The sequence below is a fragment of the Glycine soja genome, chromosome 4 (genome assembly GCF_004193775.1).
Source record: "Glycine soja cultivar W05 chromosome 4, ASM419377v2, whole genome shotgun sequence".
Taxonomy (NCBI): Eukaryota; Viridiplantae; Streptophyta; class Magnoliopsida; order Fabales; family Fabaceae; genus Glycine; species Glycine soja.
The window spans coordinates 7473328-7545212 of record NC_041005.1 but is presented as its reverse complement, the minus strand read 5'-3'; the positions used below and the strand labels follow the sequence as shown (position 1 = coordinate 7545212).

Here is a 71885-nt window from a genome sequence, read left to right as displayed (position 1 = left end):
AAAACAACATCAATTTACAAAAAGTACATGATACAAGAATGTATTTGAAAAAAAAAATCTTGTTACCTTGTTCAAATTACTTCAATACCTCAAAAAATTCATTTTCATTTGAAGACAATGGTAAATTTGTTCTCTTGAGTCAATTTTGCTTGAAAATGAGTGTTCCCAACATTCATGGTGTGAAAGAACTACGATGTGAATCAATAACTCTTCCTCCAATACTAAAGGTAGATTTAGAGGCTACAATAAAGACGGGTATAGAATCTCTTGCCATGTTTGATAGTATTAGAAATCGAATCGAGTTTAGTTTCCACTAACTCTAAACATCCAAATCTCTTTGACTCAGTTCTAAAGCTTCATATAAGTAAATATTTAGTTTAGTTATGCTAGATCCAGTTGTTAGAAAAATTAGATGAAACCATAAGGATCATCACTACCTCCTTCATTAAGATGAGCTTCTTGTGAGTTAGCTTCAAACTCATTTGTCCCACCATAGTACTCTTCAAAAAAAGTGATTTCATCTTGGATTCCACTTTTTTTTCAACACAGATACAATTTCACGATTAAAATTTTCAGTAAACAACCAATGCAAGAATTGCAATTTGTATCTTGGATGTAACACAAGAACAATTAATAAAAACATGTTTAGACAAACAGATACACCCCAATACTTATATTTTTTCTTCATTGCTTCTGCCATCTTTTTTACACTCGCATCCTTGGAAGTACATATTTGTTTTATCTTCCTTCCAATTCCAAAGGCCTCGAACATGTACAAATTGCTAGTCACATAAGTCGAACCAGACATGTGCAAAGTAGCATCACAAAACAATTTCAAAAATGGCATGATTGCACGCACAAATTCCTAATCTTCAAATATAGAAACACCACCCCCATTTTGTAACTTATCATCATATTTCATATCTTCCATTTCAAACTCTTCAAATGCCTTGCAGTGCTTCAATGCAGTGTCCAACATTAAGTTGGTGGAATTCCATCTAGTTTTCACATCGAAGCAAATAAGACCTTTAAAATCAGTGTCTTACTTTATGACACATTTCTTGAAGTTAGCCAACCGAGAAGAAGAAGAACTTATATATTTGATCGCATCATGAATTTTACAAAAAAAAATCCATTTTATCTTTCAACCCATCTCTCATAATCATATTCAAGATATGTGCGCAACAACGCACGTGAACATAATCTCCATTCATAATCAAACTATTCCATGAGGTTAGCCTCTTCTTGAGAAGTAAGATTGCAACATCATTGGATGTGGCATTGTCCACTATCAAAGTAAGAACATGGTTCGGTCCCCAATTACTCAAGGATTGCTTAGTTGTCTTAGCCATAGTTTTTCCCGTGTGACTTAATACTTGACAAAAATTTAACACCTTCTTTTGTAAGTTCTAGTTGTTGTCAATGAAATGAGCAGTCATACACATATAACTAGATTTTTGAGATGAAGTCCACATGTCAGCGGTAAGGCAAACCCTACAACAATTTTGAGAAATAAAATTCTCCAAGTTTGCTTTTTTAGTATCCCAAAGTTTGAAAATATCACATGCAAGGGCAGCAAGTGAAAAGACATTAAGAGATGGTGCTACAATGCTAAAAAATTCAAGAAAAGCTTCATTCTCGATACATTGAAAAGAGAGCTCCATTGTAATAAACATTTTGATAATTGCAACCCGAATTGCTTATGGCTCAATTATAACCTTTGCCAAGGAAAGAGTAGAAGCATTTGTCATGGATGAAGTTGATTTTTGCTTCTTACTCACATTTCTTGCTCTCTTCTTGCACCTGTCTAAATGATTTCACATATCAGTTGTTCCATTCTCAAATTTGACCAGACCTTCACAATAGTTACGTCTAGCTTTCTTTTCTAAGTTGGGCTTTAGCTCCTTTGTGAAGTGATTCCATACATTAGATTGATTTTTACGCACTCTAAAATGAGGAGGTAAAAATTGGTTTTGCTCAACTAAATATTCTGTTGTATCAGAGGCGAAAGCTTCATTTGGCTTAACCATGAAGATATTTTGCATTTGAAAACTAGAGCTTGCAAATGAATGCAAAAGGAAAATATAGAAGAAAAAAATGCAATAGGCACCAACTAAGAAAGGTCAATTGAGCAACTAATTGCCACCAAGCATATCCAATAACAAAAACAAACAACTTGGCATAAGAGAATAATGTTCCATAAACTAATTACATAATTCACATTCCTTACAATTACAAATGTTAATGTTCAGTATATAAATCAGATGATAAATTCTGCAAGTGCAAACCATAGATAACAAAATTTAACTATAGCTCAACTTGAACACAAAAGTCTAGAAATAGAAAAGTTTAAGGAGTGTATACTTAATAGAGCAACCAGATCAACAAGATCAAGCCCCTGAAGGTTGAATTTAGTTAGAATGGTCTAGAATGTATTGTTTGGGGCTGGGATGTTATTCTTGGAGCCACTTATGCTTGCACCTAGTGAGTCCCTTTTGCCTAAAGGTACTTCACAACTTGATCCACCAATCTATACATAAAAGGGATAGTGAAAGGTTAAGAAATGGTTCAATTTGAAAAAAAAATAGATTTTAGAGTTTAGACTCCTAGTACTTGTAGAATAGGTAAAGATCCAATATAAACATAAAGGCAAAGAAGGCAAAAAGATAAGAAAACAAAGAAAAGAAAATGATAAAAGAAAAACATAAATATTTATAGGAACTAAAACATAAATATTGTAATTTTTGTATAGATACAAATAATTAATTAAACCTATTTTCAATGATTTTTGTTAGTTTCATTTTTTTCATTTAGTGATCATTGTTTCTTCAATAATACTCCCTTTTTGGTTTTATTATTGTTAAATTTATATTAGTATTATTGATATCATTTAGTGAAAATTAGTGAACTCAATAAATTCCATCGACCTTAAAATAATCAGGGATTAGAGTTCCATGAGATTTAAACTAAGTGTAAAGAGGACAAGAACAAAGTGTGTGTGAATGGGCATGTAAAAGGTTATGTTCTCAGACCCATATAGTCACCAACATCATAGACTTAGCATTATATTAAGCAAATGACATGCAACACAAAAGCTAAACTAAAACAGAACAAAGCTAAACAGATTCAAGTATTCATTCATTACCCCTAATTAGGCTTTACCCTCTCCCGAGTGGACTAAACCCTAACAAAAAGTAAGTTCCGAGATACAGGATGTAAAAATAGAAAAAGGAGCATGTTGATTATATAGAAAGTAAAGGGCAACAATCATTTTTGTTTAACGGTAAATAAATAAAAGAACCTGGAGAGAATTCATCTTTTTATTGATAACTCTTGAAATGCTTTATACATCATTGGCTTTTTAGGCCTGCCAGACCCTAGTTAGGGGGATTAGCCACTCATGGTCGTGAGGGCTTTACAATGAGATGAGGGGTGAAAGAAAGAAAGGGAGTGAATGAAACCCCTAGGAGAGGGGGTTCTGCAGTGGTGTTTTCTTTTCCCTTGGACTGACTTTCTATTTATAGCTGCTGAAGTGGGCTTTAGGCCTTCGTAGGCGCGCTTAGCGCGACACCCCGCGCTTAGCGTGTGTACTTTCTGACCCGCTTAGCCTGTGACGCGCACTAAGCGCGCGTATTGGGTTGGGCCTTCTTCAAATTTTTTTCTTTTCTTCAATTTTTCTGTCCTTTTTGCTTGTTACACCTCCAATTTTTTTATCTGCAACCAACAATTCAATTTAATTAATTTTCTAACTTTTAATCACAAATAACTGCTAAATAATTAATTTCAAGCCAATATTTGACTAATTTTCTACTATCAAAATACAATTATTTAGCAGTTATCAATGTAGATTAATCATCAACAAAACTGGTAGATACTTTACACCAATGTCATGGTGAAAAAGAAAAAGCACTGGACATACATGTCAAGTCATGACAATTTTTTGTTTTATGCATTGTTTGAATGGACAATAAACAACATAAACAAAATAGTGTAAAATTTACTATAATGTTTTTTTATATTAATTATTAATTATCTAAATACAAATAACACTATTATTATATGTAATAAAATAAATAAATTTTGTGTAATCACTGTAATTAAGATCTTTTACTTCCCTGTGAGATCCAAGGTATTCCTATAAGTTTTAGTCCTTTGGACCAACTATGAGATTAATCCTTAATTTGGGGCTGGGGTTTAGTCACACGTAAAATTCTTTGTCTCTCCAAGATTGTATTTTGTGAGAATCTGATTCAGGTCCCCCCCCCCCACTTTAAAAAAATTGCAATATAGTCCCCCATTTTTTTATTGAGATTTTTTGTTCCTTGCTTTTTAAAAATTAATGATTTTAGTCCCTATAGCCAGTTGGAAACGATGATCTATACTTATTGATTGATGTGTGTCTATTTATTAGCCATGTGATAGATGGTTTTTTTAATGATTTAATTATTGATAAACTTAATTTTAAAAAATAATTAAAAAGTATATACAATCAATGTTTGTTCTAACAAAGGTTGGTCCACTTGTTAAGAATCAAATTCATATATCTCATGAGAACATGGATTCAAACCACGTCATCAATGTGAGAATATTGTGGATGAACGATTTGTAAATATTTTTATTAAGTATTCAATGAATCTTAAGGTATGTTTTAACCCAATCGAGTCCATGTGATTCAAGACACTTAATTAGCAAAAAAAAAATTAATATTTTAAAATTAATCATAAGAACTAAAATCATAAATTTATTTTAAAATAAAAGATTAAATGTCTCAATTAAAAAATGATATTATAAAATTATGAATGTTTTAGAACTAAGAGATAAAATATCTCAATTAACAAATAAAAAGACTTAAATCATAATTTGAAAAAATATGAAGATAAAAATTATATTTTTAACCTTTTTAATTTAATAAAATGAATAAAAATTATTGTATTGTACGTAGAAAAGGAAATGAGTGAAACAAAGGAACAATAATGGCGTTACGAGCCGTATGGATGTTGCGAGAAAGCAAAGCAATGGCACTCTTGGAATTTCTGGGACACGGATGAAAGTGAAATCAAAATTCAAAATGGGGCAACGGATAGTATAGTAGTGAGGGAAAAGCAGGAATCCAGGCTGGGAAAATGGGCCATAAAGGTAACATTCAAAAATCAAAACTAAAATCCCTTTTGTTTCGATCCTAGTTGTCAAACCAGGGTTAACCCAACCCTAGTAAATTTCCAACCCCACATTTCAAATTTAGCCACCCTCATTTCTGCGCATATATAACCCCCAACAACAATGGTGACAGACTCACAATCGAACGGGAAAAGGCGTCTTCATAAACGCCGCCCAAAACTTCTCATACCCTTTTATTCATTCCATTCCTTTCTAAGGGTTTTCTTTTCTTTGCCGAGAAAATGAGAGAGTGCATTTCGATCCACATTGGCCAGGCCGGTATCCAGGTTGGAAACGCCTGCTGGGAACTCTATTGCCTTGAACACGGCATTCAGGTATGGTTTCAAATGGTTTTATTAGGTTTCAGTTTGGGCTTCGGCTTGGGCTTGGGCTTGGGTTTTAATGTTCTTTTTTTTTTTTGTGTTCAGCCCGATGGACAGATGCCGAGTGACAAGACCGTTGGCGGAGGAGACGACGCCTTCAACACATTTTTCAGCGAGACCGGCGCCGGAAAGCACGTGCCCCGCGCCGTCTTCGTGGATCTTGAACCCACCGTGATCGACGAAGTCCGAACCGGTGCGTACCGGCAGCTCTTCCACCCGGAGCAGCTGATCAGCGGCAAGGAAGACGCCGCCAACAACTTCGCGCGTGGCCACTACACCATCGGGAAGGAGATCGTCGATCTCTGCCTCGACAGGATCCGAAAGCTCGCCGACAACTGCACCGGTCTCCAGGGTTTCCTCGTCTTCAACGCCGTCGGTGGCGGCACCGGTTCTGGCTTGGGCTCGCTTCTCTTGGAGCGTCTCTCCGTTGACTATGGAAAAAAGTCAAAGCTCGGTTTCACCGTTTATCCATCCCCTCAGGTTTCGACCTCGGTCGTGGAACCCTACAACAGCGTCCTTTCAACGCATTCTCTCCTCGAACACACCGATGTTGCTGTGCTTCTCGACAACGAGGCAATCTACGACATTTGCAGGAGATCTCTTGACATCGAACGCCCTACCTACACCAACCTGAACCGTCTCGTTTCCCAGGTATACAGTCAAACCTTTTTCATAACCGAATTTTCAGTCGTTAATTTTAACCGTTACTTAAACATAGAAATGGTTAGGTTTAAATGCGTGATTGAAATCTGATTTTAATAAGATTTTAATGTGAAGATTTTGGGTTACACACTTTATGAATGTGTGTGTATTCGACTTAAAAATTCAAATTCGAATGAATCTGGATTTCATGTAATGTATTTGTCCATGCATTCCCATAGTTTGTAATTCGGGTGGCTTACTACTAATATCGATAAATCTAAATAAAACACATTAAAATCTGATTGTTACGATGAACTGAATCTTAATCTGTTTGGAATTGGAATTTCATTTGGTGTTTGATTTTGTCTAATTTAAAATTTAAAATTTTTGTAGGTGATATCATCCCTCACTGCCTCTTTGAGGTTTGATGGAGCACTGAATGTTGATGTGACTGAGTTTCAAACCAACTTGGTTCCTTACCCAAGGATCCATTTCATGCTTTCCTCGTATGCCCCTGTTATCTCTGCTGAGAAAGCATACCATGAGCAGCTTTCCGTTGCTGAGATCACCAACAGTGCCTTCGAGCCATCCTCCATGATGGCAAAGTGTGACCCTCGCCACGGCAAGTACATGGCGTGTTGTTTGATGTACCGGGGCGATGTCGTGCCCAAGGATGTGAATGCTGCTGTGGCCACCATCAAGACCAAGAGAACCATCCAGTTTGTGGATTGGTGCCCCACTGGGTTCAAGTGCGGTATAAACTATCAGCCTCCTACTGTTGTTCCTGGAGGTGACCTTGCCAAGGTGCAGAGGGCTGTGTGCATGATTTCGAACTCCACTAGTGTGGCTGAAGTGTTCTCCAGGATTGATCATAAGTTTGACCTCATGTATGCGAAGAGGGCCTTCGTGCACTGGTATGTGGGTGAAGGTATGGAAGAGGGTGAGTTCTCAGAGGCTCGTGAGGACCTTGCTGCTCTTGAGAAGGATTATGAGGAGGTTGGTGCTGAGTCTGGTGATGGAGATGATGATGGTGAAGGAGATGATGATTATTAGAGTGTCTGAAATATCGTGTGTTTGATGTCTACTTTTTCGTCTTCTGTTGGACATGTGTGGTTTTTGAATGATGATTGTTATCAAATATATGTGCTATGTATAGCACAGAAGTTTCTATATATCTGTTCCCTTCTATTACCAATATTTTCGGTCTTGTCTTCGGTGTTTTGGTGATGCATCGTTTAATTAATTGTTGCTAATGTTTGAGAAAAAATGGGGGTCTGCTCGTGCCATCTTTGTGAAGAATTAGTGGCAAAACTCATTTTATTTGGGTTCTCAATTCTGAAGACAGACGGTAGAAAGAAATGCCATTTGGAGGGTCTTCTATCGTTATGTTTAATTTATAATGTTGTAAACTAAACTTCGAACATGAATTATCAAAAGGATCACAAAACTATACTACATTGAAACTAAAAATTACTTTTCACCAATTCAACATCTGGACTTTCCAACAAATAGTTAAAAACACTTAGGCTTTTTTAAACAAATGTAGGTTTATATATTTTTACAGAGATCCATGTGTGTATTATTATTTAACCAATTATAGGTTTAATATCAAATTAGATCCATGTTCGATAAAATTTATTATTTTTATTTTGTAGGACATATGTTAATATATTTTTTTAACCTGTTTATTTTATAATTTTCTTGTTGGCTTGTCATTTAATGTAGATGTAATTGTATCAACAACAGTTTAATTCTGATTGGACTACTGAACCTGTGAATGAACTTTATTAATTTAATAACCGGTATGAACTTTATTAATTTAATAACCGGTATGAACTTTATTAATTTAATAATTGCCTGAAACGTGTGTCTAAAGAAATCTTAAAATCTACAAAAATACACTATCCCTTCCTTTTACTTGGCCTTTCATATATGCGCCCAGCCTATAGCTAAATAAAATCAGATATAATAAAATAATAAAATAGTAAAAGTTATACACAATAAATATATACTATTTTATCTTTTCCTTTGTTTTTCCCTATTCAGGGGACAGAAGAAACAGACATAAAAAAACAAAAAGGTGAACACGTGTTTTAACTTCTAATGTAAGTTCTCAACGGATGAAAAAATATGTTGTTGGACGAAGCACTTATTGTCAGGACCGAAAGTAATAATCGATAAACAATAATACAAATTTATATTTTCAAGAATTTTTAAAGTCACACGCGCGCATATATATATATAAGGTTATTGGCATCAAAGCTACTAGAACTGAGTTAGTGGCGAAAGACTTGTAAAATTTTTGTTTAAGTTATAAATTCATTAAAGTTCAAACTTAAAGTCATATATATCAAATTTAAAGTTTATGTGAAGTTATAAGTTCAAATTTCATAATTAGCATTTTACTCTAAAAAAAATCCAATTAGTTTGGCAAAGGAATCTTACATTCAACACATTCCAGGCAGTTGACGCTGGCCATGTTATTATCATTTTGACTAGGTGTATTTTGTCGGGTAGTTAGCATGCACAGACTTAAAATTAAAATTTATTCAATCATTTGATAATATGGGGCAAAGTTCAGAACATTACGTACGTAAAAATGACTAAACATTACTAATTGGTCGTCATTATTAAAAAAAACTGAAATATATCTTTTTCTCTACAAAATGCTCAAAATTCATTTTTAATTCTTATAATTTTTTTTCTATTTTTTCGTCTTTGTAAAATTATATTATATTATATTTTGTTTGAAACTAAATTTGAACAAATCCAAACTTATATTATATATTTTAAATTTTAATTTTAAGATATGATTTCTGGAAATTAAAAATCATTCAAATTACAGATTTTTTTTTTAAAAAAATGAAAAGCACAATTTGTGGCAATTAAAAGCTGCCACAAATTGGGTGGAAAAAAAATAATTACCTCACCAGCCAAACAACCCCTTCTCACCAAACCCAGATCCTCAAATCAAAACAATCCATATCAAGTTTTTGATCAAACCCAACCACCCCCATCACCAAACGCCAAACATCCAACCTTGGCACCATTGCCATTTCCATAAATCTAATCTCATGCAAAAAAAAAAGTACACTAAAGTTTCAAGCAAAGCCGAAAGATGGGCACAAAATAACAAAGGACCCTATTCATTCCAAACACAATAATACCCTTGAACAGAACAACACAAATAAATCTTCCCAGGTTCAACATTTCCGCGAGAAGGCATTCCCTTAAGCTGATCCAACGCCTCAATTGTCTTTCTTACCTCTAATTCCCAAACACAGATTTTGTTTCATCTCTCCAAATCTCACACCCTTCTCGCCACCTGCCTCCACGACGCGTTCTCGTGCATCAGTGCCCGTCGATCTTAAACTACGGCGAACGAATGGAAGCCCTAATATCCTTCCTCCGGCCAGATCTGAATGACGAGGGCGTGGGCAAGGGGTGTGGCCATTCAGGGGAAGGTGGAGGGAAGAAAGGAAGAACAGAGAGAAGGAGTAGAATTTTAACACCTGTTGGCGTCTAATTGGTTAATAAACCAGCTTAGGTGCACATTCATCATAGATGTATGCTCGGATTTATCTAAACTTAGTTTGAAGCCAAAAAATAACACTATAATTTTCCGACAACCAAAAACGAATAGAATTTTTTAGAGGACTAAAAATGAACTTTGAATATTTTGCTGGAATAAAAACACATATTTTAGTCTTAAAAAAAGATTGGATTTTAGGAGGGCAGGTGTCATTGATCCGTCCCTTCTGGCAGCAATATTAGTAAAAAAAAATTTCTAACTCAAACTTGAAAGTAATGCTTAATCTTCTCTGATTCACTTTATTTTATTCACATTTCACAGCCAACTCAATGTAAGAATTCAGAGAGAAACAGCAGGTTAGATGTTTCAAAAGCGTCCAAGCTTTTGAACGAGCCGATTCTCTATTTCAATTCTCTTTTTCATGAGGGTGGCATACTTGGAAACCAATTCATGATCTCCAGCACTCACTGAAAGTTTGCAGCTCAGGGACGTTTTCTCTAATTTGTCCACGTACATATCAGATATCGGTAAAAACCCGCCCTTCTTGTTGCAGAGCCAGCCATGAGCAGCTCTCAATGCAGCTCCAAGTGAAGCTGAATCTGTCACCAAATTGAAGAATTTTTTTTTACTTAATTAGTTTAGTTTATCACTTAAAAACAAGGAGAAGAACAAAATCACAATTTTACAAATAAAAAAAGTATTTGCAATAGAAATATTGATATACATGACGTTTAGAAAAAAGAAAAACTCTGCGTGACATGTAGTGTAAACTTAAAACTGAACAACTTAGATCAAATCTTGTTTAAAGAGAAGCGCACACTTTTTGTTTATATTTCATTATAGGAATATTTGAAAGGAATAGGAAAGAATTCGGAGGTATCTAAACATTACAAAGTGACATGAGTATAAGTGGGTAGAGCTGAGGTTGACAACTTTTGCTTACCAGGTCTTTGAACTGTATAGACATCACAGCCAAAAATTGAAGCTATTGCACTAAGGATGCAATGATTCGCTGATGCTCCACCAGTAGCTATAATTCTCTTTGGGGGAGAAGGCATTCCAAATCTTTCAGCATGAGCCCGCATTGAGAGAAATTGACCCTCAATTAATGCCCGGACCTGTAATTTAGCTTATTGATCAATAAAAATGTTTTTATTTAGGATTTCAACTACCTCAGGGAATTACCACTTGATTCCTAACCTCAGATGGAGGATCAAACTCCTCCATTTCCTGTTCCTTCAGTCCATCTGGTGTGTCTGAGAAATTTTTTATGATATAGCGGTGGAAACCAACTGAAACAAAAAAAATAGTCAGTAACTTCTTGAGGCAAAGTCACCTTATTGTCAGTAAGTACTTTATTAGAGCAAAAATTAAACAGCCACCTGGAAGAGGAGGTAGAATTTCATGCTCCTTGTAGTAGAAACCTAACTTTCCACCTATTAATGAAAAACACTGTGAGAAAGGAGAGTGGATAACATAGGAAGAGTTTGTGATACCCTACCATTTAAAGGCTGTGTTTGCTGCAAAAATTTATTGAAAACATCCCAAGATTTGTTTGCATAACAGTTGCGCACATCTGGCATTTGAAATAGAGTCCAGAGTTAGAAACTACAAAAACCATTTATATCGGTTTATAAGCAAACGATATAAGTTCGAACAAAGAGTCACAACAACAGTACCTTCTCGTGTAAGGGATCCATTTTTGTATACCAGCATTACCATGTAACCTTCTGCATCAACTGGATTGGGGAAGACATGTCCCTCTAATCCTGGATTAGGATCTTTAGTGATCATAAATACCTGAGATAAGCCAGAATGAAATTACAACTAAAAGCAAAGGTGTTAATAAACAATTTCTTAAAAATATAGCTTCAATACTAGAATAGAGAGCATAAAATGGGATTTAATTATAGAATAGTTACTATTCTTTCATTGGTAATACATGCAGGCATGCAGCTGCTGTCATTCCCAAGGTAACACTATGAAATTTGGAAAGACCAACAAACTTAACACTATGTATCTTAACCTACAGTATCACTAGTGCCAAGGCTGATGGCGAGATCTCCTGGAATATTTAGGGTCAAACCTGCAGATCCAAAATGGTTAATTTTTTAGATGAGCAGGGAAAATATAGACAATATGAAAATTTGTTGGATAAAGATGGTACTCAGCAACTAACACCATAGGAATGGAGTTTTGGATTTTCCTGTTTTCCCAGGAGGGAGGGGGTTGATTTCATCATTCAAACTATGACAAAAGTATATATTTAAATTGCACTAGAAAGAATATACAAAATCTGAGGTAAATGATAGAATATGTTAACGAAGAAATTATGGCACCTGCCACACTATTCGGATTGTCTCCTGACCATTGAACAACTAAGCAATCCTTGTTAAAGTTATACCTAACAAAATAAATAAACATTAGCCATCAATCTAATTATCTAAGTACTTTTGGCGCAACTCATGCAAAAAATAAGTAGATAAAAAATAACCATAACAGTTTTATATTGTAACTTAAATAAAGATTTCACTATACATTCAATATGTCATAACTCACAAGACAACATGAGACCATTTTGGCCAGCAAAGGGTTGAGGAGAGATTTTATATCCTTATAACACAATATTTGTTGACACGTATTGCATATAGATAGCATATAGATAGCTTCAGAGGTCTGACCAAAAAAAAAAAAATGAAACAGAAAATACGGATTATACAGAATTATATTTTATAAGAAATTATATCTAAGCCATGACATGTGGGAGATAATTGGAGTAGGAAGGCAATTATGTGGGTGGTGAATATCAAATTGACAAAGTATCAATAATTATTTCAAATTTCAAAATAGGCATATTCTCATTGTACAAACAAACATCAACTCCAGCATATATTATTTGGCTCTCTAGGTCCTATGTTGTATGTTACCCAAGTGTTGACTTGATTTTGTTGGGAATCTAGTTGGTGAAATATAAAATTCATTGGAAATTGATAGCATTGCATATAGTACATTAGCTTATAACAATCAATCTTAATTTTTCTCATATTCCAAAAGAGAAATAAGTGGGGAAAAATGTCCAATAAACCTCTCTACAAAATATGGAGCAATATTTCCCGCAACAGCATAGGCAGGGGCTAACTCTCCAAGTTTTGACTCCAAACCAGGGGCAGTTGCCTGCAACCACCATTAGAATCCACATACATTGGTTAAACAAGAACTTCAAAATAATTAGTCAGTAAACCCCAGCCACACTTAGAGACTCATCAAAAACCAATTCAACAAGAGTTAAGGTTAAAGTTAATTATAGCAATATAAACCTCAAGTGCTACTTTAGACCAGGCCTTTTCCTTTAAATCCATTAAATTCATGCCTCCACCATCAGAATGATCAATGGAAGCATAAGCGCCAACGCAAAGAGACGCCATGAAGGAGCTAACAAGCGATATCCTTTCAGTGCCGTCATAAATTTCTGGCTGAGTATCAAATATCTTCTTGATCTGGGGACCAGTAAACCTCTCATATGCACGTGATCCCGTGACACGAGCCAACTCCAAGGCTCCCCCAAAAGCCTTCTCTATAGCCCTACACTCAGCAGTGGTGCTACTGTCCATCCAAATTGGGGATTCCTTAATGGAAAAAGCATTTTCAAGCTGATCCAACAATGGCTTCTTAGGATCCAATGATGACAATATCTGAGAACTGCCACTCTTCCAATACACACTACCATGCTGTTGGCCACTGCCAGAAACAGCAGCAACCTTGGCAAAATCAAAATTTGATTTTGAAAGCTTTTGAAGAATTAGGTCAAGAGCTTCCACCCACATCAAAGTGGGTGAAACGATTCTGCCATTGCCAGAAGGGTCTCTGTACACCCCATCTTTGGTTTTGTAATGGGGCAAGTCGGAATCGAAATGAACAAGCTCTGAGGCTACGATGTTGAGGTTGGAGTCCAACACAGTGGCCTTTAACGACCTTCAAAACAATAAAAATTGAAACTTTAATTTCAGATTTTACATGAAATTGAAAATGAAAAATTGTGATGCAATTGTGGGAATTGGACTTACTGGGTGGAACTGTCGAATCCGAGAAAGTAAGAATCCTGAGGAAGAGATAATTCGGCCATTAGAGATTTTCACAACACTCAGTGCAGTGCTGAATTTCGAAATGGCCGCGTTGTGATTTATTTATTTATAAACGAGTTTTACAAGCGCTGATTTTGGATTCGATGATAACAGATTTGGATAAACATGAAACAGTATCATCCCATAAGTTGAACGATAAAATCTGTCTCACTGTTTTATCTGGTAAATACTAAATAGTACTTATGTTGGAAAAAATTGTTTAATTTGATATTTACAAATTTTCTAAATAATTTTTACAAATTATGAATGTGAAATATTTCAGGAGGTCAAATCTTTCTGTTTCATGGGATAAACACTTCTTATTATTGACTGAATTTACTAAAAATAAAATAAAATTGTAGGTCATATTTTTATTTTATTCTTAAGAGTTTCATTCATTATTACTTAACAACTTTTAATAAATTTTACTCCCTCAATCCCTGATTTTAGGTCTTTCTCAACTAATTTAATCTGTACAAAAAATAATTAATTTAGTTAATCATATTAAATTTATCAATTATTTATATAATCATTTTAAAATTATTTTTTTCTCATCTCTCTATTCAATTAAGTGTTTCTCTAATGTTTGAAGAGAAAATAATTAAATAATAATATATAGAAAAAAATATTTAACACATTTAAAAATTTAAAAAATTCTTATAGAAACAAACAAATTTCTTAAAAAGAACTTATAACTAGAGAAAAATATATTAAAATAAATATGATATTAGCACTTCTCATATTTTGATATTATTTAAATTAACATTTTTAAGTATTAATTTGGGTCATTAATGATTTTATTAGGAATTAAATGGTATGATTTTATCTTTTCAGGATAATTTATCTAAAAATACGACATGTTTATAGCCTTGAAAGATTATTTGCCAACTTTTTTTCAATCAAAAACTAAATTGGATTAAGTGATTTTGTACAGAATCATAATTGTGTTTTAATCAATTAATTATCTCAAAATACACCATATATAAATCTTATACCATTATTTTTATCTTTCATTTTTAAATAAATAAAATAAAATATAAACTCGTGTATTACATAGGTTTCTTAAAATTATAAAAGATTTCTCATAAGAAAATTATTTATTATTATTTTTTATATAATGAAAAAGTAAATATGTTGACTAAAATAATAACTTTCTTTTATAGCAAAAAAAATTCTAAAAAAATTTACCTTAAGTCTCATCCATTATTTTTGGCCGATCCTAATTTAAAATTAGTTAGATGAAAGAAGTTTTATAAAAATGAAGTATATAAATTCTTTTTTAGTTCTAGTATATAAGTTAATTTTAAGAGCAAATTAAACCAACACTTTCTGAAATTTTTACTAATTAAGAGCAAATTTTTACTAATTAGTTTAAAACAAATTTCTTTGGCACCCCCTATGCAAAGGTGTTAAGTTATTGTTTATTTTTAAAATTAATTTACAACAAATGTTATGCATTTTTATTATTATTAAAACCCAAAACTGCCCTTAGTTAAATTATCCAAACTGAAGTCCAATCCCATCATTTGCCAATGGTTGAGCCTGGGTTCCTCTCTAAAGCTTCATGCGTGATTGCGTGTTCGCTGCTCGTTTCCACCATCATCGACACCACCTGCAGCCACCTCGCTGCCCACTACACCGCCGCCATCGACTGTCGTCGAGGCGCTGTTCAAGAACATTGATGGGTCGATGTGTGGGGTGCGAGAACCCAGATTGGGTTTTGTGGGGTTCTTTTTCATAGCTGGAGTAAAAGCTGAACCCGTGAGGAATGGTTTTGGTTGGAAGGAGTTTTATTTATCTTATTAAGTTGTGGGGGAATAGGATCAATGTGTATTCTAACATTTGCGCAAACAGAAGATGGACGTTAAGGGAACTGAAGAGGTTTTGATTCATTGGATTCTGCATCGGTTCAACCATAGGAATTTACAGTGTACGAACTATTGGGTTGAAAAGAAGTTTTTGTCAACAATAGGAATTGGAAGACATTGAGAGATCTGGAAGACGGGTTTGTTTTTATTTGTATTGCGCCAAAGGTATTGTGCCATATTAGTTGGAACAATCCTTTGCTCAAATTACCTAAGTACAACGTATTAAGTCATTACTGCTGGCGTAATACATGTCTATATAAACCCTCGTTTCCCTTCTATCCAGACACACTTTCTGGTCTATTTCTGCATCTCTCCAATTTTCTTTCTCTCTGTATTACAGCTTTGTTGATATTGTATTTTCGCATCTCTCCAATTTTTTTTCTCTTTGCATTACAGCTTTGTTGATATTTCTTCTGTGAGGTGGAAATCAGTAATATATTTATTAATTTGTATTATTTTTTTATGTTATTATTGTTAATGAAAATTATTGATGACATTATTGATGTTGGGACACATGTTGCTTTTGCATCCACAACACATCATTGTCATGTGGTTCACATACCACATCAAAAGTTGATGAGGAGGATGATGAACATGCCATATCAAATACACTACATATTACAAACATAATTAAATTTATTTAAAACCTTATTAATAACAACAAATATCACAAACAATTTAAAAATTCCATTTACAATCTCACATATAATAATTAAGTTACATAACAGCTTAAAAAAATTACAATATCATATATTACAAAAAATTGTAAAAAACTAATATTCCAAATAAATTTCTAAACCAAAAAGGTTAATAAAATCGTTTGGTTACAAACTACACTTATTTATAATTTTTTTCTATTAATTTTTCCATTATCATAACATGTATCAAATGTCATCTTTATATATAAATCAAAATAGTCATGTTAAACGAGAATAAGGACTTTTTTACAAGAGTGTTTTTACATTTCTTTTTTATAAAAACAAAAGTATTTTTTAGATTTTTTTTAACTTTTTATCTCTTTTGATCTATTTTTTATCTTTATTTCTAAATTGAATTTCAATAGTTTTTTTAAATATCAATAATTATAAATAACCTTATCTTAATATAAATTATTTATCATAAATTTAAAATATAATTTACAAGTTTAAAATATGTATTTATTATGAAATTTAATAATAATATAATTTATATATTAAAAAATATTTATTTATTATAAATTTTAATTATATAAAATAAATAATTATTTTATATATTGGACAAACTAAAACATTAATTATCTATCTCTAAATAACTAGCATTTGATGTCAATTAATTCTCCGTCCATATATAATAATGCATCCGTGTGAAGACTCATTTTCCTTTGTATCTATAACAATATATAATGAGAATAATTTTATTTGGTCTCCACACTTTGCCACAATTATTTTACACCATTAATTATTTTTTTTTTACCCATTAATTATTCTAAACACTATCCACTACTCCCTTTTTATCACTTTTTTTCTTCTCATTTTCTATTTATCTTTCTCTTTTATTGTATTTTATTTTATAAAAAATGCAGAGATACAAACGTAATTTTCCCTAGGCTCTCTAGAAGTGAAATAAAATTAAAAATAAAGTAAAAATGTGTTATGGGGAATCATGCATGTCATAAGGTAAAATTATATTTAACTTTTAATTTTATAACGTTAGTATTATATCTAACAATAAAAAAACAAATTGAAAAAATTGAGGGGGGCTAACGTGCCCCTGAACATGCCATACTCATTAAATATTTTAAATATACACATAATATCACATATTTTAATATATGTAAGTGTCATTAGTAATAATAAAAAATATGAAATAAAATTATTATGAGAGACAAAACAAACTACAAGAGAGAGAGAGCAAGTTGGGATGGAAGGGAGCAAAAAATACTTACCGGGAAGAAGGAAGCTGCTGGAAGAGGGGGGGTGTTTGCTGCAAGTGAGGGAAGTGAGGGGGAAGGAGTAAGGAGTATTGCACCAGAAGGGTTGGCGCAACATCCTCACATGCGTACTTGCACCACCGTTCCCTGTACAGCACCTGCGCCCTACCCTGTACCTATGCTGATGACCAAAAGTGGTTGTGCCACTGCAGCTGTAACAACCCATTGCGCAAAGCTTTTGGCACAACAACTGAATACCACATGTCAGCTCCTCGTTGAATTGCGCCCCTGTCTTTGGCGCAATGCAAATAAATATAGACCCTCTTGGTAAATAGTTTCAAAACAGTCCATTTTTGGTAAATAGTTTGGAAAAGGACCCCAAACTGATGCTTTTGCTTCTCGATGAGTCATGCGGATGCATAATCGTAACAAGGCTTCAGGCTTTTAGGATTTTTTTTATATATACATGGATAAATACATCCATCACCGTTAATAAAATAGTCATGACATAGAGGAATAAATTTGTCACTAAAATGATTGCGTGCATGTTCAAAATAAGGGCATATTTATCATAATATTTTTTTTTTACTTTTTGTCTTCTCACCCGCTGACAAATGCGTCCCTAAAATATGGAAATGCAAAATTTAGTCCCAGAAAGTATTAAAAGTGCACAAATATTTATAATAGATTATGAATAATAATAATTATTATTATTATTTACTACTCCTATTTGTTTAGTACTTATGTAATATATTTTTAAAATTGCCTTTTAATGTATATATTTTTATTATTTTTAATTTCTTTGTCAAACTTTAATCTTTATTGTTAAAAAAACATTATCTTATATCTTATAATTTTATCAAATTTCTACTAAATTTCTCACTTTTAATCTTTAAAATTATTTCATATCTCATAAAACTAAAAAAATTTATTTGATTTTGGAAAATAAGTAATTATATTGATTAATTAAAAAACTAATTAACAATTTGATAGATGTATAAATAGATAGATAATCAAAATATAAGAGTTCAAATCTTAAAGATGTATTTTACTGTTTTTTAATCCCTTTTTTTCCTATCTTTTCTCATATATAATTCATTATTAATGTCCGAATATATTTGACGTACTTTTTATACTTTCGGGGACTAAATTTTGTATTTTCATCTTTCAGAATGCATTGTCAACGAAGTGGAAAAACAAAAAGTAAAAAAAATATTATGACAAATATGTCTTTATGCTAGCACGTTGACAATCATTTTACTGACAAATTTGTCCCTCGTTGTCACGCTATTTTATTAATGGTAACTGACGGGTTAACATCATATATTTATCACACTTTTTATACTTTCATAAACGAAATTTTACATTTTTATTTTTCAAGGACATATTTATCAACGAATTACACATTAATGAATAAAAATGACTATTTACCCTATAGAATAATGTCTTTATAGAATCTGGTGGGGCGTTGCATTTTGTGCGTAAGATTAATGTGGGAGTGCGTTTTGTGCTAATGTAAATCTTTGATTATCATTTTTTTTTCATATGTTATAGTTTCAACCGCAAGAAGGTTTTGTTAGTGTGAATTAATTATAAATGCTTTCACGAAGGGTTCTTAAATTTGGATGGTGTCAAGAGTTCTTGATTTGTTTGAACTTCTTGTTGCTGCATTATTTTTTTCAAACTCAAATCCCTTTAATTAGTACTCACAAAGAAGACAAGGGTATTTTGTATGTTAGATAAAAAAATATTTCATTATAAGACATGCGTTGGACACATTATGTGAGGGGTTAAGAGAACTGACGATGTTAAAGGATCGGGTATCAGTGTAACAAATAGTAAAAAGTTAGGAGATTTTCTGCATGTTAAAAAAAGAGAAATGCATGTTTAATTAACAAAAACCTTAGAAGGATAGTTGTAATTTGTTTAATTTTAACTCACAAAAAAAATTTATTTCATTTTTTCTTTTTTTTATAAGTACTTAAAAGAAGTTAATTCAAAAGAGAGCCTAGAATTTTTTTTATGGGACAGCAAAACAGTAAATAATATTTTTAGATGAAAAATATTAAAGCTTTTATAAAATACACAATTTTATTATAAAAACTCAAAATAAGACCTTACTAATTTAAAAGAATAAAATGAATAAAATTAGTATCAAATTATTTTTTCTTTTATTAGTTTTAGAATTTTTTATTTTTTTCAATTTTTTAAAAATTATTTTGTGAGAGCAACACATTCTTTTATGCGAGAAAATAATAATTATTTAATGTATTCATGTAAGAAAAAATTATTTTACCAGGATAATTACCGCATAGCTATTCATGTGCATCCGTCCTTGGCAACAAGTAAGCTTTTCATCAGAGATGACGCATCTAACCATGACATCACAATTTTTTTTTATAAAATTGACTCACAATTGTAAATATTATTAGACCTACTCTTATATTATTACAAATTAAAACATACCGTACAAATTAAAGGATAACACTCTCATTGCTTTCTTAATTAAATGTCCTTAATATTAGTTCTCTCTCTCAAGGTACATTTCATACGTAATCCAGACTAGCAATTTTTTTTTTCTTTCAATCATATTAAACCAACTTTATTTTTATCTTTGCGTATATATTTAATCTTCTTAACAATTTAATTTCTCTTTGTAAATTTAAAATATAATTGATATATTTAAAAATATTAATTTTTTGTGAAGTTTAATTATATAAAAATAAGCAAATATCTTGCATAATACGCAAACTAAAATGCTAATTATAAATAAATTATAAACTATTGTTTATTAATAGATAGATTATGGATAATGGATATTTTTTTAAAAAAAATTGAAAGTTTTTTAATTCCTCCTAAAATATTCTTAATCAAATATATATATTGATCAACCTAACCAAATAATTACATCACTCTGTCGTTGACCCTTCCTAAAACTATGCACAGAAGTACAACTGTGTTTTAAGAAAAACGTGTTGAAGGCAAGTAAATATACAACTCAGACATCAACATGCACCTGTTAAGTGCTAACCTTTTCTTTGAACACCCTGTCACAGAAATCTGAGCACTATTGGTATCTGAAGGGTGAGAGATTACGCCTGAAGGCTTTAGAACTGAATGCAGAGAAGGAAAACCACAACAACTGCTATCGAAAAAGATCAGGGAATGACCACATTATGAACCTTGCGAAAATGTCAGAATCCAGAAATTCAATATGTGCAGCCCGACCTATTATAGAGTCCAGATTCTTGCCTTGGGTAGATGCATCAAAGTTGACATCACAGCGCATGAAGACTCGATGTTGCATGGAGTTGGCACGGATTTGGTCCAAACAAGCATTCAACATCTCTAGGAACAGTTTACCCTTCTTTGAAGTGTCACGTGAAGCAGCCTGGCATGATTCAATTCTAGCAGAATGGTAAGGCACATAACCATCCTGAAAAATGTCATATCAGTTAACACCAAACCAAGAAAAATTAATTAAAAGCAAATGTAAAGAGAATTTGAGGCAACGAAAAACATGGGAAAAGGTTAAATGGGAAGGAAATTTCCACTTCCTCAAGAATAATGCATTACCATACTCTGCCCCCACGGCACTTATTAAGAGAATCAAGTTCATCTGTCAGCATAATGTAATGCTAACAAAAAAACTTCAGAAGCTTGTTTGGATTTAGATCCACAAAGAACACAAGACTGTAAAATTTAGTTCATTATGTAACAGAAGAGCACTCTTCACATGCAGATTAATATGTTTTAAGATCCACAAATAAGGACCAACTTTACACAGACTCGTATTAAACCCATGATGATGGTAACGTATAAAAACCAATTGCTGATAAGAATGACAGTAGATAACATTCCTAAAAATGATTTTAAGAAACAAGAAGAGAAGGCAATACCTGGGGGGAAGATAGCAGAATAATATTCCTAAAATGTTCCAAGGTCTTCTGCTGAAAAAAGGAGAGGGGAGGGGAGGAAAGAACTCTATTAGAACCTCACCAAAATGAATAATTCCATATGATATATAAATGATTCAAGCAGTTTTCAATTTTAACAAGTGGGACTTGGTTTTTCCCAATAATAACAAGTGCTTATAATATGACAGTATGATTGGTAAAAAGTACATCCCACAATAGGTTATTCAAGCAAGCAAGCAAGACTTTGAGTTCATGTCTGTCTCATTTTATCCCAATCATTGTAAGACACAATCCCTACCTTACACAGTTTATAGAGAAATGTATTTTGGAAATCTGGATCATCTGTGAAAGTAAGTTGATGAATGCACTGTGTGCCTTTTAGCTTCTTCAAAAACCACAATCCAGAATTAAACAACGAGTTTGAACTATAAAGATACCCTAAGTGTGGACCAGATACTGAAACATATGTATGTAGGTGGCATAGAAATGGCTCCATTATGCTATCTGCAAAACACAGGACAAGACTTAGCACTAAATGTCAAACTGATGAACAGCATTGCTTCCACAATTATGACCTACCTGCTATCGCTGTTCTTATAATGAGATTACCAATTGAATGTCCAACAAAACTTAGCCTAATATCTCCCAGACTCCCATATCTTGATGCTTTGTCCATTTTGCTTTTAAGAAAAGCAATAACTTCCTTAGCTAGCCTATGTCCCATCTCTCTGAAGTCTCCAAATGTTTTATCTTCATTAGCCTCGGACATCAGAAATTCTACTTTGGGATCTATCAAAAGCCATTGATTCCGGACAAGTCGTAGATCTAGATGATGCCCCTAAAACATATTAAATGACAAAGAATAAGAATTGAATCAACTTTATAAACAGATACTGAACGAAAATATAGATTTAGTTAATCAATATTGCTCTGCAATCTCAATGCAGCTCTCAAACGAGAGTGATATACATGGTATGTCTATGATATACTGCATCCCATGCTTTCAATTTTACCATTTTTTCACAAAGGAGAGTAAGCAAATCAATCACTTGCAAACAGCATAGCATTGTTCTATCTGGTCTCAGTTTATGTCAGCTCAACTGTGCCACAGAAACTGGCATCCTTTTATTTTCAGTAAATGTTTGAGAGATAAAGTAAGGGTAACATAACACGTATTTATTTGAACTCTTTTTATTATTATTATTGAAAAAGCTTACTTTAATTCAATCATCAGAGAAGACCATGAGTTACCCATCCTCTTAAATAATTCTGTACTTTAGGCTTTTAAAGTTAATGTTGTATACAAGATATCTGACAAACTTGATCATGTTGAACAGATTTATCAATTAATCCTCTTACCTATATTACACTATAACTACATTAATTAGATCAAATACTAGTACTAATAGACAAGCCCAGGCCCTGGCCCACTAACAATAAAATAAAATCTATTAAAAATAAGAAAGCAGATCAAGAAAGATATTCTAAGATAATCCAAACATATATCTTAAAATGTTTCTAACACTCCCCCTCAAGTAGTAAATCCACAAACATATGACAAAGAACACTGGCTTATCTAGCCAAAGAACATAGGCAGCCTGAATCACAAAACCTTCAATTTAGTACAGAACTCAGCAACCTTCATCTGAATCTTATGACAGATCCAAACAGCTAAACATAAAAGAAGAGAAGAAACTACAGACCATTTTAACAGAATGTTGTTGTCAATAAGAAGAGAAGAGAAAGTCAACATAATGAAAAATCCTGAACCATCTACACACAACATATAGAAAAAGGTCAGAGAAGCAACAGGAAGAAGAGAAACTGGGAAACTCTTACTTCCAAACCTCTATGATAGAGGACTGGGAAGATAAAGAGAGAGGAAGGAGATTAAAACTAATGCTATGAGTTAAGTATCGAAATTTCTGTTATTCCCTTCTAGTCACTTATTCAGCTTTTTATACAAAATGACTTCAACTAATCCTTTACTATAACAGGTAAGCCTTTACAAGATGATATGCCTAGACTTATGATTACTACTGCTCAGAGGAAGACTTCCGGGACTTTGAATTGCTTCCTACTCTAAGCATAATCACGCAAGTAAGTAGGCCTTGTCCTGACTCTCTTTGGTCTGCTATTTTCTGCATTGTCTCCTGTCTGTGTGTTGCTCTGCTGCGTGTTGCTATCAACACTCCCGTCCCCGAAAACGACCTTGTCCTCAAGGTTGTGGACGCGACACAGCTCCTCCCAGCATTCCCAAGTGGAATCTTCAGGGGCATGTCCCTCCCATTGGACCAGGACCTGCTGAACAGGGGGAGAAACAGCATGGTCTAGGCGCCAATCGAGAATGGCCAGGGGTGCCACCAGAGGGTGATTGTCGGTGGACGTCGCAGGGAGGGTCACCGGAGTAGACGGCAAGGATCCCTTGTGAAGCTTAAGAAGGGATACATGAAACACGGGATGAATGCGCGAAGACGCCGGCAATGACAACCTATAAGCCACAACCTATAAGCCACGGGTCCGACGCGTTCCACCACTTCGAAAGGCCCGTAAAACCGCTTAGCTAACTTGCTATACGAGGGGGCTACAGAAGTCTGGCGAAATGGACGCAGGCGTACATACACCCAATCCCCGACCTGGAACGCAAGATCCCGGCGATGCTTATCTGCTGCCACCTTCATAGCTTCCTGAACTTTGCGAAGACGGCGTTGAAGGGAAGCGTGAATAGACTCACGAGAACTGAGCAAATCGTCCACGGCAGCGACGGTGGAGCCCTGCAAGTACTGTACGACGGTCGACGAAGGTTTGCCGTAAACCACCTCGAAGTGCGACATTCCCGTGCCCACGTGTTGGGCCGTGTTGTAGGACCATTCTGCAAGCGAGAGGAATCGAAACCACTGCGAAGGGTGCTGATGAACTACGCCCGCAAATACTGTTCGAGGGTCCGATTGACAACCTCGGTCTGGCCGTCCGTCTGCGGGTGGTACGCCGTACTCATACAGAGCTTCGTACCACTGAGCTTGAATAGCTCGCGCCAAAAATGGCTGACAAACACCGGGTCTCGGTCCGACACGATACTACGGGGAAACCCGTGAAGCTTGCAGACGCAATCTAAGAACAAAACGGCGACTTTATAGGCCGTATAGTGGGTCGGGAGAGCACCAAAGTGGGCCTCCTTTGAGAACCGGTCCACCACGACCAAGATAACGGTGAACCCGTGGGAGCACGGGAGACCCGTGATGAAGTCGACGGAAACATCCTCCCACACGGCTGCCGGAATAGGGAGGGGGTGAAGTAACCCCGCAGGCCGCTTGGTTTCATATTTAGTCTGTTGGCAGACTGAGCATTGTGCGACGAAACGGCGCACATCAGCGCGGACGGAAGGCCAATCGAAATTTTGGTGCAGACAGTGGAGCGTCTTTGCCACGCCGGAATGACCTCCCAACGGCGAGGAATGGAATTCCTCCATTAAAGTTGCCGTGAATGGACAAGGAAATGGGAGCCAAATACGACCATTGTTGATAATGAGGTCCTTGTGGAGAGAGAAGTCCGAATGCGCCTCTGGCCGAGCCCGGATATCTGCCACGAGGTTAACATAACGCGTGTCTTGCCGCAAGGACCTGCGCAATTGGTCCAAGAAGGTGAAATGGGGCATGATCAGGGCCAGACAAGTCGCGTCCGCCGGAACGACTCGGGAAAGCGCATCTGCCACGACATTGGCGGCGCCTGGCTTGTATTTGATAAAATAGTCGAAGCCAAGGAGCTTCGAGAGATACGTTTGCTGCTCCGGGGTCTGAATAACTTGGGACATCAGGTCCTTCAGACTCCGATGGTCCGTCAGGATCGTGAACGACGTGCCGAGGAGGTAGTGACGCCACTTCCTAACAGAGGAGGTGATGGCGTGGAGTTCGCGGATATACGCAGAGGCCCTCTGCAAACGTGGACAAAACACTTTGCTAAAATAGGCGATAGGGTGCTCGAGTTGAAGGAGAACAACACCCATGGCTGAGCCGGACGCATCAGTTTCAATGGTGAACGGCAAAGAGAAATTGGGATTGGCTAGCACAGGGGCCTAGACCATGGCTTGTTGAAGAGTATGGAAGGCTTGTTGGGCCTCTGGGGACCAACGGAATTGGTCTTTGCGCAATAGCGATGTGAGTGGAGAAGCAATGGCGGTATAGCTCTTTATAAATTTCCGATAAAAGCCAGTAAGGCCCAAGAACCCGCGGAGAGCCGTTGGGGACGTTGGGGTGGGCCAGGCCAACATGGCTGAGATCTTATCGGGGTCAGGAGCGACACCGTTACGGGAAATAATATGGCCTAAATAGTTGAGCTGATTCTGAGCAAAAAGACACTTGGTTCGCCGGAGAAGGAATTGGCGGTCGGAGAGGGTATCTAAAACGGATTCCAGGTGTGTGACGTGCGTGTCCAAATCGGAGCTAAACACCAAAATATCATCGAAGAAAACTGCCACGTATTTTCTCAAGAAAGGCTTAAAGGTATCGTTCATGGCCGCCTGGAACGTCGACGGCGCGTTGCAGAGGCCGAACGGCATCACTCTGAATTCGTAGTGCCCCTGGTGCGTGCGGAAAGCCGTCTTATGAACATCGTCCTCCGCCATGCGTATTTGGTGAAAGCCTTGACGCAAATCTAGCTTCGAAAACCACGAAGCTTGTCCCAGATCATCCAACAATTCATCAATTGTTGGCATGGGGAATCTATCTTTAACCGTTACGGCGTTTAATGCCCGGTAATCCACGCAACACCTCCAAGAGCCATCCTTCTTTTTGACCAGGAGGATAGGGGATGAGAAGGGTGAGTGACTGGGTTGGATGAGGTTAGCGGCGAGCATGGCGGATATCTGCCTTTCAATTTCGGCCTTCTGAAAATGGGGGTATCGGTACGGTCTAACGTTGACCAAAGTCGTTTGGGGAAGAAGGTGTATATGATGCTGGATGTTGCGGTTGGGTGGAAGTTGCGTGGGTTCTGCAAAAATGTGGGGAAATTTGTCAAGCACCGATGCAATCTGTGAAGGGATTGGTGAGGTCGAGGGTGGTGGTGAAGATAACACAGGCGTGGTGGTGGTGGTGATATGGAACAGAGCAGATATACTCTGAGTCTGGGCCAAGCGTTTTAATTGATGAGCAGAGGCATGAGAGGGGGTGGGGGGTGCATCTGCATGAAGTGTGATGGGTAGGCCCATGTGAAGGAATGTCATGGTAAGGTTAAGGTAGTCTGTGGTTATTGGGCCCAAAAGCTTTAACCATTGGACCCCTAGGACAATATCCGCACCGCAAATGGGTAAGTGATACAAATCCAATCTGAATTCGTGACCTTGGATGGAGAGGGAGACCTGAGAGGACATCGTGTCACAGTCCAAGGTGTGGCCGTTGCCGACCATGACCCTCAAGGCGGCCGTCGGAGCTGTCGGCAAGGCGAGGAACTTAGCCACACGAGTCTGAATAAAATTGTGTGTGCTTCCTCTGTCGACTAAGATAACCACTTGGTGGTGGTGCAAGGAGCCGAGAAGCCGGAAGGTTTGCGGTGCCGGAGTGCCCTCCATGGCATTGAGACTGATTTGTGGCGCTTGGATGGGGTCAGGTGCGACGTGGGACAGGGACTCGGAAGTAGACGAACTCGAGGAAGGTTCGAGATCTTCGTCCGCTATGAGGAGATGTAGACGGGGCTTGCATCTGTGACCTTGCGACCACTTGTCGTCGCAATGGTAGCAGAGGCCTTGGTCTCTACGTACCGCCATCTCCTCCGACGTGAGGCGCTTCAGAGGAACCTTAGGCGGCGCTGGGGTTGGCAGCGTAAGAGATTTGTGGTGGGAATTAGGGTTGGGGTGTGGAGGGGCTCGAGTACCGCGGCGGCGGTCGAGCAACTTATCCTCCTGGAGCCTCGCAAGCTCGGTTGCCTACAGCAGAGAAAGAGGACGGAGGGCCTGAACTTCACGGCGGAGCTCCGGGCTCAATCCTGATATAAAGCAGCTGAGTAGGCACGAGGGAGGGAGGCCTATCGTCCGGTTGGCTAGGCGCTCGAAATCAGTGAGATAATCACTCACGGTACTGGTTTGCTGGAGCTTGAACAACGCTCCTTGGGGATCCTCGTAGAATGAGGGTGCGAATCGCGACTCCAATGCCTGAAGCATCACCGGCCACGAAGGGAAGAATCCGTTCCTGGACATCCACTGGTACCAGGACAAAGCTGGACCGTCCATGTAGAACGCCGCAACGGTGAGGCGCTCGTGATCGGGGATCCCCTGATAATAAAAAAATTGGGATATTTTGAATATCCATCCGAGGGGATCCGTGCCATCGAAGCGTGGAACCTCAAGCTTCATGTGGTGGCGGTGGATTGGCGGCGGTGGCGGAACAGGAGAGGACGACGGTGAATGTGGAGGAACAGTGAGGGACACAAAGCGTTCGAGGAGAGAATCGATTTTCGCAGTGAGCGAAGTATGAATAGATTCAACCTTCGTGTTGAGGTTGGTATGGCCGGCGCTGAGACGGCTGATAGCCTCCTCCAGTTTGTCCGTCGTGACTTGGCGGGTATGGTGCTCCGGCATGACGGAAGTGGCGGCAGGTCGGACCAGTTGATAGAGGACTGGGAAGATAAAGAGAGAGGAAGGAGATTAAAACTAATGCTATGAGTTAAGTATCGAAATTTCTGTTATTCCCTTCTAGTCACTTATTCAGCTTTTTATACAAAATGACTTCAACTAATCCTTTACTATAACAGGTAAGCCTTTACAAGATGATATGCCTAGACTTATGATTACTACTGCTCAGAGGAAGACTTCCGGGACTTTGAATTGCTTCCTACTCTAAGCATAATCACGCAAGTAAGTAGGCCTTGTCCTGACTCTCTTTGGTCTGCTATTTTCTGCATTGTCTCCTGTCTGTGTGTTGCTCTGCTACGTGTTGCTATCACTCTAACACCCCTTTTCTGGCTGGCCAAAAGCACAAAACCACAAAGTAGTGGGGATGATTCTTGTTCTGACTTGCAACATCCAGGGTCACACCTTATAGGCTAAAAACACCAATCTAAGGCAACTTTACCTCACTAATAGCCCTTTTCTACTAGGATACAACAACTATGAACTACCTAGCAGCAGTTCTATCTTGTATCTAATGGGACAACACTTTCCTCTAATATCTCAGGAGGCAGCTCCTTAGTTGCTCTTTTAGACTATTATACCCTTTCCTCCCATCCCAAGCATAATAAGATGCACAAATACATTTACTACCAGTAATAACCACAACTAGAAGGACAAATGGTAATAAGAGAACAGAAAGCAAAGCAATGGACTAAGTAGAAGAGAAGAAATGCAGAAGCCTCGTCCAATAAGAGAAGAAAGAAAAATCAGCCAGAAAAGTCAGAATCTACCAATGGTCAAAAAGCTATTATGAGCCACCAAATCCCAAAGAAAGTGTGTTGAACATACAAAAGAGCATAACCTTTCAAAAGAAATCAGCATCAATATACAAATCAACCACTACCATTACCTACCGTTGGCGCAGCACCCCACAACAAGAAGACAGCAAACAACATAAAATCTCCCCCATGAAACATCATACCATACCAAAAGAGTTATCAAACATTCTCACAGACCACAAGATAAGTTAACCTCAAAACAAGAAACCAGAAGCCAGGAAACACCCCATAATTAAGGGAATCAACAAGATCAAACCAAGAAGGGGAAAGATCAACAAGAGCACACAGAAAAGCACCAAACCACATCTAAACATTACTAATTCACACTAAAATTCACCAAAGATGTCCACGGAGCTCCAGTCACTGGGACCACTATTGTCCTGCATGAAAAAGATCAAAGGACAGAGGGCAGAACATCTTTTTTCATTTTCTAAATTTAAACTAACACATGGGAGTCAAAAGCTAAGTAAAGAATAACACAAGTTGAGAGGAGAATATATAACCAATATCTTTGAACTCAAGACCAAAGAATGGAGAAATAAACTAATAGTACTGGTCTAATATCCAGTTAAAGAATTATAATTTTAGGTTTTAAGAAAAATAAATAAGATGGTTGGTCAAAATAAACTAAAATATATTATTAATATATTGAAATAGTGTATAATACTTAAATCTAATATTCAATTTATGTTACTAATTAGATTATTAGTGTCTAGATACACTAACAACAAAATTAAAATTTATTAAAATTAAAAATATTAGTATGTCCAGAAAATAATCAAATGTAATCAAATACTCCCTCTGTACTTAAATATAAGCAAATTTAACTATCAGGCACATGAATTAAGGAATTCAGTTAATAACATTTAATTCAAAAAATCTTCCTAAAATACCCTTCATAGTAGTGCTTGTAAAATAGGAATAAATAATTTACGGAAAACAAGATTTTATTAAATGAAGGACATAATTGGAATATTATCATTAAATGAGATAAAAGTTAGTTAGTATTTGCTTATATTTAAGTCCAATTTTTATTTATTTTTTGCTTATATTTAGGTCCAAAGGAAGAATATCTTAAATATTTTCTAATAATATGAATGCTACTCATGCAACCATTCTTTAGTATACAAAACTTGACAAATAGTTCTTAAGTCAATGGCAGCAAAGCCAATTGTCAATTTTTTGAGAATGTAGTACTACTTAGTTATTATATCCATATTTGAAATCTGGCCATGAAGGTCAACTATACCTGGTAATGGACTAGAAAACCAAATCAGATAACGGGACAGACCTATTTAACTTCATGTCTCTAATGAATTAGGATTTTCACCTTAACCCAGGGTCTAAACTGATTCAAGGATCTTTTTCTGAATTTATTATTATTAACTGTTTAACCCACCAACTATTTTAAACCAGAATAGGGTTTTGGGTCTGTGAGCTAGATTAAAAGTTACGCAAACCCTACCTGGTTCTATTTTTCCTAGTTTGATGATTTAGGCCAGGATAGTCCATTTTAACAATGCTACAAGAGTTCAATGGTATATGACTTGACACTGACTTTCTAAAATAGGTGGATAAAAGTAAACAATTTCCTCCCCCCCCCCCCCCCCCCCCCCCCCCAACCAACCAAAAAAAAAAACTAACAAGGTCAAATAAAAAAGGGTTTTGCAATAAAATCCACAAGACATGCCTGAAATCCATGTACAAAGACAACAATCCTCAACACACGAGCATTACTTTGTGTTGCAAATTTCTTGCCTATAGTGTCAGAGCTGAGGCCAATTGGTAAGCCATCTGAATCTATACACCCAATATGTCTCAGTAATGAATTTGCACTCGGACAGCGACGGGGTACATTCATCACATGTTCAACAATCACAATTGGAGTATGCAAGAGATCTCCAAATATCTGCATGTCTTGAACTGAGCGGTTGTTAATCTGCAAAACAGTGATCAATATTTTGTTAATAGGCCATATGTAAATGTCACATATTCAAGTTGATAGATTACCCGCATTTGTTCAATGCTCCTTCGATGAAGTTCAGCACGTGTAGCCGCAGTCTGGAGAGGCTGTATGATTAATCAGACAAAATTTATGCTTTTAAGTCTATTGCATCAAAATTTGTTTATTTTCCCCATGATCCTTTTCTCAAAGCAACTTGGATGATACTGAGAATATGAAGGAACACACAACCACTTACATCATCAGGTAACTTCCACAAACTGGAAACTCGTCTGTGTACACCACGATGGGAAGACTCTTCACTCTTACTGTTTATGTAATGATGAGGCATCTCTACCTTAGAATATAGCATCCATATTGACCATTCAGCTTTCCGGTCCTTCACCCATGCATCACGTAAAAATCCTAAAATCCTTGATTTGTTATCCCTAGGAAGATGAAAATATTAGCTTATTAAACAAGGTTAAGATAAAGTTTAATGATGATACACGTTTGAGCATGAGCCATGCAAAGACCACAACTTATAATTCTCAGGCAGTAAATTGGATCAATCTCATGTTATATTCATTTCAGTGTGTGCAATCTTGAACGCAGATTAAATTTTCAAAGTATTCATGTGGTATTATCTTCTGAAACAAACCATAGAAGAGATGCCCAATTGAAGGAAGCAAAGGCTCATAATATCATTTAGCAACCTCCTCAAATTGTTTCATCTACTTAATAATAGTCTCATGCTAGTTGAAAGGCAGTAAGAAAAAAGAAAAAGAAAAACTACACCTATTAATCAAACTATGATTAAAATTGTATTAAAGTTGTTAAAATAATAAAGTTGGAAAAAGGAAAAATAAATTTAAAACATGAATCAGATTCAAATGCAGCATTTAAAAAATCACACATCTTTGTCGAATTGTAATGAATCTCATGAGTTGTGACACAGGATAAGAAGCAAACCTATGGAACTTTAGAAATATTTTCCATAAATAGATCAATTGATCTCCCAATGAATGAAAACATTCCAACAGTTCATTCTGAGACAGGGAATGGAGCTTTTCAACATCCAGAAAATCCAGAGCTTCATTTCCTCCCTGTACAAGAGTACAACAAAGAATTAAAAAAGAAGAATCGCAAAAACAATATAAATGCAAAACAAAAAAGTATTACAGAATGGAATAAAAGCAAAGACCTTAAGACCATTTTGTGGCTTGCCTTGTCCTACAACTTCAACATCTATTGCAAATTGATTCACTTGCAGCACAGAATTTAATAACTTCATATTACTCATTATTGACACAAACTCTGAAATATCTAAAGCTTCATTGATTGCTTTGCTGATTTTTTGTAGTTCTTCAACCAATATATCACGAGAAGTTAATAATGCTTTAACAAGTGAGACATTTCCCGTATCTAGAAAAGCAACTCCACCAAAGCCCTGATCAGCCACACAAAGCATTCAGTTAATGCTTGAAAAAGAATGTCCGAAGATTAAAACACAATAGGATATAGTTTTAAAAAATAATAACAATCTGCACCATCTCTGATTACTAAACTACAAATGCAAACATTGAAGTTACCATACTTATGTAATTAAATCATTTTCACCTCATTTCCAGAGCAGGTGCAATTCGTTTTACTAAGTATCTGAAGGTGTAAAACCTCAAAATCTTTATTTGTCAGTTGATGGTGTAAAGAAGTAAATGCATATCATGGTCTCTGCTATCCAGTACTTCATGCCTTTTATGAAAAACTTAAAAGAAGTTACTTTGATAGATAATTAGATGCTCTTATTTGACTAAAGTCTATGGGAAAATAAATAAAGGAAAATACAGTGGACTAATGAGTCGCTTGAGCAAGAGATGTCCTGGAAGAACTTGGACAGGATAAACTTTGATAATTGCCTAGACATGTGGCAACGGGGGAGAGGTGTGTGGAAGATTCAGTTAGAGAAAGAGGTATAGGGTGGGATTGGCCATTCCTAAGATTGAAGTCTCTTGGAGTCTATCTATTATGAAAATTTCATTTTTATTTGTTCTTTTATTCAAGAATTCCAGATTTTGCTTATGGTGTGAAGGGCTAGTCTCCATTCCCCAATCCTGTTTTTGGGGCATAAATTTAGTTTATATGAAATTTATTCTCCTTTAAACCAAAATATCAATCATAATGGATTATATTAAAAGAAAATTATTTCTACGATGTTGTCATTGCATGGTACACTTTAAGTATGACCTAGAAAAAGATAGAATTAAGTACAAAACAAAAAATGCAGTTCACCTACAATGAAATATGTGCATGTGCTTATACCAAAAACAGGAACAGAAAAGGGACATGTTCATAGGTGAATACATGCGCATAAGAACTGTCTCCCGTTTTTGACTGTGTAAAGTTGAGTGCGGTTAAATCATCATACTAGCCAATATGTATTGTTTGGATACTTGAAAGTGGTCGGGTGCTGGTATCCAATATGTATTGTTTGGATACTTCTCAAATTCTTTGGGATACTTCTTGCCTACATCTTTAAATTAGTTTTTGAACTTTCGTATCAACACAAAAAGAATACCACAGCGGTTAAGTAAGTTTTATAGTAAACATAACTTACAAAGTATTGATGTATTTATTATAATTCAGGATGTGTTTTTATGTTGATATTGTATTTATTTTATATATGTTGTATCTTATCCATATAATGTCCTATAAAATTTAGAAATTTGTTGTGTTTATGTATCAGACCCATGTCATAACACAGTTCATATCTGTATCCATGCTTCCTAGATAGATACAAAGCAAGCAAAGAGAACAAACATGAAAGACTGCAAGGAAATGCTAGCAATAAATAATTTGCACGAAGTCAACTTGATCAGCACTTCAATGGTGATTATCAAAGAGAGACATCCAATGTTTTAGAACATACTTGATTCAATGTGTCACAACTTTTATCAATATTTTTTTTTGAAACGGAACTTTTATCAATAATGACTTCACTGTTGGCAGAATTACTGAAATGAATCAAATGAACAGGTTACTCTATGTAATCAAGGATGCATTAAAAAAAATAGCAATCAAAGCTGCTCTAAAATAAACTTCTGAATGGACAAATAATGCTAAAATGAAAGTCTAGCAGATTTAAACGGGAAATAAGACCATCTGACAAACCTGGGAAACTTCAAAGCAGATGAGTAAGAGACAGCTTTCAGTAGAGTGACATGTACACTTACATCAACAAGCACTGCATGTAAAGCATCAAAATGGACAGGACAATAAGAATGCAATCCTATAAGAGCTTTAGGAGGAATTCGGAATTCATGGATAGCAGCAGAGGAATCATCCAGAGAAGCTTGCATGTTGACACTGTAGATGACATACTCCAGTCAGCAATCAACATGTCAATTTCATCTAATAGATAGCAATGAAAAAGGAAGTAAACATGTGTCTGGATCATATAATAGGCCAATGAATACACTACTTTTATGACTTACCCATCCTCAGTTGCAGGAGCATATATAAGTTCAAATTTTAAAATAACAGCAGTTGTAGCTAAATCCTGCAAATATGATCCACATAAAGCAGGTCAATTTGATAAGGATATTGAACTAAAGGGAGCTTTGAATAATGTAAGTGCTATGCTACTTAGTTTCTCATAAAAGGTTGATTAATCTTTAATGTTGGTTGTTTAAGGTCCCCTCCCCTTTAGCCACAGATGCAAATTAGTCGTGTTTTTCTTTTTCCAATACTTCTTATATGCTTCAGTCCACATGTGAAAAATAAGCCCATGTAAACCTCAATCTGACACGCAAGTCCCAGCCAATTAGTTCCATATTGATTTCCCTAACAATAAGTACCAATAGAAAGCATACAGTTCAGTAGATGTAATGTGTTACAATATCCTAACTTAATGCTTCTACTTATACTCGTATTTAGGTCAATACAGGTCCAAACTCATTAGCAATAAGGCTAATAATCATAATATCTTAACCCTTAAACAACAGCCAATATTTTAAGGCTAATAACTCTAATATCTTAACCTGATTAAACCTGGATAATATTATGATTAATCCTTGAATGAACTTCTTAGAATTTGAGTTTGGGCCTAACTCAACCCTACAAACCAACTTGGTGGGGTTAAGTTAGACCAAAACCCAAAATCTAAGATGGTATCAGAGTCTATTTTAGCGCTTGTTGTTGGACCTATTGGCTCATCTGCTATTGCAGATATCCAGTCATGCAAACTTCATGCTCGAGATATCAAATACTCAGCATGAGTTGGAGATCTCACGTTGACTAGTGATATAACCAAAATAAAATATATAACCTTACAAGCTGATTTTGTAGGATTGAGCTAGACCCAAATCCAAAATCTAAGAGAACTAATTCATAAGAAATATGTCTTGGGTTGGGGCTCAAATGTTGTCTACATCAATATATACATGTGTATGTGGTCACAGAATGTGCTAGCATGTGTATAAACTAATTTATAACACAATTGATAAGCCAACCAACATGGTATGACCTAGGGAACCTAATAACAGATACCTGGAACCCAAGATACAATTTGATTCCCAAATGGTGTCCTATCACTTTATTGCACGAAAGAAAAGAAATGACAGTGACATTACCACAAATTCACTACGGGATAAGTTGAACACAATCATCATATACAGATGAACATCCTGCCTGGCGTATTTTATCCGAAAAGACTGAGTTGAGAAACTATTATCTGTATCATCGATCCTCCATACACCATATACACTGCTAGGATCCAGATCAGGAGCTGCAGAACCAAAGGTTTTCTACCTCAGTATCACTTTTGCATATAAGAAAATTTTTCTCTTATAGTTTTCATTTTAAGAAAATGTTATACCCGCAATATATGTATACTAAAACTGTGTTTTAGGACACCACGGATAATGGTTTGTATAGGCTTATTACATTTATTACAAGTAATTAGATGATATATTGTTTCCTCAAAATAAGATATTAGTTGCCTATAAACCGCTATACAATAAATAGGATATTCTATTCTGATTTCCAACAATATATATACATACATACATATATATATATATATATATATATATATATAGAGAGAGAGAGAGAGAGAGAGAGAGAGAGGCAAACAGACATAGTAGGGTCAAGGATAAAGGAACAAGAAACTCACAATCACAAGCATGGCTATGAAACATACTTAGGAAACTACAAGTGCAATCCCAATTTATGGCATACTAAACAGATTCTAACTTTATGTAGCTTCCTGTTCCCATTTTTTATAACAATTTTGGGCCCTAAGTTTCAACATTCATCGTGTAATAAGTTCGTATCTGGGTTGAGCACAAAAAATCCCTTGTGTTAAATAATAAAATAAAATCTGCTTCTCCATTCTCCAACAAATTAAATGGACACATTTCATGTCATAGTCAACAGATCTAAATGTCCAATGGTTTGCCAATGAAGGCAAACAAGGCTCCATTGTCAAACATCATTGTTGGTTTTATAGTTCAACTTATTACACCTTATAAGGTATATTATCTAAAATGTTAAAAGCACAAAAATGAAACTACCAGGATAAAATGAAAGAAAAAAAATCTGGAAATACTACAATGTCGAGGAAATTAGTGTTTTCCTCCCAAAAATACTATCCATATAATTGAAGAACTCACCCAAGAAAGAGTAACACATCAAATAACTCTTTAACTTAATTAATCTTAAGAGGGGGGGGGGGGGGGGGGGGTGTTCTAGATGTGTTCTCATCCTCCATGGAAAATCCTTCATGGTCTAGCATGGATTTGCTGCTCCTGTACAGTAATTAGAAAAAAGAGAAGCCCTAAAGATGCAACGAAGAAATGATTAATTAAAAATTAACTCCATAATGTTAACTATTTCAAATCAGCACAACACCTTTTTATTTTCATGCTTTAATTGTACTTGATTCTTGTCATGTGTTTTACTGGAAAATCCATCTAGACTGCAGAAGCCGTTAGCTGATAAATGCCTAGTTAGTAATTACAGAGAAGCAGACTTGGAAGAATTTTGCACATGACCATACAAATTTGTATACCAGTTTTTTATTTTTTTTAAGTTTCTTGGGATTATTTAAATATGAATGGTGAGGATGATGCTTCATTACTCCTCCGTTCTACTTCTACTTCATAGAGGACTAGTCCGCTAGCTAGGAGAGTCTCATGACTTGGGTACCACATTGAGCTTCCTATTTTACTCAATTTCATATTTGTAATAAGCTATTATAATTTTGGAATTGGATTAAAGATTGCATAATTCGTGGTGTCTGATTGCAACTAAGTGTAAGTTTAAAGAACCTAGATGCAATTTTTCCATAAATATAGATAAATCAATTATAATGAATTATTATACCACTCGACCGTGGGTTAAATAATTGGGAAACTATAATAAAAATATGTTGCTGAGAAGTATATTCTCCATATGCTAAACAGATCATGAATCCTGGGTAGGGTATAACATATAACCCACCCAGTTTACTCTCACACAACCCTACCAGAGCATAATTTTGATAAGTTACCTTCGTATTGAACAACACTAGCTGGAATTCCGAAAGATAAACTTTCACTGTCCTCCCATCTCACAGTGATCTTAATCCGATACCATCTATATGAAACAACACACATCAGTTTCAGGTTAGAAATTCAATAACAAAGATTAGGAATCAGATAATAAAAAAAGGTAAAAAATGAATGTATATACAATATACCCCTGCTTAAAAAGGTCAAGATTGTGAAACCTATGAATATAGACACCAATCTCCTGTACGGTCTCCAATGTTGCCACCGACTTGACCTTCGCAGTGCGTGGCATTACATCAGGCAAACTCTCTACCGGCCAGCTTCAATGTTTCAGACCAACAAAACATCCCCCCTCCCCTAGTTGCTGCGGCATCATGCATATACCACAATAACCAGCACACACATCTCTCCCTTCCAGGTAATATTTTCAATCATGGTTAGCAGCAGTTAGAAAATTCCGGTGCCCCTTTCAAACCTTGGCACATCTCAAACACCCCCAATTATTTACCCAAAACTCATCCGCTGGTATGCACATTTCATGGAACAAAGCAGGAGCAGGCTAGTGAAACCAAACCTGCATATAAGCATAATGGAACAAGCAAAATGTCAGATTAAAAATTTTATAACTTATAGTGTAATATGATTAGATTAGTGTAATTTTAATTTTATTATTTCTCACGATTAACCTATCTCTTCCCAGACTCAAATTAATGATTAATGAAAAGGACAAAAATGGGATTTGATCATTAATACGCAGTAAACATTGATATAGTAGCAGGCGAAAAGAAATTTCGCGATTATGACGTGAAGCTGGAAAAATGAAAACAAATAGCGCCAACAACTAACAATGCAGCGCAGCTATGCAGGATAGTGAAATTAATCACGTATCCCCTCGACAATGAGATAACAATCAACAAAAAACGGAAAGGGAGAGAAAACAAAGATCTGAAAGGGAAAGGGAATCGTAATTGCCGCACAATATGGGTATTAACAATGATGTTTGGAATGTATGGAGGACTGAACCTATCTCCAATCGTTCATCATGTTGTTGCGTGGATTTGTGACGGTTCTTTATATTACGACCACTGAAAAGAAAAATGAAATTGATGCGTTTTGATTGTGAAATGATATGAATGTGAATCCTTTCTTCGGCACTGTCATCACCAAAAACGCACGTAGCCTTTTTCTATTTTTCGCAAGCCAATGGAAGTTGGTTGAATCCAACTCAGAGGGACATGACGAATCCTATTAAGTGATAAACGGATTCAAATTCAACTTCTTTTCTTAACATTGTAGTATTTTTATTCTTGAAAAATATTTTTCAGGATGTATATTTAAAAATATGTAAATATTTCTCAATTTAATTTTTGAAAAATATTTTGTAACATTTCGAAAATGTATAAACTTAATCCAAATATAAAATTTAACGTTTGAAATATTATAAACAATGAGAGATTTATACCAATAGAAAGTCATGAGCAATCATTTTATATTATATTTTAATTTTCCTCATTTTTACTTTTATAGAATTTTATCTCACACCTTTACTCCAACATAAATCTTTACTCCAACATAAATACGTTTGAAAAATCATTATACAATTAAAATTACTTAATAAGATACAAATTTTGATAAACAAAATACAAACTTTGGTAACTCAAAAAGAGACTCACGTAACCTTCCAACGGGTGTGCATAATGCACAATACAATCATCATCAATATGTAAGTGAAGGGAAATGCACCCCATGCATACCTATTGCATGTCTAAAGATTGCAAAAAAAAACTCCAAGAATGTCACATCAACATATGCGGCATTCTTGTTAGTAAAGACAATGTAACCCACCAAATGGAAGAGAAAAGTTATCACCAAATACTCAAAGCGTTGATCATGTACTTGTACCTTGTACATAATCTGGCAATAAGCTAAATTGGACATGTGATCTTAGGGTTGCAAAAGTCTTTGTGAATGCCTACGACATGGTGACCTCAAACAGCTCTATCAAGTACAGAAAAGAAAAGTAATACCTCTGATTAAGGATGACAACGGTTGCAACTCCCCACACATCAGTAAATAAAAAAGATGACACGTCTAGAGTGATAGGTCATTTCCCGATCAATAGTGAAAGGAGTTGGTGTCCCTTATCCCACTATTAAGTAAAAATAGACAAGATGTCCGTGTCTACTATGCATTGATTGGATTTCATAACTATTTGACTTGAATAAAAGTAACTAATAAATAATTATATCATTATCTCATGATATAGTTTAATCTTAATTAGAACATGGCAATCTTTCTCATAATATATATATATATATATATATATATATATATATATATATATATATATATCACATGTTTTTTTTTCTATAAAACTAGTCTAATTTCAATGATTTAATTTTTTATAATAATTTGATTAAATTTATAGGAACGAATAAGAGAAATAGGATGAATACTAGTTATGAGAAATATTAATAATACTCTCTAATACACTCTTTTAAAAGCACTCTATTTTATTGGTAAAATTTATTGTAAATAATATTTTGTGAGCCACACATTCTATTTAATGTTTTTTCTATTAATTTTATAGTTTTTAATGAATTTTATCAATAAAAAAAAAAGAATGTATTTAAAGGAGTGTAATAGAACTTATTGGTAGCACTCCTCTATTAATCATACAAGGATAGAAACACTTAACTTACTACTATTAATTTGCACCTGTATGGAGCAAATTGCACCATTATTTTCCCACTGCTTTTTCCAAATTAAGTACACGGGCGTCAATCATAAATTGGCATAAAGTGTAGAGTAATAATGTAATAACTCGTCGACACTGAACATCTTCCAAGTGGAAGCTTGATTCGTTGAGAAAATTGGGATAGTTTGAAGCTTTTAGTTTTCCTGTATTTTTGTTATATATGTACTTTTCAATGCACTTAACTAGATTAGTATATATCTATCATTTCTGCTTGTGTTGTTGATCTATTAAAACAAATGGGCTTTCCTGAACCGAAGAAAAAGAATATAAAGGATTAATGGAGACGTTTCTGCACTATATAAAAATCCAGAACAAGATAATTGAGGGATTCGTTATCATAGAGGCAGGCCCATTTTATATTATACACATGTCGGTCTTAGTTGAGAAAGAATTATTATAAAATTCTTAGAAAAATATTCGGCAAAACAGGATTAGAAAAAAGAAAAAGAAAAACAAGTGGGGATGAATCCGAATATTTAAAACCTTGTGATAATTACAGGGGCAAATCTCTTGACCATCCAAAATGTTCCTTCATTAGGGAAAAGGTTACAAATTTGACATATGCTCTCACCCATAATCAATTCATGATCATGAGTACTGCCCTGTCTATGTTTATTTATTATCGAAGCAACAATATTGACATATTCTCAGGCCATGGCTTTCTGATCAGTAGTAGTCCTAGTTGAGAATCAGTGCATGACTTTGGTCAAATCGTTATTTAAATATTCTGCTAGGGCAAGTACACTAGTACTAGTCACAACCCACAAGGTCACAGCAAGCAAAAATGTCTTGGCATTGTTTGGTACGGTTGATTAATACGTGTTTTTTTATGGCAACTTTTAGGACGCATTATGGTATGACAAGTTGATTCCAAAAAATTAAAAGAAAAGAAATTGAGATTAAAGTTTTAAATTAAAATAAAATATAAAAACATATATCACATTATTTTATTTTTTATTTTTTTCTCTACAAATGAATATACTCTTACTAATTTATAAGACGGCCATTACTCTATTTACCCCTTTTTTAAGATTACTCTAATTATCGTTGAATCCTTTGACTAGTGAATTTTTATCTTTCAATCTTACATACATTAGAATTTTCATTTTAGTCCCTTTGCTAATACAGCCACCAGCTCGACATGATTCTTGGGGGATGGAAAGATTGGACCTTAAACAAAACCAAAAAAAAAAAAAACCTCATGACCAGATCAGGGTTACATGGGCTCATTTTAGATAACATATGTCTTCGTTTAAATAAAATTTAGGTATTGATTCTTAGATACTTGTAGTGTTGATTCTTATTAAAATCTGAGTTTTACTTTAATAACTTTAAATCGTAGGTGTGCTAAATTGCTAGGCAAAAATTTAATTTTAATAGGAAAGTCATACTAAAACACCTAAAAAGTAAGAGCAAAATTAAACCATTACATAATGTTAAAGATTCGCTCGCAGAAAGATTCTCTTGGCAGATTTCATATAGAATAAAATTATACGAACATCACAATTTCTGTATCATCAACTTCTACTTTAAATAAGGAGTATTTTGTTTTTTTAATAATACATGAATACATGTACAATGTACACATCTAGTTGACACTCTTATTCTTTTTTTCACCTTATATCACTTATACAGTTATACTACTTATGCATCATTTCCTTCTTTCTTTTTTTAAATCATAGGATCATTCACAGCAGAATTTTTTATCCAAAATTCAGACTCGAGGGTTTCTTTTAGGAAATCAAACCCGTTGACTGACTAGGAGTATTATACACATCCGAAGCTTGAATTCCACTTTCCATTTATGTATGACCACGAAATCTCCATCTCTTTTTTCTGGAATTCAATGATGGTGATTTATTTGTAAATTGTGCACCAAAACCACTCTCATCCGAACCTTTATCAAAATCGTCCTTTGCTTCACTGAACCTCACAACACAATGTGTTCAAGTTCAATAACTCCTATTCAAAATACCACAATGGTGAAAATCCTGGAAGATTTCTTTTCTGTTTTCTCCAATGATCATATATATACCATAACTCAACATCCCATATACACCCATTTGACTCAGAAATCTCCCGTATTGCAAATTTGTTCAATGTCACTTTCTCTCTATCAAGAAATTTGCTAACCACAGCATCCCGTCACCTAAGGAGAGTGGAATATAGAGAAGTGAGAAATTGTATTTATAATAATTTCTGTGTATAATTTTTTATACAATAAAAAGAGAAGTGAGAAAAATAATATTATAAATATGTTATATAAATAATATAATTAAACAGTAAAAATACTGCACCAAATACCAATCCTCGAAATGGATCACTGAAACAAGAGTCTATTGGTTTATATTGCTTTTTTTACACTCTTAATACCCTTTATAGGTCGAATCAATTATCACACACATGGAGAGTGATGGTGGGAAAAGACAAAAAGAAAAGACTGTCTTGCTATAAAGAAATACATCTATAATTATAAAAAATTTATGTGATAACTAATGATTGTTAGTTCCCTTTTTACGACTTAATTGTCTTGCTCAAACCATAACCTTGGTTCAGTGTTTCCAAGTCTCATTGTTGGACAAGCATGGAAAGAAAAAGGGACACTTGTATCATGAAATCATTAACAGCAAATTTGGTTCTTAATTTTAGTTGTGTTCCACAGTAGTATAATGGCACACTGGGCTTTGTTCAATGCTAGTAGTAATTAACACGGTTGCTCTATGAAGTGGGAAAGGACACACTGAGTACAATTGAGCAAATTAAAGATCAGAATGAATTTTTGATAGTTAATGCCGACAAAGCAGAATTTCAGCATATCTCTTAATCAGGTACTGCAGATAATCACGAACACTGACAATAGATAGTGATGGACGACTTCAAGTTTCAATGTCACTTTAAAAGCTCCTCTATAGCATTTACTGCAAAAGTTATCCAGATCATGACCACCGTCCATCGGTGTCAAGTCATGGTAAATCAATAAAGACCATCCATTTGAGCCTTAATTCCTGATGTAAAACAAAGCTCCACTTAGAGTGAAGGTTAAGCTTTGTTTTTCTTATAAGACAATTAGTATAAAACTTTATTTTGGAGAGATAAATTTAATGCTACTAATAAAATCAATTGTCAAATTGGTTAATAGGATTCTAAAATTAGTAGATCAAGGGAGTATCATTTTGTTTATCATGATTAATTAGCAAGTGCCTCTGGTATTGGAACCAATAAAATGCAAGAATCAGGAGTGCTTAGCCGGCAATTCAGCATTATATCATAGAATTGATGGGGTGCATGCGCCTGATATACATGATCTTCAATTCTTCATCATAGCCCCCCCAATTATATATACCAAGAAAAATGGAGAAGTTAGGTCAAAGTTCATATATCTTTGATATGCAAACCAAAGTTTTAAGCAGTTTGCAGTGTGAATAAAAAATTAAGATAACTTAAAGCAAAATAAAAACCCAATAAGACCAAAAAGTTCGGGGAATCAAGTGCGAGAGAACGGCCATGCATGGTGCATTAGTCAGAGGGAATTGTAGCACTTTCAAGAAAACCATCATCAGTGGCTGCCATCAAAAAATTCTCCAAATGGATGGACTAAAACGAAAAACACGAGTGTGGGGACCCACGTGTTCGAAATGTACCAGAGATTTGCCACCTTCAATGGTTCTAAGGCGTGTCCAAAATTCCACCCTTACAAAACCACTTATCATCTTAAACTCCCAACTCACCATTAATTCAAGCTTTTCATTTTTATATTGTATTTCTCTACTTCCATAGGCTTTTGATAAAGTATTATATATGCCACTTTTTTATTAAAAAAAATCAATAAATTCCTCACCCATCGTTTAAGTACATGTGCCACACTTCCACTTAACTACTCTCCTTTGACTTCATTCCCCTTCTCTATTTAACCCATTATTGTTTTTCTCGCAAACTATCATGAATTCTAATTGCCTTTTCTTTTTTCTATAGTTCATTATCTTAGTTCACCAAACTCTTATAAGTAGAGCCAAGCCAAACCAACCACACCAAGTACAAGCAGAGAGTTACAACACATATTTCTTTTTCTTTTCCCTTTTTCCTAGGCACAGCACACGCCCTCTCAAATAGAAACTGAGAGATGAATTCTGATCAGTTTCAGAAGAACAGCATGTTCGTAGAAACCCCTGAAGATGGTGGCAAAAACTTCGACGATGATGGACGAGTCAGAAGAACTGGTACATATACACATATTTGTCACATAGTATTTTTTTTTTTTATCAGCAATATTGTCACATATATTAGCTAGCTAACTATACTAAAAACCCAACACACACATATATAATACCTCATAGTCATACATAGTAATACATAAGATATTTTCCAGCTAGAAACTATAAGGCCAATCCTCAAGATATTTTTTAATAATTATTTTAAAAGTCAGTTTATCGTGATTTCTAATTGTATATCATATAAATTTACATAAACACTTGGGCACAGAACTTAAACTTCAACAGTATATGTGATTTGGTTGTAACTCAATTATAACTTGTAACTTTATGATTGTGTTTGAAGGTACATGGATAACTGCGAGTGCCCATATCATAACGGCAGTGATAGGGTCAGGAGTGTTGTCACTTGCATGGGCAATTGCACAAATGGGTTGGGTGGCTGGCCCTGCCGTTCTCTTTGCCTTCTCTTTCATCACTTACTTCACTTCCACTCTTCTTGCCGACTGTTATCGTTCACCTGATCCTGTTCATGGCAAGCGAAACTACACCTATTCCGATGTTGTCAGATCCGTCTTAGGTAATATTCAATTCAATTTCATGCAATTTAATTATCTAGTTCAATTGGTTGAATAGGATATTAAATTATTATAAAATCTCTTGTTATATATTTTTTATTCCTACCAATTAACTGAGTACGTAGCTGTCAGATATAGCTTTGTTAATAGTTACTACTACTGAAACTTGAGCATTCAAGCTTTCTAGGCGCTCTACCCACGATTTCTTTTATTTACAAGCTAAGAGACATATCAAAACACGAAGAGCAGTACCTAATTCCCATAAATATTTCTATTCATGTCTCTTTTACATGATTTTGTTTGCTACTAATCTATGATTTGAACAAGTAAAACCTGTCGTGATCGACCAAATTAATTTGAATGCAACGTATAGTAGTACGTACCGACTTGGAAATTTAAACGTATCTTATAATTTGTCGTTTTCAATTTTCCGTAGGAGGGAGGAAATTTCAGCTGTGTGGATTAGCTCAGTACATAAATCTTGTCGGTGTAACTATCGGTTACACGATAACGGCTTCAATTAGTATGGTGTAAGTTTCCATATCTAAATAAACTTTGGACGGTGGTATATGGTGTAGTGTAATAATAATAATAAATCCACTTTATAATTTTCAAACCAATTATCAGGGCGGTGAAGAGGTCGAATTGTTTTCACAAACATGGTCATCATGTTAAGTGCTATACGTCAAACAACCCTTTCATGATCCTCTTTGCCTGCATTCAAATCGTGCTTAGCCAGATACCAAATTTCCATAAGCTCTGGTGGCTCTCCATTGTTGCAGCAGTTATGTCTTTTGCTTATTCTTCCATTGGCCTCGGGCTCTCAGTAGCTAAAGTGGCAGGTAAATTAGTAATCAAAAGTTAATTAAACTTCATTCAATTTCTTTGCACTAGCTAGGATGGTAAAAACGAAGTTGCTTACATTAATTTAAAGTAATGATATATAACAATAAGATACATATATATAATTACATACGTATGTTTGTTTGATATTGGTGAAGGTGGTGGAGAGCCTGTACGGACAACCTTAACGGGGGTGCAAGTTGGGGTAGACGTTACAGGATCCGAGAAGGTCTGGAGGACGTTTCAAGCTATTGGTGACATTGCCTTCGCTTATGCTTATTCTAACGTGCTCATCGAGATACAGGTAACTATATATAACTCGTTTTTGTTGTTGTTATCAAACATTAACATAAATAGAAGTAGAACCATCCATGCATGTCTACATATATAAAAGTATTGGAATTTATTAACTCAAATGCTGTCCTTATTTCCAAATAAGAACTTAACCTTTATGAAAAAATATAAAGCACACAAAATTAATATATGTCACGATGATATAAAACTACTTTAATTTGCCTACCTATCCACACCATTAATACAGATAGATATATGGTATAGCACTATAGCTAGCTAGCGATTGCCCCTTTGCTCTTAGAGTTAGAGTTCATGCTTGCATGCATGCATAATTCAAGAGAACCGTGGCAGTATGGCAGAGTACTAGCCAAATTAAATGGCCAACTCCAAGTGGTATTTTGGCCACTTGGCAATTTTCAACGAATCGAAACACTTATTTGCTATTGACTAAAAAGCCTTTTATTTGCTACTTGTCTATGCGGGGCACACAGCTTAGTCCAAATTAAATTGGCTTTGCCCTTCTAATGCATTCGTAAAGAAAGTTCCTATTCTACGGGAAAAGTCAGTGAACTAAATTTAAAAGGCATTCTTAACTTATCGAATGAATTGGAGATACGAAGATACACTGATTTATATTTACATAGTAGTCGTGTAAACAGTTGGATGATACACTGGTTCTATTAAAAAACATGTTGTAGACGATCTAAATCTAATATGAATTATAATAAATAATTTATATTTTTTTCTAATTAACTGTTAATGGAACAAGATATCATATAATATTGGTACGTTTTGTCAAATGCAAGTCATTATCTATCCATTAAAGTGGTAGAACCTATTCTAATCGAAACTAAAGATTCTTATTCTTTTTTTATTTTTTTAGTGGAAAGCAGATAAGATAAAGGATACCTTTTTAGCAAAAGGTCATTATTCTATCCTGGAAAAGATGCCAAGTTAAATTGTATTATCTTCGTACCGACGTTCATTACTTATTTTTTGTCTGTATACGCTTACCACTTGCCAGTAGTTAGTACATAACTAAAATTCCTTAAATACTGTTTATCAAAATTAAAAACAAAATTTAAAAAAATTATCTTTTTAAAACAAATTAGTAATTGAACAGGAGAACACGCTAATTTACGGTTTAATGATTTATTTGTGGTTAAATTCAGATCAAATCGATAATAAATCATTGTAAAAAGTTATTTAAAATTATAAATTAACACAAGGATGATTTTACAGGAAAAGAAACCATAAGTTAAGAAAAATACCTACGACTTATGAGTCTTTGTTTAACTTTAAAATAGTTTTAGAATTAGAAATTAAAAAATAAACAAAAAATAATTTTAAAAAACTATTCAAACATATTTGGGGGTATTAGTTCTTACTAGTTTGGCCAAAAGGACTCCATTTAAAAAGGGCGAAAATGAAATCCTATAAATATACTATCAAAACCTATAAAACTGTTGTGAGATTCATTTAAAAAGGATTTCATACATGTGAACATCACTGAATATTAGCTTGGCCGAAACAAATGACAAAATAAAAAGTTCTGAGTATGGGACATTTCGTGGTGTATGTGCATGTGTGTATAAATACTTGACAACCGTTTAAACAGTATCAATAAGGACACGCGATGACATTTTGCTTCCACCCCCACATAACTGCAGGATACCCTGAAATCGAGCCCTCCAGAGAACAAGGTCATGAAAAGAGCAAGTTTGATTGGCATCTTGACTACAACCTTGTTCTATGTGCTATGTGGCTGCCTAGGTTATGCAGCATTTGGAAACGATGCACCAGGAAATTTCCTCACAGGGTTCGGCTTCTACGAGCCCTTTTGGCTCATAGACTTTGCTAACATCTGCATAGCCGTGCACTTGGTTGGAGCATATCAGGTAAACAACTAGAATCAAACAGTGCGTTTTGTGGCATACGCGTATTTTGTTAATGCATGATGTTTTTTATGCCTTATTTGTCAGGTCTTCTGTCAGCCCATATTTGGGTTCGTAGAGAACTGGGGTAAGGAAAGGTGGCCCAATAGCCAATTTGTAAATGGAGAACACGCTTTGAACTTTCCACTATGTGGAACCTTCCCTGTGAACTTCTTCAGGGTGGTGTGGAGAACAACATATGTCATCATCACTGCTTTGATAGCTATGATGTTTCCATTCTTCAATGACTTCCTAGGCCTGATTGGTTCACTGTCCTTTTGGCCATTAACCGTTTACTTCCCCATAGAAATGTACATTAAGCAGTCAAAGATGCAAAGGTTTTCCTTCACGTGGACATGGCTCAAGATACTGAGCTGGGCTTGCTTGATCGTTTCTATTATCTCAGCTGCTGGTTCCATCCAAGGCCTCGCTCAAGATCTCAAGAAATATCAACCCTTCAAAGCCCAGCAATAATAATAATTTGTTCCAAAGTTCTAAATTGCTTTCTTTTCTAAGTAACTTTTTTTAGTAAGTTTCAGCATGTTCATGGATAATTTATTGTTATCAAGTGCTTATGAAAGAAAGAATATAACACCCAGCTGCATTGTATAACTGTCAAGAATAATTCTAAGATGTATGAAAGTGTGCACTGTCATTTAACACTGTCGTCTACAGTACATGCACAATATATACCCACTCAATTCAGAGGAGCATGCACTAATCTTGTATCTGCATCATACACATTTAAAATAGCACAGTGAACATTCTGGACAGTGACGAGATACAAATTCACTAACTGGTTATGAAATCCTGTAATGGCACAAAGTATGAAGAAGTTGCAATCAACAACTATCTCTAACCGTGACTCATAAGTCGGAGGAAAACAATCTAACCTTCAAGATAAGAATAATCCATGTAGAACCAAACATTCAAGTCAGAATGCACAATCGGTCATCTAACATACTCTCCATTTCTCAACTGTCATACATATATTCTATGTCAATCAGCCCGATAGAAATGTTCGTTTCGCAATTGTCATGCATATACTCTGCATGTTTATTTCCACCAGTATTATAAATAGAAGAATTCAATAAATCAAATTTTAATATGGTGCGTTCAGATAGATATCCATTGGTAATTAGTTGGATTAATTATGAATAAAAAAATAGTTAGATTAATAGGCCAAAGAAAGACATGGGTTTCTGCTAGAAAGAAGGGACTGGGCCTGCAACTGATTAGGCCCAATAAGGATAGGTTTATGTTAGTAGATCAGCCTAAATAGGAATAATCGTGAACAGTTTAGGAGACTTTGGGTGATTGAAAAACAGTGTAAGGAGCGGATCTAGACCTCCAAATATCTGGAGCAAAGAATTGGTTACAAGGGGGATTCTTCCTAGTTCCATTCAATAAAAAATTCTGTCACTGTTATGATACTAGTTTCTATCAGTTTATTGAGCATCTCCATCCCAGCATCCTTTTTTTTTTTTACTTTTTACACATCACTTTTTTTATGTTTTACAATTTAAACAACTCTTTCCAAATTCCAACCAATCAACTTAAAAATTACCAAAATAGGTCCCACAAATAAGTAAGCAACCTTACATTTCATCAACATTAACTATTACCAACTTTTTTTTATTATTTTTGATAAAAAAAAAAAAAGTATATTATATGACCCTGAAAAAAAGTTAAGCACCTGGTGCATTGACATTACATGTTCTTAATAAGATAAAACTTCAATGCAAGATCTTACTAAGGATTGGTTCTTGATAAGAAAAGGGAATTTAAGCACCTCTAGATGGAGATGGCCTTAGGATCATCTAGTACTTGAACTAGTATACGTACAGCAGAGGAAATGCTCTTTCCATTATCTTCTTTCTAGAGCAGAGCAAATGCTATTGTCTTTTCTCTTTCTGTTGGCATTTTTTTGGGGGACAGATAGGGTCGTACAAGTCCAATGATAAAAGCACATATGCATGGAAGAACCAGATGATTAATATTCTTACATGTCAAAGAAGAGGAGTAAAGCATACACCAACTTGCTTGAGTTAAAGATACCAAGAGACGTTGGAAGCCATTTTGACTGCTGCTTATCTTCTACAAGCTTCAAAACAGTGCTGATCCTGGACATGATGAAAATCTATCAAACATAGGGATGTATCTTTAATTTTGGAAAAGCAAACCAAATAAATGCACATGAACTCATGAAAGCAAAGCTGGTGCGTAGTTGTATTTCTATAGGATAACATTTTACACCATTTATACCACATGCCTACTAAAAATTGCAAGAGGGAGAAAATTAAGCAAAAAAACTCAATTACAACTGCCAGACTAAAGAAACAAATGTATCAGGGTGTTACCCAAATAGAGTGATCAAACTGACTCCCTCTCACTCATGACAAATGCCTGAATAAGACTTTGGGCAGCATGAGTTTGCTCTGGAGTTCCAGATATTATAATTTTAGTTTCCACAGCTCCAGGCTTTGGATCAGTAATAGTAATGTTTGCATCAGAGATCTGTGTGGACCACATAGTAGATGTCAAAATCATGAAGAATTATACAATGATTTCATCAATAATCACACCATCCAACAAATTATGTCCCAATTGAATTGAGATCAGAAAAGAGGGATACAATATTTTCATTTTTTTACTTCTACCTTGTGGTGTATTGGGGCCAGGGGTTTGGGTGCACTTTCTTTAACTTCAATGACTAAATGGCAGAAACATGTACAATGTTTCACATTAACACAATCAAAGCATACAGTGAATGAAAATGTAAATTACATCTACGCTAGTAGGCTTAATTGCCCTCTTGGTCCCCCTCTAGTTAGTTTTGGACTGTACAATTTTGATCTCAATTATTTTTATAGTCAATTAAGCAAAGTTGGTCCTCTTAGTTTTATCAATTTTCTCCTACCAAATACCCTCAAATTCTAAGTATTTCAATTGAAGTGAAAATTTTCCAGTATTTTGAATGGTGTGAGATTAGGCTTTGACGAAGAAAAATTTAGAGATTTTTTTATTTTGATTGATGAGTTTTTTAGCAAAAGAACATTTAACATTATTTCATTGATTCAATTTGTGAATTTTTTAGTAGGAAGTGAAAATTTGAGGGTTTTAGGTAAAAGAAAATCAACAAAGACCAAAATTTTATTTTATTTTTTTTGGGGGGGGGGTCAATTGACTAAAGAAACACTTGGACCAAACCACACTAGTCCAAACTAAAGGAACCAAAAATATAATTATTCGTTTCATCTATAATGTTGAATAGGTCCCTTTTGTGTTTTCCTTGGGAATTTGTAAACACATGAGCATATGCAAAGAAATTTTGGTATAGGTGTGGATGTGTGAGTGGCACAAGCAACTACTTAAAGTGTAAAGCACAAACCATCTAACAGCCAGATAAAATCTACAAAATTAACACCATAAATTACCAGATACAGTGGGTTCACCTGAAGTATTTGTTTTAGGCATTCACCATCTTCCCCATATATTACAGGCACCACTGCTCGAGGAACAACAACTTCAACAGTGGTGCTTGTGATAATTGGTTGGCTCCCCCTGCATGGGGAAAAAAACTCAGTAATAGAGATAGAGAGAAAAGAAGAGAATTTGAAAATAATAAAGAAAACAAAACTATTGACAGCAATACTGCAGTAGACACACCCTGAAAATCCTGAAATTCTTCTAGGAGGACCTCTTGGAAAGTCTGGCAAGCCAATGGGTGTGCCACCTTCAAGTACCCCCTAGAAACCAGATTTCCAACACAGGTAGGTATATCAGTGCATAAACAGAGCTTCTTTAAAACATAGCTTCTCAGTTCTCAGAAGTCAGAACTAAATATTGACATGTCATTCCTTCTGAAATTTTACATTTGGGAAAAACAGACCAGGTAATTTGGCCTGAATAATGGGATATTGGTCCATAGTCCAGTCCTCTTCTATTGACTGATATTTATCTGAGCAAGGCTTCTATCAGCCTCTGGTGGAAGCCTGCCCAATGACCCTGAATTTAAAAGAAGAAAATTCCTGCCAGGGATTGATCTATTGTTTATTGCAACTTCTTGTGTGGTATATGTAAATAAATAGATTAAAGATTAATTATAACTTTTAAGACTGTAAATTTGTGTTGGTATCTCAAATTATGCAAGTAACAATTGAAAGAAAATATTTTATAAAATAAGGACCTTTAAACGGTATAGAAATTAAAAAATAATGCATCACCTACACTTAAAAAAACTTACGTTTTATCAAATATATTATATATTATTATTACATACACATTCCTTTTGACACCAACCAAGCCTATTAGACCACTCTTCCCTTCCTCATCCATTTCAATTTTAATTTTAACAATACTAACTTCAACATCTAGCACAAGTGTTTGACAGTGATTTAAATGACATGCAGATATGCTGCAAGGGTAATGTTTTAAGCCTAAGTACCAAAAGAGAAAAAACAGTCCAATACCAGAGGACCCCAAGGCTTCCTTTGAGATATGTGAGGAGGAAGGCCTGGCCTATGTATATTATTCAGAAAAGCAGGGCGATCATCAAGAGGAAAACCCGCATGTGAAGGTGGAGGACCAAGGTCAGAATACATCCCAGGAGGTGAAAGTCCCCTCCTTCCTAAATAAGGTGGGAATGGAGGAAGTTGATCCAGAAATGGAGAATTTGAAGGATAATTGACAGATGGATATGAATCGCGAAAGAAATGATGTTTTAATCTAGTGGTTATTTGCAAAAGAGCCTCATGCACTGCCTCAATTTCTCCATTCACCTGACAGAAATTAAACAAGATAAGCAACAACCATGTGAAACATTAAATAAGACTAGAAGCTAAAAAATGTTTAAACTCAATTAACACCAATCACCAAGCATATGTGTCATGCCAATTAATAAAATTGAAGAATCAGTACCATGTAAAAATAATTATCAACAAGTTACTCCAACTGCTCATTTTGAAAAGCTACAGGAATTCACAATATGAACATATTAGTTGTAGTTTTTCCTAGGAAATCAGAATTTTTCTGTTACAAATTTAGGAATCCAAAGGAGTAGTTGTTTAATTCAATCTTAAATAATTAGAAGATAATGAAATATCAGCATTATTATGTAAATTAACTATATGAGACAAACTACAAAGATTATAAAGTGGAAGAAGTTTACACCAATATCAAACTCAGTAAAATTGCACCTGAATTACTTCTTCATCCTCTGAAGCACACTTTGGAACCTTGTCCTTTCCTAATATACGGATATGGGCCCCTGATTTCTTCCTCATTTCAGTTATGATGGAACCACCCTTGCCAAGGAGACAACCTATTTGATTGGAAGAAACAAGAAACCTTGCTAACATAGTATGGTCATTGGCATCGGGTATAGGCTTGGCTATTCTAGTTTGCACACGAAATACAGCCTCTTGCACAGGGGATACTCTATCCTCTGGGTGCTGCAAACATTAATCTAACATCAGTTAAAAAAGATGTGGCTCCATAACAATAGCTCAGATGAGAAAATGGAAAACTTGAACCATACCGCTGGACCAGATATAACAATAACACAGTCCTCTGAATCTGGAGGGGCTTCTAAAACCTTGATTTCACTCACTGTCTCTTGTTGCACAGTCTTTATGATTGCTCCACCTTTGCCAATTATATTTCCCACCCTCTCCACAGGACACAATAAACGAAAAGTAAGCATTTCTTGTAAAGGCCTCGTGCGACCGTGGATGGCAGCTTCATGAAACTTGGGAATCAAAGGAGGGGCAGAATGAAAAGCAGAAATATCATGAGGACCAGTAGCAAAAGGTTCTCCTTGAGCAGCAAAAGAATGGTTGTGTGGTGGGAATTGCCCAAATGAATGAGATGACGGCCCAGTAGACTTGGCGGACAGGGATTCATGATCCCGAGGTGGATTTTCCAAAAGCTGTTGAGAAACAGATTGAAGAGCTTTCCTGACAACTTCTACACTTCCTGAGATCTACATCAAGGCATACATATGAAAAATAATGTTGAAACAAGATTACAAGCATGAACAGATCTTAAAATGAGTAATAAGTAATAACTAATAAGCACCAAAATAGCAGCAGCTATAGAACCCCTTTTCTGCACTTCAACCTCGAATTATGTGTCACTCAAAATGCATACATGCAAAACATAGTATCAATGAAATTAACTTCAGGGTTTAGACAATTAATTAAATAAAATTTGACAAAGCAAACATTCTAGCCAGACATTTGCTACTTCAAATACAACTCCCAGTTATACTTTAATTTAATTTAATTAAATAAAAAGCACAGCCAGTTAGTTTAAAAACAGTGAATCAAAAGGGGATAATGGCACACCCCTTATCCCTTTTTTGATCAGTATCACAAACATTTACCTGAACTATCTCATCAAATGTTGATGCACACACTGGAACCTTGTCTTTAGGAAGGATCCGAATCTGTGCACCACTCTCAGCTGCCATTCTCTTTATCACACTACCACCCTTTCCTAAAACGCATCCAACTTGAGCAGTAAGAATAAGCAGCCTCAAAAAAAAGGAAGAAGATTTATTACTTTCTTCATCCCCTTCAGTTGTCTCCTCTACTCCCTCAACCATCCTCTCGAAAACTAGGGATATAGCTTTCCAAATAGCCGAATTCCCCTTCTCACTCTTCGAATCTTCAACGGGAACAGCATCTTTTTCTTCTTTATCTTCATTAGCATTGCCATCGCTACCATTCTTCTCCTCCCCATCTTTCCCCTCGCTTCCAACATCATCATTATCATTAACCTCCTTTCCCTGCTCAGCAGTATATTCTTCAGCCTCTTTATCCGAACCCGAGATAGTGATAACCCTTTCATCACACCCAGGAACAGCTTCCTCAATCTTAACCTTCACACCAGTTTCTAGGCGAATTTGCGATATGATGGAACCACCTTTGCCAATAACACTGCCGATTCTAGAAGCATGACAGAGCAAACGGAACACAACGCTACCTGGAGAAACATCCAACGGCGAAAAACCGCCAGAAGATTTCCGGCGTTTGCCTCTCCCATTGGGCCCCGCATTTGGCCTCTTAGAAGACGCCATTGAAACTGACACAAGCACGAAACAATGACAACACTATTCTACATCAGTTTAACACTATTTATCAATAATGTAACCACAAAGTACATATAGTGTTGATAACATATCCTATGAAATTATTCAATCATGCGAGTCTGTGAGGTTGTAAAATTCAAATAAAAAGATGGAAAAGAAGAAGATAAACGAAAGTGACAGTGCTGCGATCTGAGTATATTCCAAACCTTCGGGAATCGGCCGGAGTCGACGATGAAGGGCGGAGAACGACAGAAATGGTGCTGGCAAAGAATTCTGAAATTCTATGTGCGCCTTTGCAGTGTGTGACCTAAGCAGTAAGCTCTCAGAACTTAGAAGTTAGAAGAGCTAACGGGCCACTTCTATTCGTTGAGCCCAGAATGAGTAATTGGGCCCCCACTTTTACTTGCTACAGTTTTTGACGAACATATTTTAAAATTTAATTTCATTGGAATTGTTATGCTAAAAGACAGAAGATATCCCGACGCAGACGCAGTCATATAGGGTACTATTACATTCATATATAAGTAAAAACTATGTATTTAGCAAAGAAGTTATCGTGTACAAAATTTCTTTAGATCAACTATAGTCATATACTGCGAGTGAAATTAATTTATCTTTCAGTGGATCAGGAGACACTCATGATCTATTACATATGACCAAAAAAGATAAAAGATATTAATAAGTTGTTAATCTAAGTAATGATGGAATCGTTCCTATTTATTCTACAATAAACAAGATAAAATTAAATAGAATAAATAGAGAATATAAACAAGTAGCAAGAATCGAATCTGCATCATTTGAAGTCTAAGGGAGGAGAGACTTGTTAAAGATGACTAGTCAAAATTCTTAACAAAAATTAATTATCAACTTTGGATATTCTTCACCGATGTCATGGTAATAAAAAATACAGAGTTACAAATTGTTTTTTGTCTTCCTTTGTATTTTGTCCTTGTAACTGTTTCCAAATCTCCCTTTATAAATTATTCATTTATTCTTTCTCTTTTATTTTATTTTTATGCTTTTAAATATAGAGAGACACAAAGTGTCTCGCTTCCTCTTGTAAAAATCAACTAATTAAGAGCACAAAAAATTTCCACTTTAACTAAAAACATACATCAATAATCAAATAAAAAATTACGTAGAGCAAAAATAATTAAAGAAAAATATACCATGTGGTTAATTATTACCTGCAATGGCAAAGTGGTGGTGGTACGACAGTGACATTGTGGTGGTGTGGTTGTCTGAGACACCACAGTGAAAGAAGAATGTGACCATGTAAAAGGTGCAACATAGGTGGGGGTACCACAATGGTAAAGGATCTAATGATGGTGCATGTGATGTGGTTGAGGGAAAATAAATAATGATGACGATGACGGATGGCATGGTGGAAAGGCAATCAGGGGTGGCAATGACAAGGAAGGGGAGTGAAGGGGCGATAACGATGAAGACAAAAATAACTGAAGGGTTGACGATGATAATGAAGAAAAAGGAACTGGAGAGACAACAAGGAAGGACGAAAGAGGTGGCAAACAATGACGAGATAGCGATGATGGAGAAAGCAAGAAAGGAAAATGAGGGAGATGTTATGGGTTTAGGAAATATATTTATAGTTAGTGTCGACTATGTCCAACACAATTGTGTTATTGCGATAATTGTTTTTGGAATAGCTTCAAATTAGTGTTCACTTAAGCTAATGCTATGATGAAATATCTCTACAGTTCAATTGAGACAACGTGACTCTGTACTTAGTTAGAAACGGTCAAATAACTTAATCACAAATAATGCCTATTAGAACAAGATAAATCAATGCTAAGTTGAACACAACTTCATTAATAGCTATAATTGTTTTAAATAAGCATTGGCTTGAGCTGACACTATGGTAAAATATGAATTTAGTGTCAACCAAATTGTAGCTAGTTAGAAACAATCAAATGACCAAATTGTAATAAATGTTTGTGTCAATGCTATAGTGTGAATTATTTTTTACACCAACCTAAGTTGACACTAAACCAAAGTTAGCATTAATCCTAATCATCAATTCTAACCGATGACACATTTTTCAATTAAAATAATGATGTAAAACAATCTAACCAACGATATTAACATTGATGTCAAAGCTAACACTAGGCTTTAAACGATATGAGCAAGATTTGTTGCAGTGAGAATTGAATCTAAGTTCTTACAAAGTTAAAGGCATTGTTAAACTTTTTTTCATTTATTCATTTAAACTTAGTTACTTCGGGGGAAAAAATCTCTAACTTTTTTTTACATTTTCCCCCATTTTTGCCTCCCCCCCCCCCCCCCCCCTAAGATAAACCTCACATTATCTTTGAACTCCCACTACAACATATAGCACACTTTCACATCACCACACTTCATCACCGTCGCATTCACATCTCAATTCCTTTTCTCAAGTTTCTTTCTTCTCATTGTCTCTTTTCTCTAAAAGTTTTTTTCTCTATTCTCAAGTCTATATTTCTTCCTTGACTATCCTTCTCTACCTTAGCAGGACTCTTAGCCTTCGCAAGTCTCTCTTGCCTTTGTATGCACTCAGAGGTTGGGCTCAATTCTATAGTTAGGGTTTATGGATTTCGTTGCATTTAGGGTTTATCGATTTCATATCTCTTTCTTCCTATTTTCATGTTTCTACCTTCATAAGTCCATGATTCCCTCACTTTACGTTTGTAGGTCCTTTATTTCTCTTTTTTCTACATTTTCAAGAGGTTGTATGTCACTTTTGGGCACTAAGACCAAATGGGAAAAAAAAAACTCTCATAAGACAAAGATGTAAGTGAAATTGGACATTGATGTGACAAATTAATTTTATCCTTTCATTACATGGGTTCAAAATTAACTTTTAACCATTACTTGATAAATAGTGATAAATAAAAGACTAAAAATTATTAAATATTTAAATAATTTTGTTAATATTAAATATTATATATTTTAATTTATACTAATAAAAATATTTAACATTTAATATTAATAAAAATATTTAAATATTTAATAACATTTTTGTTTTTTATTTATTATTATCTTTCAAGTGTTGGACACTAAGACCAAATGGGAAAGAAAACCTCTTAAGGAGAAAACGTAAGTGTAATTGGATATTGATGTGACAAATTAATTTTAGACTTTCATTACATGCATCCAAAATTAACTTTTAACCATTATTTGAAAGATAATGATAAATAAAAAGATTAAAAAATTATTAAATATTTAAATATTTTTTATTAAGATTAAATGTTAGATATTTTTATTAATATTGTACTAATAAAAATATTTAGCATTTAATAGTAATAAAGAATTAAATATTTAATAAAATTTTAGTCTTTTATTTATTACTATCTTTCAAATAATGGTTAAAAATTAATTTTGGACCCATGTAATGAAAGTCTGTAAATAATTTGTCTCATTATCCATTTTCACTTACATTTTTCCTCTTAAAAGCTTTCCCACCCCCTTGACTCTAGCATCAAACAATGACAAAGTGCCATGCAAATGTATAGAAAGAGAAATTGAGGATTTGAGAAGGTAAAGTGAAAGAATTGGGAACTTATGAAGGTAGAAACATAAAATGGGAAGAAAGAGAAAGGCTTAAGAGTAATCATGATAAAATCCATAAACTCTAAATGCAACAAAAGTCATAACCTTGATTGTAGAATTGAACCACCTTTGCAGACCTATAAGTCAAGAGAAACTTATAAAGGCAGAGAGTCCTACAAAAGGTAGAAAACATAATTGAGGGCTTGCAAAGGTAGAAAGATAAATGAGGACAAAAAGGCATCAATATCTATATACTAAAATTGAAGTATGTGGAAAATACTAAAATACTCATGGCTGAGAGCTTGACAGCTGTCCAATTTTTTGATTTTTTGGTCAAAATACCAGAGGTTGACAGCTGTCCATTTTTTTTGCATTTTTTTGTCTGTTGGCACATCCAGGTGTAGCATTGCATGTGTGATTTGCTATATTGTCCGTGCATGTGACTTGCTTTATCATTGTCTCTCACTTGGGGTGTTTCGTTTTCCTTGCTGGCTGGAACTCAAAAGACTTCCAAACGAAGAAGATTTTTGTAGGTGGACAGAAACCTTTTCCTAACCCTTGCATGCGTTGCGATGTTCAACAGTTAAAAGTGTTGGTTTGTTTTTTAGGTTAATCATTGGTTTATTTATGTGATTGGGGTTCTACACCTGGCTGGGAAGAGATGCGCTCCTCTAATGCTCCGTTTGGCGTACGTTCTTTTTTATTCTTTCTATTTAACATTAGATCTCTGTTATTTACGATTGAGTTTATGAATTTTCGTTTTGACGCGTTTTGGTGTGTTTCGTGTGCAGAGGGCACTCTATTGGAACCTTTGGCAAGTGTACAAAGACTGGTGGACCCTTCGAAACCATCATATTCGAAGGTGCCAGCCCAGAGATTTTTCTGAATCCGCTATAGCCATAACTCTTCACCAACAAGAACTCTACTATTATTATTAATCAACCAAAATCTCTCTTCACTCCAAACAGAACACACTAGCGAGAAAAAAAGTGATCAGCCGAAAAACTCTGCGTTCTCTCACAAATTAAACAGCGTCACTATGGCATAGGTTAGTAGCATTCTTCCGATTCTTTCTCATGTCTTAATAACTGTTTCTGAATTTCCATTCTGCAAATTCCTTGGTGCGATTTTTGTTTAGAGTGCGTTTGGATGGAGGAATTTAAAATTCTGAGAAATTTTAAATTCTAAGAATTTCAAATACTTCAATTGAAATTCTTTTATTTTTAAAATTTTGTGTTTGGATAAAAAAAGTTAAAATTATGAGGGTGAAAAAAAATAAATGAAAAAAAAGAAAATATATGATTGGTTTGCTAGTTATACGTGTTCCTCTACGCTCAAACCCCATCGATGTTCCACAATCTCATCTGGTGTTTCTTGAAGAAGACGGTAAGAAGAAAATTTCAATTTCTCACCTTTTAGAAAAAAATTGAAATTTCAGATTTTTAGTTGTTTAAAATTCTGTTTTAAAATTCCAAAATTTTAAATTCTTTACAAAAAAAATTCAAACAATGAATTCTAAATTACAGAAATTCAAATTCTCTGATAAATTTAGTTAAAATTCTCTATCCAAACATATTCTTAGAGTTTTTTTATTTTTTTTTGGTCATGAACTTGACAGGTAATACTTTAGTGACTGCGAAAATCATTTTAGAAGCGGTAGCTGTGATGAGTAATGAGCACTGTGGCTGATAAGTGGCTCCCCGTTTGGTTGGATTCATTTCATTCTGTTGCAAGGTTTGTGAGGAAAAATAAAATAAATTAGACTTGCTATGAGCAAAAGTTTTGGAGCCTCGATGATGTCCCTCATCTGATTTGAGTACGAGTGATGAATAGGAAATATTACTCTGAGAAATAAGTATGCAGTTTTGGATAGATTTTGATTACTGAAATATACTTTCAAGGATGATATGGACTTACAGTCAATAATTTGAAAAATATCATGACAAAATTGGCAAGATACAGGTTGTTAAAATTTATATGCAATATGCAATTTATTGATTTAACCTTTGAGTTTAATTTAATGCATTGAGTAAAAAAAAATTATATTCTCAGTTAATTAAAAAACTATGGTTAGTATGCCATTTAAATTAACTATTGTAAAATTTACAAATTTATTATATATGTATCGAATTATGATCGAAGTAAAAAAAATTCCACTATCAGTACATTCATTGTCTACTCTTAACTTTTATTGTTTCATGCAGTAAAAAAAACACTTGCTGTTATATTTTGTTCATGTGTTCTTCGAATATTATCCCATGATGGGACAATAAAAGTATAATACCAAATTGTTAAAAAATGGAAATCAATAAATATTCTTTATATTATATCTGGGTACTACGATTCGAGTTCCCCGGATGGTGCTGCTTCATTTGCAGCATCAAAGAACATTGTTTCCGAGAGGAATTTGAACTTCGAAGTGAGGTGAAGCTGAAAAATTCCTCTTTGATAAAATACATGCAAGTCGAAAAACATAGTTCTAACTAAATGGTTGGTCAAAGTATTAAACACAATTTTGTGATTTTACGTATTATTTTCTCCTTTACACTGCAGCAAGTAGAGAGTTGCCTATCAAGGGTTGAGCAGTCGCCTGTTGACTCTATGGAAAATGCACTTTGTCCATCGTTGAAAGCATTGATTGCGGACAAACTTTTAAGCCACTCAGATGATGATGTCAAAGTTACAGTTGCCTCTTGCATCAGTGAAATAACAAGAATCACTGCACCTGAAGCTCCTTATGATGATGCTCAAATATATGAATGAATTTGATATATGAATGAATTTGACTATTATCATACTCTTAATGAAAGACATCAGTAAATCAATTGAGTTTTACTGATGACATTTTCTTGCAGGATGTCTTTCAATTAATTGTATCTTCATTTGAAAATCTACATGATAAGTTAAGCCAATCATATGCAAAGAGGACCTCAATTCTTGAAACTGTTGTGAAAGTTAGATCATGTGTGGTAATGCTGGACCTTGAATGTGATGCCCTGATTTTGGAGATGTTTAAGCATTTCTTTTAAAATATAAGGTAAGACTATAGTAAAGTTCAGCATCATCATGGCTTCAAATATTTTGTCGTCTATAATTCTACCTCAAACATGATTTGATTACTTTGATCTTTTACCACATTGTCTATGTGAACTATTTTAAACGTGTTTTTATTTTTTCGTGCTTAGTAACTTTTAAACATTTACTAATATTGTTGTATTTGTGTATTGTATTGAACCCAATACTCATACCTTTACCTGTGCAACATGGTTCTAACCAGCTCCATTATAAAATTTCAGGGAACATCATCCAGAAAATGTTTTTTCATCCATGGAAATCATCCACAAAAAATTGTTCCGTTTGTACAATTAACTGTTATTATATAAGCTATGAAGATATTGAAAAATTGGAACAACTATATGCTCAAAGACTTTTGCTATAAGACGAGTTTCAATGATGTTATTCATGAAGAAGGTTGACATCTTTGATTATATACTTCAAAAACTCATTCATTTGAGCATCTTTCATATTATGTAAATTGCTATATATTTTCAGTTTTTATATGGCAAGGTCAAGGCATTTATCTATCTTTGTTGCTTTTTCAGAACAGTTTCTACCGATATTAGTGGTGCAAGCTACTACATTGCAACTTTCAATACTGTTTAAATTTAAATTGAAATGTTGGTGCACACACCACTGCAGGAGATGCAAGACATGAGAGACTGCCACGATAGCTTGCTTTCCGCGGCAGCAGTGGCCGCCAACAGTGCTTATGGTCGGTCTGCTGCCTCTCCTATTTTCCACTTTTTAAGAATAATAATAATCATCATCATCGAAACTTTCTTATCATACAGAATTCTCAGAGTCCTTGGGAGAATTGGGCTCTTGCCTTCTTGAGAAAACCGCCTTGCATGACGACGAAGAAAGCGGTACTATACCCTTCCCTCAATACTCAATGCATCAACTAACTTTCTCTTTCTCTTCCTTCTTATATCCTATTGGATTGGATGCAAAATTTTATCCCCTAATCCTTTTCTTTTAATTTCTAAAATGTGGTTGGATCAGCACGTGTAGCATTGCATGTGATGTGTAGCTTGGTAACCACACACCACTACAAATCCTTCTCCATTTTCTCGCATTTTGGGTTTCTGGGTTTTTTTTTCCTTTTTGGGGTTCTGAGTGGTTCAGAACCCCCCCCCCCCCCCCCCCCCGCTTTTTTTTGCTTACTCAGATTTTGGCTGAATATCACAGTGTGGGTTGAGCTCAGATTCACGGCATGGAGCAATTCCTAGTAAGTTTCCATCTTTATTGCATTTTGGGTTTGGTCTAATTTCTGTGAACGATGATCGAGTTGGTTGATTTAGTTGTTTTTCTGTGTTCAGTGTTACGTGTTGGTGGATGAGTGGATTTGTGTTTTGATGTGATTGTTTTTAACAATGGGCTGGTGGTTCCACTTGGCATTAAGAGAAATTTTGGTTTAGTTAAAGGTTGTGAAGTTCAAAGTTTAGGTTCCACTTCTGACCCCTGCCACCATTAAATGGGTGAAGCCTAATAATCAGATTTGGTTTCGCGGGATGATACAAGACAGGCTCGGGAACGAATTTTACGTTGGCGCTTATAAGGTTTTCTTTTTCTTTTTCTTTCTCTTTCTCTTTTCTATCGCATTTTTTATTTCAAGATTAGTTACTTTGAGCATTATGATTTAATTTAGGGGAAAATGTAAAATTTTTTAGAATAATATTATTGATTAAAAATTAATTTGAAAGAGAGACCTACGTACCCTGTGCAGTGACATCCAATCCTGAGAGGCTAAGGACTTTGAATGCTAATCGAACAACACTCTTTACAAACCAAACAGCAGTGGCATACTGTTTTTCCACAAAAATTTGTGCTTTCTTGGCTTATGTTGCCATGTTATTTCCCATCCTTTTTTCCTCTTAGTGTGCTCCTCTAAAGTGTTTCAGACATGGAGATTAGGGGTGGAAATGAACCGAGTAGCTTGTTGAGGGCCTTCGGCTCGGTCTATGTAAGGCTCCGCTCGGCTTGGCTTGTTTACTATAAAAGTCAAGCTCAAGCTTTTTAAAAAGTCTTTTTAGATAAAAAAAAGTCAAGCTTAAACCATAAAAAAAACTTGTTAAGCTTGACAAGTCGGCTTGTTTAACTAATAATAATAATAATAATAATAATAATAACTTTATTTTATCAAATCTTATCTTATCCAGATTTTATTCTATCTAGATTTTATTTTATTCAGATTTTATTCTATCTAGATTTTATTTCGTCCAGATTTTATTTCATCCCATCTTATCTTATCTTGTCCAGATTTTATTTTATTTCGTTTATGGGCTTGGACTTAAAATAAATTTGTAAGCTTTGGGGCTGAGGACCTATATAACAGCATTAAGGTTTTAGTTTAGGGAGTTTTTTTCAGAGAGGAGAATAATTCTAGGATTTTAGAATTCCAATTTTTATTATTGTTCATGCACACTGTTCACGTAGAATAAAATTCATTTTCTGCAAATCATCTCTAATCCATACATTTTTTAATATTATGCTCTTTTTATTTTCTTTTCATATACTTTGTGCTTTAACGACTTGAATTCAATATGATTTTGTTTATCAACTATTTTTGTACATTACTTATACGAAATTTTATAAGTTTCTTTTTTTAATTAGTATTTCACTAGGTTTTAAAATAATTAATTAATCAAAGACGTCTTTAAGCAGACTTTTAAATAGGCTCGTGGGCCAAGCCAGGCTTTTATATAAGCCGAGTCGAGCCTTAAAAAAAAGCCTATAATAGGTAATGAGCCAAATTCAAATCTTACGTATTCAACTCAGGCCGAGTTCAAGCCTAATAAAGCTTGACTTGACTTGGTTCATTTCCATCCCTAATAAAGATTAAGGAACAAAGCATGCGTGCATTTATAATATGTGGACTGAGAATTAGACAGAGAGAAAAAAGCAAGAACCTTCTAAGAATCCTCTCTTCTACTCTGCTAAGTGCTCCTTTTCTGCCTCCAAAGTATGTAACTAACAGAATAAAAATGTTCATACTGTTTAAGAGTCTAAGACCATTATTTTTTAATAAGTAATAAGTCAAGCCACAACTTGCAAAATTGATAATCTAAGTTGCTTTGTTCTGCGTTCAGCCAAGTTGAGAATAGATATATACCGCACAAAATAGTTATGCATCTTATTTGTGCATTATTAGATATATTATCCAATAGAATCTCACTTTAGCATAGGTCAAAATGAAACTGATTTAGAAGTTAACCATGTATATGCTAGATTAATTTACATCAATATTTTATTTTCAGTTTCATGTAAAATTTAATGACTTAAATCAATTGTATATTCACTGGAATAATACAACTCAACTAATGAGTAAATGCAATATCGAGTAACGAGATTAAAGACACTTAAATTAATTGTATAAGTAACTAAGAGTTTTTTTAATATGTATATAAGAAATTAATTTTTTTTCAAGTGATCTCTAATAAAATATATCAACTCAAAATGTAAAGAGTAGATCTAAAAGGATTTGAATTAATCAAATGATTAATCCTTACTATTTTTTAAGTCTCCCGTCACAATTATGTGTATGGCAAGGATGATTGAGCTTTGTATTGCAAATAATGCTACATTAATAATGTTACTCCATATTTTCTTTACTAAAAAAATTATGAAACGGTAATTTTAATGCATGCCTGATTTTCAAAAAAAAAAATGTGTTCCGGTGAGGCATCTGAGTTTGTTGTTTTCTCTATTTTTTGTTGTATAAATGGTTGATGATTTTGGTTAAATAGTAGATTGTTGAAGGATTAGATTTTTTTATTTGTATGAAGGTTCCTGAGTCCATGGACTCAAGTTTCAGCTGAAGAATTTGGCAATTTATCTATGGATTGCAAATCGAAGAATAGAGAAAAGCAGAGGAGAGAAGATTGCGTGTCTTCAGATATGCCTGTAATTTCTAGCCTTGTGTTATTGCCTATATTGATATATTGCTTCCATTAAATCATCATGTGATGGGTCTATGAACCCCTGAAACATTTAGGGCCTTCCATTCGTATAGTTTAGCCATTTTGGTCCCTCTCCTTATAGGTTTAGAATGATGTGTTGGTTGTTTTGGATGCTTATTTTGTTTCTTGAGGTTAGTGAGTTCTGATTTTATTTCCTAGCTCATAAAAAGCTTTTGTTATTGTTTGATATATTTTGGCTTCATTTAAAATAGTGTGATTTTTTCCCTGGCTCATGACCAAAGAAAGGGCTAATGTTAGGTGAGATTATGTTATGTATTTTTTTAAATATACACATTGTTGTTTATTACATATTTTTAGTTGTGATGTGAATTACTTTTGTTCACGTGGTGCTGCTGTAATGGAAATTAGAAATTTTTTTTATTTTCTCTTTTTGTATTTAATTAATTAATTAATTAATTAATTTTGTTTTTGTTATTGTTATTATTATTATTATGTGTTGTTGATTTAACTTTAGTAAGTGTGTTTATTTTTTATCTTATTAACTTTTTAATTTATTATATATCTTTTTTGATGTTTTATTTTTTAAATCATCTTCTTCTTTTTTAGTTAATTAATAATATTTCTATTTTTATCTTATTGATTGTTTCCTGCATTTTTATTTATATAATATATTTTTTTATTTTATGTGTATTTTAGTTATTTCTCTTTATATTTATGGGTGAAAACAAATTATATTCTGAATTTCTTATTTATTGTAATTGAAAATACTCTACCAACTTTAATGCTGAGATTCACACGGGAGACAAATCACGTCGGTAGTACAATGAAAATTAGAAATTGTCTTTACTTTCTATTTTTGTATTTAATTAATTAATTTATTTATTATTGTTATTATTATTATTATTATTATTATGTGTTGTTGATTTAACTTTAACAAGTGTTTTTATTTTTTATCTTATTAACTTTTCAACTTATTATATATCTTTTTTTATGTTTTATTTTTTAAATCAAACATATACAATAGCAAGTAATTATATAAAAAATTATCTAATTGACACTTTAAAAATTAATTGTCACATGGGGAAGTGACAATAATTTTCATTTTACATGTAATTATATTTTCTTTATTTTCTCTGAACTCTCTGGTTTATCAATATTATAAATACATATCTATCTAATATTCAATTATACTCCTGTAATTACAATTTTACTAACCAAGTGACCCGTGCGTATGCACGGGTTACATACTAGTAAACATAAAAAGAAAGACATAGGCATGAGAATAAAGAAAGGCATGTGAGAAAAGATAGATAGTGAGAAGAAAAAGACCCAAAAAGAGGATCAAGATGTGAATGCGGCAATGAAGAAGTCCAATGGAGTAAGAGTGCAACAATATGGTGAAGTGGGAGTGCAAAGATAATGTGGGGTCTGACTCAAAGGTGGAAAAGCAAAAGGATGGGGGGAAATAGAAAATAATGTTGGGATTTTTCTCCCAAGTGATTAAATTATAACAAACAAATAAAAACAACATTAACAAGGATTTTGATTAAACCATAGGAATTTATCTATTATTCTTTTAATATAAACTATATACGATGTGGTAAAACTTAAATCGAATTGATTAATCTGACCGGGAATCAATCCATGAATAATCCAATAAAGTTATCATAATGGATATGCTAGCAAACAGGGGAAAATGTAATTAATTAAATAAAAATAACATTAACAAGGTTTTTGACTAAACCCTCATAATTTACTTGTTGTTTTAATATAAATCTCATACAAATGTTATAAAACTTGGATTGATTTGACCGGGTACAAAATCCATGACTGTTTCGATCAAGTTATCAGATCCAATATGATAGCAAGCAAGAACTGATGTAGTTAAACTGGATGAAAACCATACTGGATTGGTAAAACTCGACAACTTGATGGTAACTTAGTGGTTGGGGTGTTGAGAAAACACAATAAATTAATAAGAAAAAAATGAAGAAGAAAAAAAGACAAAAACTAAATCTTTGCAGGAGATAAGATTAATAAGCATGAAGATCTTGGCAACCAGATGCACATTGTGTTATGTCTTCCATATTTGAAAAGATAGGAACATGAAATTAAAAAAAAAAAAAAGAGGGAGGAAGGGGGCGGTGAGATAATGAAGCTCGCAGGTCAAGATGTGTGTGCAATGTTGCATCTACATGTAGGCAAAACGATTTTAGGTTTCACTTAAACAATCAATGAGTTCTTTTTGGCTTATATCAGTTATATACTTTAAAAGATGAAGAAAGAGGGCATGGATGAGAGTAGTGGGATAATGAAGTTCACAACTTAAGATGTGTGTGGCCTTGTGTCTATGAAAACAAAACGATGTATGGTTACAGGTAAACAATTAGTATGGGCCTTTTGGGCTTATATTAGTTATATACTTTAAAAGGTTTTCATGTAGGCTTGTATGATAAATAATAGATATGTAACTATAAATAATCTTAACATTAGAATTAAATTAAAATTATAAGTACAAAGATATAGCCACACAAAACCAAAATGTTAGATACAACATCATCATCCTCAATTTAAGGCTAATAATGAATCATACCAACTTGAACATAATTCGAGACTTGATTCCACAATTGATTTGTTGAACTTGGTTCATGAATCAAACTTGAGTTGGAAGTTGAACCCGTTAAATAAATGAGTAGAACTTCAACTAGATGCATATAACTTGATTCAAATGGTTATTTATCTATTAATTATATCTAGATTTATCTATCTAACAATCTATGCATATATTAAATATTTTACATTACTGAATTCCTATAATTATTTATAGTTAATTTCATTTTTTTGTATTAAATGAATAAATAAAAGCATGTACAATAATTATAAAGTTAACATATACATATATATAGTAATATATTTTATATCATTATTAAATTGATATAATTATTTTTTTCACTAATTTCATATTTATTTTATTTTTGCATAAGATAAAAATATATGTAAAATAATTATAATTTTAAATCGAGTTGAATTGACGAGTTGAGCCTAACATAGTTGTTCATGAGTTTGAATCGAATTGAGTTCGAGCTGAACATAAAAGTCCGTATCAAACTCAAGTCAAGCTCAAAGCTGAATCATTTCTTATCATGTCGAGTCAAGCTGGGTTTGCTCGATTCATTTTCAGTCCTAATCATCACCATCACCACCACCACCACAATCGATCGACCAATAATCCTGAGTCTTGATTATATTGATTACTATTTTGAATTTTATAACATCAAGTGATACTCGATCTATAGTACAGGACTATAAGTATTTGACCAAAATTAAATATTATAACCCCGATTAATTGTATTCATTCCCAACAATTATAGTTAGACATGGCAACGGGGCATGACAGGGATGGGTATTGTCTCCCCAGTCCTCGACTTCAACTCTCCAACATATATCCGTATCCGATACCTGACGGGTTAAAATTTGTTACCCATCCCCGTACCCATCGGATATCGGGTATCCTCCTCCTTGGTTTAGATTTGTAATTTTTTTTGTAAAAAAATTATATTAAAAATCTGATTTTAAAACATTGATTGTTACACATTTATTTTTAACTACTTGTATTTGTAACGCATTTGTCTACAAAAATCATCAAGAAAAATATATTAAATTATGTCAAAATTATAAAAAAAAATTAACAAGTAATTAATAAAATTTTAATAATTTCATCATCGGGGCGGGTACGGGAATGGGTATGGGACGGGTAGTGACATCCCTGTCCCTAACCCCGATTCCGATCCTGATTAAAAAAATCGAGTAATCCCTAAACTCGTATCCAGTCAACTTGAATATTTTTCGTCAAAATCAAGATGGATTTGAACGGATGCCACGGGTACTGGTTTTATTGTCATGCGTAGTTATAGTAAGTTAGTAACCCAAGTTTACCAACCCCAATTAAAATCAGCAATTCTCTTAATGTAGATTTTAGTTGTGATTAGATGTTCATCTAAAATAAAATCTTTTCATATATACCCTATTTTCTCGTAAAGAAAACCTGTAAATAAGTGTGAATTATAATTTGTGCAAATAAAGAAGTACCGTACTCCTTTTTTTTTTACAAACAGAAGTACCATACTCTTGAGGTGAGATTTCAAATCTTATTTAAGATCGAGTAGATATTTATATACAACCTTTGGTCATAAATGACAACAAATGCATCTGTTACAAAAAGTGATTTATAAAGGTACATAACATCTTTGAAACCAAAAAAAATAATTATGCTGGAGTGTTTTTGTTTCTTTCTGCTTTGAATTGTTTTATTGCATTTGGCATCTCACTTGTACAACCCATCGTTCTGTTTGATGCTTCAAGCATTTTAAACAGTCCTGTACTATAGATCGAGATGGTTTAAATTCATTATCAATCATTATATGCCTAATTTGCTGCTGTTAGATTAGAAACCACCAATATATATACAGCTGGTATCAAGAGCAAAAGAGAAGTGCAGGTGTGTACAGCTCTGTGTTGTGCCCCTAACTGATAAAACTCCACAAAATTGTAGCCTGTAGGTTCAATTTTCAGCAAAAAGTTGTTTGTCATGTAATTGGTTACTCCTCTGTTTGGAATTTTATAATTAAACTAGGTAACTGTTCATAAGATAATGGCATGTCTGGGAGGACATCATATACAAAACTCGAATATGAAAAATCAAATAGTAGGATTATTTTAAGATGCTGCAACCACTTAAACTTGGTGGTTCTGAGTGCATTGCATCGAATTAGTGAAAAGCAAGCATAAAAGGAAATTATATATGTAGAGTACTTGCAGTTGCAGTTGACTTCAGTTATGGGTGTTCTTTGGTATGAATATTCTTTACCCTAATCCTTTCTTTTCTACAGTGAGGAGGAGTGTCGAATCAGAATGATAGATAGAATAGAACAAAACCAGGTGACCCAGTAGCAGTTAAGTCCACTAGTATATCTAAATCAATTTTTGTTTTCCATCGACATCATTGCACGTTTCTCATTCATGGCCATTATACGCCAAAAAGTTGGAACTTTGTCCCGCAATATCACTCAGGGTAGCCCACCATTTTCGTCACATGCTAGTGTGCTACTCGCCAGAATATTTGGAACTTTGTTCTTTAAGGTGAAACTTTGCAATTCTTACATATAAAAACTGATAATTCAGCATAGTGCTGTGAATACAATATAAGATCAACTATACAGTACTGGTCTTTAATGAGATATCTAAACCTTGGTTTATACTAAAATTAGTGAAGTATTAGAATTTTAAAAAAGTTAAGATCACTTAAGCAATTTCTCATAGGCCTCAAACAATTTGATAATAATATATTAAATGACCTGTCAGGTCTAGTAAGGAAGCGACATATTTCATGATTACAAAACTTTTCAACATTAGTAATTTGCCTTATTTACTTTTGAAATGGGATTTTTTGAGTAGGGACTATATGTATCTCTACCCGGAGACACAATTTTATTTGATTGTAATATGATTGTGTAACAAAATTTTCTTTTTGAATATTTAATACAATTATATACTTATATTTAAATTAAAAATTATCGATTAGGCTGAAATAATCTTATGTATCTGTGTTGAATGGTTGAAGTGAGATTATTGACGATTTAACACATTCACACTTTGCCTTCTTAGTTTAATTTCTATTTGATTACTTTTCGCCCCTTATCCTTATACAGGAGCCGCCGAATACACCAGCTACACCTAACATGTGAAATGAAAGTTATCTTTATTTAAGTTTTCCTTTTAAGCACAAGCTTTCATACATCGTATATAAAACTTAAAAAATAGTATAAACATATAATAAATAAACACAAATACCTACTTTTGTATTTGCATAAAATAAAATACTTATAATTATGATGAAATGATTTGATTGAATAACAAATTGACATGTCTACTAAATAAACATTTCATTTAATTACTATATCATAAAAGTTAAAGTAGAAAAAATATTTATATATGTATATATATGTATTAAATATAAATATTACACCATAATTGTTGATATTTTTTGTGTAAAAAAATATTTTATTCTCTACAATTAATAATTTATATGATATAAGAGAAATAAACTTATTAATTTCAATTTTATTTAAAATTTTAAACAATTTAAGTGTTGAAAAAATCAAATAAAAATAAAAGGTAATGAGTATATATATATAT

General features: G+C 34.2%; 5 protein-coding genes and 1 long non-coding RNA gene across 17 annotated transcripts; 3 read left to right on the top strand and 3 right to left on the bottom strand.

Moving 5' to 3' along the window:
• Positions 1 to 5278: 5278 nt before the first annotated feature.
• Positions 5279 to 7379, top strand: LOC114409162 (tubulin alpha-1 chain). The gene is made up of 3 exons (XM_028372510.1): positions 5279 to 5492; positions 5586 to 6191; positions 6576 to 7379. The coding sequence occupies exons 1-3, from the start codon at positions 5400 to 5402 to the stop codon at positions 7233 to 7235; spliced, it is 1359 nt and encodes a 452-aa protein (XP_028228311.1). The 5' UTR covers positions 5279 to 5399; the 3' UTR covers positions 7236 to 7379.
• A 2448-nt stretch (positions 7380 to 9827) lies between these two features.
• Positions 9828 to 13982, bottom strand: LOC114409161 (xylulose kinase 2). The gene is made up of 11 exons (XM_028372509.1): positions 13779 to 13982; positions 13032 to 13686; positions 12800 to 12888; positions 12054 to 12118; positions 11745 to 11800; positions 11394 to 11514; positions 11216 to 11290; positions 11097 to 11150; positions 10915 to 11006; positions 10658 to 10832; positions 9828 to 10313 (listed from the first exon to the last, which is right to left on the bottom strand). Exons 1-11 carry the CDS (start codon positions 13835 to 13837, stop codon positions 10081 to 10083), a joined length of 1674 nt encoding a protein of 557 aa, XP_028228310.1. The 5' UTR covers positions 13838 to 13982; the 3' UTR covers positions 9828 to 10080.
• Positions 13983 to 20473: 6491 nt separating this feature from the next.
• On the bottom strand, positions 20474 to 39586 carry LOC114409159 (protein FAM135B-like). Of its 8 annotated transcripts, none has more exons than XM_028372504.1 (16): positions 38480 to 38671; positions 37645 to 38030; positions 37456 to 37541; positions 35537 to 35691; positions 34400 to 34464; positions 34077 to 34271; positions 33835 to 33919; positions 32113 to 32358; positions 31881 to 32014; positions 31168 to 31357; positions 30977 to 31036; positions 30657 to 30905; positions 22109 to 22367; positions 21828 to 22033; positions 21512 to 21559; positions 20474 to 21048 (listed from the first exon to the last, which is right to left on the bottom strand). In XM_028372504.1, exons 2-16 carry the CDS (start codon positions 37746 to 37748, stop codon positions 20758 to 20760), a joined length of 2373 nt encoding a protein of 790 aa, XP_028228305.1. In that variant the 5' UTR covers positions 37749 to 38030; positions 38480 to 38671; the 3' UTR covers positions 20474 to 20757. The 8 variants fall into 8 exon arrangements, with proteins under 8 accessions (XP_028228305.1, XP_028228301.1, XP_028228303.1 ...); XM_028372500.1 differs by having other exon boundaries at positions 21512 to 21562; positions 38480 to 38670; XM_028372502.1 differs by lacking the exon at positions 38480 to 38671 and adding an exon at positions 39484 to 39586 and having other exon boundaries at positions 20758 to 21048; positions 21512 to 21562.
• A 4514-nt stretch (positions 39587 to 44100) lies between these two features.
• On the top strand, positions 44101 to 48733 carry LOC114409158 (amino acid permease 6-like). The gene is made up of 7 exons (XM_028372499.1): positions 44101 to 44431; positions 44769 to 45002; positions 45437 to 45530; positions 45628 to 45842; positions 46002 to 46147; positions 47808 to 48035; positions 48120 to 48733. The coding sequence occupies exons 1-7, from the start codon at positions 44335 to 44337 to the stop codon at positions 48543 to 48545; spliced, it is 1440 nt and encodes a 479-aa protein (XP_028228300.1). The 5' UTR covers positions 44101 to 44334; the 3' UTR covers positions 48546 to 48733.
• On the bottom strand, positions 48676 to 55506 carry LOC114409157 (KH domain-containing protein HEN4-like). 2 transcript variants are annotated; one of them, XR_003666005.1, is made up of 10 exons: positions 55371 to 55506; positions 54457 to 55157; positions 53611 to 54054; positions 53270 to 53524; positions 52544 to 52852; positions 51741 to 51820; positions 51527 to 51635; positions 50432 to 50588; positions 48965 to 50211; positions 48676 to 48881 (listed from the first exon to the last, which is right to left on the bottom strand). XR_003666005.1 is itself a non-coding variant. In XM_028372498.1 (9 exons), the coding sequence occupies exons 2-8, from the start codon at positions 55150 to 55152 to the stop codon at positions 50445 to 50447; spliced, it is 2037 nt and encodes a 678-aa protein (XP_028228299.1). In that variant the 5' UTR covers positions 55153 to 55157; positions 55371 to 55506; the 3' UTR covers positions 49613 to 50194; positions 50432 to 50444. The 2 variants fall into 2 exon arrangements, 1 of the variants encoding a protein (XP_028228299.1); XM_028372498.1 differs by lacking the exon at positions 48676 to 48881 and having other exon boundaries at positions 49613 to 50194.
• Positions 55507 to 59157: 3651 nt separating this feature from the next.
• On the top strand, positions 59158 to 66019 carry LOC114409156. Of its 4 annotated transcripts, none has more exons than XR_003666003.1 (10): positions 59158 to 59239; positions 59319 to 59398; positions 59502 to 59758; positions 60329 to 60444; positions 61264 to 62181; positions 62313 to 62482; positions 62562 to 62636; positions 62959 to 62998; positions 63090 to 63329; positions 65556 to 66019. It is a non-coding gene; the product is annotated as an uncharacterized LOC114409156 (long non-coding RNA). The 4 variants fall into 4 exon arrangements; XR_003666002.1 differs by having other exon boundaries at positions 59205 to 59398; positions 61264 to 61747; positions 62007 to 62181; XR_003666004.1 differs by having other exon boundaries at positions 59201 to 59398; positions 63072 to 63329.
• Positions 66020 to 71885: the final 5866 nt, after the last annotated feature.

Bases quoted from the DNA above. Each gene is read 5' to 3' on its own strand.
- LOC114409157 (XM_028372498.1), bottom strand. From the start codon at position 55,152: ATGGCGTCTTCTAAGAGGCCAAATGCGGGGCCCAATGGGAGAGGCAAA. The intron at 53,525-53,610 runs GTATGGTTCAAG...TAATGTTTGCAG, and splicing joins TTGTTATATCTGGTCCAGCG to CACCCAGAGGATAGAGTATC. The intron at 51,636-51,740 runs GTGTGTCTACTG...TTCCCCATGCAG, and splicing joins AGAATTTCAGGATTTTCAGG to GGGGAGCCAACCAATTATCA.
- LOC114409158 (XM_028372499.1), top strand. From the start codon at position 44,335: ATGAATTCTGATCAGTTTCAGAAGAACAGCATGTTCGTAGAAACCCCT. The intron at 45,003-45,436 runs GTAATATTCAAT...AATTTTCCGTAG, and splicing joins TGTTGTCAGATCCGTCTTAG to GAGGGAGGAAATTTCAGCTG. The intron at 46,148-47,807 runs GTAACTATATAT...ACATAACTGCAG, and splicing joins ACGTGCTCATCGAGATACAG to GATACCCTGAAATCGAGCCC.
- LOC114409162 (XM_028372510.1), top strand. From the start codon at position 5,400: ATGAGAGAGTGCATTTCGATCCACATTGGCCAGGCCGGTATCCAGGTT. The intron at 5,493-5,585 runs GTATGGTTTCAA...TTTTGTGTTCAG, and splicing joins GCCTTGAACACGGCATTCAG to CCCGATGGACAGATGCCGAG. The intron at 6,192-6,575 runs GTATACAGTCAA...AAATTTTTGTAG, and splicing joins TGAACCGTCTCGTTTCCCAG to GTGATATCATCCCTCACTGC.
- LOC114409159 (XM_028372502.1), bottom strand. From the start codon at position 37,748: ATGCCACGCACTGCGAAGGTCAAGTCGGTGGCAACATTGGAGACCGTA. The intron at 34,272-34,399 runs GTAAGTCATAAA...TGTCATCTACAG, and splicing joins GCTCCTGCAACTGAGGATGG to TGTCAACATGCAAGCTTCTC. The intron at 22,368-30,656 runs GCATGTCTTGTG...AATATGTTTTAG, and splicing joins TCTTTGTACATGGATTTCAG to GGGCATCATCTAGATCTACG.
- LOC114409161 (XM_028372509.1), bottom strand. From the start codon at position 13,837: ATGGCCGAATTATCTCTTCCTCAGGATTCTTACTTTCTCGGATTCGAC. The intron at 13,687-13,778 runs GTAAGTCCAATT...ATTGTTTTGAAG, and splicing joins GGATTCGACAGTTCCACCCA to GTCGTTAAAGGCCACTGTGT. The intron at 11,515-11,744 runs GTAGGTTAAGAT...GGCTTATCTCAG, and splicing joins GCCTTGGCACTAGTGATACT to GTATTTATGATCACTAAAGA.